Raw genomic sequence first — 59,930 nt, forward strand, 5'->3', positions numbered from 1 at the left:
AATACATGTTTAGTGTATGAATATTAAATACATGTTTAGTGTATTAATATTAAATACATGTTTAGTGTATTAATATTGAATATATGTTTAGTTTATTAAAATTAAATACATGTTTTTGTATTAATATTAAATACATGTTTAGTGTATGAATATTATATACAAGATTAGTGTGAAAATATTAAATACATGTTTAGTGTATAAATATTAAATACATGTTTAGTGTATTAGTATTAAATACATGTTTTGTGTATAATTATTAAATACATGTTTAGTGTATGAATATTAAATACATGTTTAGTGTATAAATTTTAAATACGTGTCTAGTGTATTAATATTAAATATATGTTTAGTTTATTAAAATTAAATACATGTTTAGTGTATTAATATTAAAAACATGTTTAGTGTAAAAATGTTAAATACATGTTTAGTTTATTGATATTAAATATATGTTTAGTTTATTAAAATTAAATACATGTTTTTGTACTAATATTAAATACATGTTTACTGTATTAATATTAAATACATGTTTAGTGTATAAATAATAACTACATGTTTGGTGTATGAATATTAAATACATGTTTAGTGTATAAATATTAAATACATGTACCTGGGGATAGGTTGATTGGCGACACTAAATTGGCCCTAGTGTGTGAATGTTGTCTGTCTATCTGTGTTGGCCCTGCGATGAGGTGGCGACTTGTCCAGGGTGTACCCCGCCTTCCGCCCGATTGTAGCTGAGACAGGCGCCAGCGCCCCCCGCGACCCCGAAAGGGAATAAGCGGTAGAAAATGGATGGATGGATGGATGGATGTTTAGTGTATTAATATTAAATATATGTTTAGTTTATTAAAATTAAATACATGTTTTTGTATTAATATTAAATACATATTAAGTGTAAGAATAATAACTACATGTTTATTGTATTAATATTAAATACATGTTTAGTGTATGAATATTAGATACATATTTAGTGTATAAATATTAAATACATGTTTACTGTATTAATATTAAATATGTTTAGTTTATTAAAATTAAATACATGTTTAGTGTATGAATATTAAATACATGTTTAGTGTATAAATATTAAATACATTTTTACTGTATGAAAATTTAATATATGATTAGTGTATAATTACATATACGTTTAGTATATGATTATTAAATACATGTTCAGTGTATTAATTTTAAATACATGTTTAGTGTATGAATATTAAATACATGTTTAGTGTATGAATATTAAATACATTTTTAATGTATGAATATTAAATACATGTTTAGTGTATAAATATTAAATACATGTTTAGTGTATTCATATTAAATGCATGTTTAGTTTATGAATATTATATATATGTTTAATGTATGAATATTAAATATATGTTTAGTGTATTAATATTAAATACATGTTTAGTGTATTAATATTAAATATATGTTTGGTTTATTAAAATTAAATACATGTTTTTGTATTAATATTAAATACATGTTTAATGTATTAATATTAAATACATGTTTAGTGTATAAATATTAAATACATGTTTAGTGTATAAATAATAACTACATGTTTAGTGTATGAATATTAAATACATGTTTAGTGTATTCATATTAAATACGTGTTTAGTGTATTAATATTAAATATATGTTTAGTTTATTAAAATTAAATACATGTTTAGTGTATTAATATTAAAAACATGTTTAGTGTAAAAATGTTAAATACATGTTTAGTGTATTAATATTAAATATATGTTTAGTTTATTAAAATTAAATACCTGTTTTTGTATTAATATTAAATATATGTTTAGTGTATAAATAATAACTAGATGTTTAGTGTATGAATATTAAATACATGTTTAGTGTATAAATATTAAATACATGTTTAGTGTATTAATATTAAATACATTTCTAGTGTATTAATATTAAATACATGTTTAGTGTATAAATGCTAAATGCATGTTTAGTGTATAAATATTAAATATATGTTTAGTTGATTAAAATTAAATACATGTTTTTGTATTAATATTAAATACATGTTTAGTGTATAAATATTAAATACATGTTTAGTGTATTAATATTAAATATATGTTTAGTTTATTAAAATTAAATACATGTTTTTGTATTAATATTAAATACATATTAAGTGTAAGAATAATAACTACATGTTTATTGTATGAATATTAAATACATGTTTAGTGTATGAATATTTAATACATGTTTACTGTATTAATATTAAATACATGTTTAGTGTATAAATAATAACTACATGTTTAGTGTATGAATATTAAATACATGTTTAGTGTATAAATATTAAATACATGTTTAGTGTATTAATATTAAATATATGTTTAGTTTATTAAAATTAAATACATGTTTTTGTAGTAATATTAAATACATGTTTAGTGTATAAATATTAAATACATGTTTAGTCTATTAATATTAAATATGTGTTTAAGTTATTAAAATTAAATACATGTTTTTGTATTAATATTAAATACATGTTTAGTGTATAAATATTAAATACAGGTTTAGTGTATTAATATTAAATACATGTTTAGTGTATAAATAATAACTACATGTTTAGTGTATGAATATTAAATACATGTTTAGTGTATAAATGTTAAATACATGTTTAATTTATGAATATTAAATACATGTTTAGTGTATTAATATTAAATATATATTTAGTTTATTCAAATTAAATACATGTTTTTGTATTAATATTAAATACATGTTTAGTGTATAAATATTAAATACATGTTTAGTGTATTAATATTAAATACATGTTTAGTATATGAATATTAAATACATGTTTAGTGTATAAATATTAAATACATGTTTAGTGTATTAATATTAAATACACTTTTTGTGTATAAATATTAAATACACGTTTAGTGTAAAAATATTAAATACATGTTTAGTGTATTAATATTAAATACATGTTTAGTGTATTAATATTAAATACATGTTTAGTGTATGAATATTAAATACATGTTTAGTGTATAAATATTAAATACATGTTTAGTGTATTAATATTAAATACACTTTTTGTGTATAAATATTAAATACACGTTTAGTGTAAAAATATTAAATACATGTTTAGTGTATTAATATTAAATGTATGTTTAGTTTATTAAAATTAAGTACATATTTTTGTATTATTATTAAATACATATTAACTGTAAGAATAATAACTACATGTTTATTGAATGAATATTAAATACATGTTTAGTGTATAAATATTTAATACATGTTTAGTGTATTAATATTAAATATATGTTTAGTTTATTAAAATTAAATACATGTTTTTGTATTAATATTAAATACATGTTTAGTGTATGAATATTAAATACATGTTTCGTGTATGAATATTAAATACATGTTTAGTGTATAAATATTAAATATATGTTTAGTGTATTAATATTAAATACATGTTTTGTGTATTAATATTAAATATATGTTTAGTTTATTAAAATTAAATACATGTTTTTTGTATTGATATTAAATACATGTTCAATATATTAATATTAAATACATGTTTAGTGTATAAATATTAAATACATGTTTAGTGTATGAATATTAAATATATGTTTAGTGTAGAAATAGTAAATACATGTTTAGTGTATAAATATTAAATACATGTTTAGTGTATGAATATTAAATACATGTTTAGTGTAGAAATAGTAAATACATCTTTAGTGTATAAATATTAAATACATGTTCAGTGTATAAATATTAAATGCATGTTAAGTGTATTAATATTAAATACATGTTTTGTGTATTAATATTAAATATATGATTAGTTTGATAAAATTAAATACATGTTTTTTGTATGAATATTAAATACATGTTTAGAGTATGAATATTAAATACATGTTTAGTGCATAAATATTAAATACACGTTTAGTGTAAAAATACTAAATACATGTTTAGTGTATTAATATTAAATACATGTTTAGTTTATAATTATTAAATACATGTTTAGTGTATTAATATTAAATACATGTTTAGTGTATAAATATTAAATACATGTTTAGTTTATAAATATTAAATACATGTTTAGTGTATAATTATTAAATACATGTTTAGTGTATGATTATTAAATACATGTTTAGTGTATAAATATTAAATACATGTTTAGTGTATTAATATTAAATACATGTTTAATGTATTAATATTAAATATATGTTTGGTTTATTAAAATTAAATACATGTTTTTTGTATTAATATTAAATACATGTTTAGTGTATTAATATTAAATATATCTTTAGTTTATTAAAATTAAATACATGTTTTTTGTATTAATATTAAATACATGTTTAATGTGTAAATATTAAATACATGTTTGGTGTATTAATATTAAATACAAGTTTAGTGTATGAATATTAAATACACGTTCATTGTATGAATATTAAATACATGTTTAGTGTATTAATATTAAATATATGTTTAGTTTATTAAAATTAAGTAGATGTTTTTTGTATTATATTAAATACATGTTTCGTGTATAAATATTAAATACATGTTTAGTGTATGAATATCAAATACATGTTTTTGTATAAATATGTTTAGTTTATTAAAATTAAGTAGATGTTTTTTGTATTATATTAAATACATGTTTCGTGTATAAATATTAAATACATGTTTAGTGTATGAATATTAAATACATGTTTCGTGTAAAGATATTAAATACATGTTTAGTGTATGAATATTAAATAAATGTTTAGTGTATAAATATTAAATACATGTTTAGTGTATAAATATTAAATACACGTTTAGTGTATAAATATTAAATACATGTTTAGTGTATAAATATTAAATACATGTTTAGTGTATGAATATTAAATACATGTTTAGTGTATAAATATTAAATACATGTTTAGTGTATGAATATTAAATACATGTTTAGTGCATAAATATTAAATACACGTTTAGTGTAAAAATACTAAATACATGTTGAGTGTATTAATATTAAATACATGTTTAGTTTATAATTATTAAATACATGTTTAGTGTATTAATATTAAATACATGTTTAGTGTATAATTATTAAATACATGTTTAGTTTATAAATATTAAATACATGTTTAGTGTATGATTATTAAATACATGTTTAGTGTATGATTATTAAATACATGTTTAGTGTATAAATATTAAATACATGTTTAGTGTATTAATATTAAATACATGTTTAATGTATTAATATTAAATATATGTTTGGTTTATTAAAATTAAATACATGTTTTTTGTATTAATATTAAATACATGTTTAGTGTATTAATATTAAATATATCTTTAGTTTATTAAAATTAAATACATGTTTTTTTTATTAATATTAAATACATGTTTAGTGTGTAAATATTAAATACATGTTTGGTGTATTAATATTAAATACAAGTTTAGTGTATAAATATTAAATACATGTTTAGTGTATTAATATTAAATATATGTTTAGTTCATTAAAATTAAGTAGATGTTTTTTGTATTATATTAAATACATGTTTCGTGTATAAATATTAAATACATGTTTAGTGTATGAATATCAAATACATGTTTTTGTATAAATATCAAATACATGTTTAGTGTATGAATATTAAATACATGTTTCGTGTAAAGATATTAAATACATGTTTAGTGTATAAATATTAAATAAATGTTTAGTTAATAAATATTAAATACATGTTTAGTGTATGAATATTAAATAAATGTTTAGTGTATAAATATCAAATACATGTTTAGTGTATAAATATTAAATACATGTTTAGTGTATTAATATTAAATACATGTTTAGTGTATAATTAATAAATACATGTTTAGTGTATTAATGTTAAATACATGTTTAGTGTATTAATATTAAATATATGTTTAATTTATTAAAATTAAATAGATGTTTTTTGTATTAATATTAAATACATGTTTCGTGTATGCATATCTAATACATGTTTTGTATAAATATCAAATACATGTTTAGTGTATAAATATTAAATACATGTTTAGTGTATTAATATTAAATACATGTTTAGTGTATAATTAATAAATACATGTTTAGTGTATTAATGTTAAATACATGTTTAGTGTATTAATATTAAATATATCTTTAGTTTATTAAAATTAAATACATGTTTTTTGTATTAATATTAAATACATGTTTAATGTGTAAATATTAAATACATGTTTGGTGTATTAATATTAAATACAAGTTTAGTGTATGAATATTAAATACACGTTCATTGTATGAATATTAAATACATGTTTAGTGTATTAATATTAAATATATGTTTAGTTTATTAAAATTAAGTAGATGTTTTTTGTATTATATTAAATACATGTTTCGTGTATAAATATTAAATACATGTTTAGTGTATGAATATCAAATACATGTTTTTGTATAAATATGTTTAGTTTATTAAAATTAAGTAGATGTTTTTTGTATTATATTAAATACATGTTTCGTGTATAAATATTAAATACATGTTTAGTGTATGAATATTAAATACATGTTTCGTGTAAAGATATTAAATACATGTTTAGTGTATGAATATTAAATAAATGTTTAGTGTATAAATATTAAATACATGTTTAGTGTATAAATATTAAATACACGTTTAGTGTATAAATATTAAATACATGTTTAGTGTATAAATATTAAATACATGTTTAGTGTATGAATATTAAATACATGTTTAGTGTATAAATATTAAATACATGTTTAGTGTATGAATATTAAATACATGTTTAGTGCATAAATATTAAATACACGTTTAGTGTAAAAATACTAAATACATGTTGAGTGTATTAATATTAAATACATGTTTAGTTTATAATTATTAAATACATGTTTAGTGTATTAATATTAAATACATGTTTAGTGTATAATTATTAAATACATGTTTAGTTTATAAATATTAAATACATGTTTAGTGTATGATTATTAAATACATGTTTAGTGTATGATTATTAAATACATGTTTAGTGTATAAATATTAAATACATGTTTAGTGTATTAATATTAAATACATGTTTAATGTATTAATATTAAATATATGTTTGGTTTATTAAAATTAAATACATGTTTTTTGTATTAATATTAAATACATGTTTAGTGTATTAATATTAAATATATCTTTAGTTTATTAAAATTAAATACATGTTTTTTTTATTAATATTAAATACATGTTTAGTGTGTAAATATTAAATACATGTTTGGTGTATTAATATTAAATACAAGTTTAGTGTATAAATATTAAATACATGTTTAGTGTATTAATATTAAATATATGTTTAGTTCATTAAAATTAAGTAGATGTTTTTTGTATTATATTAAATACATGTTTCGTGTATAAATATTAAATACATGTTTAGTGTATGAATATCAAATACATGTTTTTGTATAAATATCAAATACATGTTTAGTGTATGAATATTAAATACATGTTTCGTGTAAAGATATTAAATACATGTTTAGTGTATAAATATTAAATAAATGTTTAGTTAATAAATATTAAATACATGTTTAGTGTATGAATATTAAATAAATGTTTAGTGTATAAATATCAAATACATGTTTAGTGTATAAATATTAAATACATGTTTAGTGTATTAATATTAAATACATGTTTAGTGTATAATTAATAAATACATGTTTAGTGTATTAATGTTAAATACATGTTTAGTGTATTAATATTAAATATATGTTTAATTTATTAAAATTAAATAGATGTTTTTTGTATTAATATTAAATACATGTTTCGTGTATGCATATCTAATACATGTTTTGTATAAATATCAAATACATGTTTAGGTTTTTTAAACATAAGATCATTGTCTCCGAAAACGTTATTAGTTAATGATATTATCAGAGACAACAATCTTAACGTCATCGGTCTCAGTGAAACCTGGCTTAAACCAAACGACTTTTTTGCGCTAAATGAGGCATATCCTCCTAACTTTACACATGCGCATATTGCCCGTCCGCTTAAAAGGGGTGGGGGGGTCGCACTAATATACAACGAAAACTTTAACCTTAGTCCTAACATAAATAATAAATATAAATCGTTTGAGGTGCTTACTATGAAGTCTGTCACACCGCTGCCTCTACACCTGGCTGTTATCTACCGCCCCCAAGGGCCCTATTCGGACTTTATCAATGAATTCTCAGAGTTCGTTGCTGATCTAGTGACACACGCCGATAATATAATCATAATGGGGGACTTTAATATCCATATGAATACCCCATCGGACCCACCGTGCGTAGCGCTCCAGACTATGATTGATAGCTGTGGTCTCACACAAATAATAAATGAACCCACGCATCGCAACGGTAATACGATAGACCTAGTGCTTGTCAGGGGTATCACCGTCTCCAAAGTTACGATACTCCCGTATACTAAAGTATTGTCCGATCATTACCTTATAAAATTCGAGGTTCAGACGCATGTTCGTCAAACTAATAATAATAATAACTGCTATAGCAGCCGCAACATTAATACGGCCACAACGACAACTCTTGCTGACCTACTGCCCTCGGTTATGGCACCATTCCCAAAGTATGTGGGCTCTATTGATAACCTCACTAACAACTTTAACGACACCCTGCGCGAAACCATTGATAACATAGCACCGCTAAAGTTAAAAAAGGCTCCAAAAAAGCGCACCCCGTGGTTTACAGAAGAAACTAGAGCTCAGAAATTATTATGCAGAAAGCTGGAACGCAAATGGCGCACGACTAAACTTGAGGTGCACCATCAAGCATGGAGTGATGGTTTAATAACTTATAAACGCATGCTTACCTTAGCTAAAGCTAAATATTACTCAAATCTCATCCACCGTAATAAAAACGATCCTAAATTTTTGTTTAGTACGGTAGCATCGCTAACCCAACAAGGAACCCCTTCCAGTAGCTCAACCCACTCAGCTGATGACTTTATGCAATTCTTTAGTAAGAAAATGGAAGTCATTAAAAAGGAGATTAAAGACAATGCGTCCCAGCTACAACGGGGTTCTATTAACACTGACACGATTGTATATACGGCGGATACTGCCCTCCAAAATAGTTTCTCTTGTTTTGATGAAATAACATTAGAGGAATTGTTACAACGTGTAAATGGAATAAAACAGACAACATGTTTACTTGACCCTCTTCCTGGGAAACTGATCAAGGAGCTCTTTGTATTATTAGGTCCATCAGTGCTAAATATTATAAACTTATCACTTTCCTCGGGCACTGTTCCCCTAGCATTCAAAAAAGCGGTTATTCATCCTCTTCTTAAAAGACCTAACCTCGATCCTGACCTCATGGTAAACTCACCTTCCCTTTATTTCAAAAATCCTTGAAAAAATTGTTGCGGAGCAGTTAAATGAACACTTAGCGTCTAACAATCTATGTGAAACCTTTCAATCCGGTTTCAGAGCAAATCACTCCACGGAGACAGCCCTCGCAAAAATGACTAATGATCTATTGCTAACGATGGATTCTGATGCGTCATCGTTGTTGCTGCTCCTCGATCTTAGCGCTGCTTTCGATACCGTCGATCATAATATTTTATTAGAACGTATCAAAACACGAATTGGTATGTCAGACTTAGCCCTGTCTTGGTTTAACTCTTATCTTACTGATAGGATGCAGTGTGTCTCCCATAACAATGTGACCTCGGACTACGTTAAGGTAACGTGTGGAGTTCCCCAGGGTTCGGTCCTTGGCCCTGCACTCTTCAGCATCTACATGCTGCCGCTAGGTGACATCATACGCAAATACGGTGTTAGCTTTCACTGTTATGCTGATGACACCCAACTCTACATGCCCCTAAAGCTGACCAACACGCCGGATTGTAGTCAGCTGGAGGCGTGTCTTAATGAAATTAAACAATGGATGTCCGCTAACTTTTTGCAACTAAACGCCAAAAAAACGAAATGCTGATTATCGGTCTGCTAGACACCGAACTCTATTTAATAATACAACTCTAACATTTGACAACCAAACAATTAAACAAGGCAACACGGTAAAGAATCTGGGTGTTATCTTCGACCCAACTCTCTCCTTTGAGGCACACATTAAAAGCGTTACTAAAACGGCCTTCTTTCATCTCCGTAATATCGCTAAAATTCGCTCCATTCTGTCCACTAAAGACGCTGAGATGATTATCCATGCGTTTGTTACGTCTCGCCTCGACTACTGTAACGTATTATTTTCGGGTCCCATGTCTAGCATTAAAAGATTACAGTTGGTACAAAATGCGGCTGCTAGACTTTTGACAAGAACAAGAAAGTTTGATCATATTACGCCTGTACTGGCTCACCTGCACTGGCTTCCTGTGCACTTAAGATGTGACTTTAAGGTTTTACTACTTATGTATAAAATACTACACGGTCTAGCGCCATCCTATCTTGCCGATTGTATTGTACCATATGTCCCGGCAAGAAATCTGCGTTCAAAGGACTCCGGCTTGTTAGTGATTCCCAAAGCCCAAAAAAAGTCTGCGGGCTATAGAGCGTTTTCCGTTCGGGCTCCAGTACTCTGGAATGCCCTCCCGGTAACAGTTCGAGATGCCACCTCAGTAGAAGCATTTAAGTCTCACCTTAAAACTCATTTGTATACTCTAGTCTTTAAATAGACTCCCTTTTTAGACCAGTTGATCTGCCGTTTCTTTTCTTTTTCTTCTATGTCCCACTCTCCCCTGTGGAAGGGGTCCGGTCCGATCCGGTGGCCATGTACTGCTTGCCTATGTATCGGCTGGGGACATCTCTGCGCTGCTGATCCGCCTCCGCTTGGGATGGTTTCCTGCTGGCTCCGCTGTGAACGGGACTCTCGCTGCTGTGTTGGATCCGCTTTGGACTGGACTCTCGCGACTGTGTTGGATCCATTGTGGATTGAACTTTCACAGTATCATGTTAGACCCGCTCGACATCCATTGCTTTCCTCCTCTCTAAGGTTCTCATAGTCATCATTGTCACCGACGTCCCACTGGGTGTGAATTTTCCTTGCCCTTATGTGGGCCTACCGAGGATGTCGTGGTGGTTTGTGCAGCCCTTTGAGACACTAGTGATTTAGGGCTATATAAGTAAACATTGATTGATTGATTGATTGATAGTGTATGAATATTAAATACATGTTTCGTGTATGAATATTAAATACATGTTTAGTGTATAAATATTAAATAAATGTTTAATGTATAAATATTAAATACATGTTTAGTGTAAAAATATTCAAAAAATGTTTAGTGTATAAATATTAAATACATGTTTAGTGTATAAATATTAAATACGTGTTTAGTGTATTAATATTAAATATATGTTTAGTTTATTAAAATTAAATAGATGTTTTTGTATTAATATTAAATGCATGTTTAGTGTATGAATATTAAATGCATGTTTAGTGTATGAATATTAAATACATGTTTAGTGTATAAATATTAAATACACGTTTAGTGTATAAATATTAAATACATGTTTAGTGTATTAATATTAAATACATGTTTAGTGTATAATTAATAAATACATGTTTATTGTATTAATATTAAATATATGTTTAGTGTATTAATATTAAATATATGTTTAGTTTATTAAAATTAAATACATGTTTTTTGTATGAATATTAAATACATGTTTAGTGTATTAATATTAAATATATGTTTAGTTTATTAAAATTAAATAGATGTTTTTGTATTAATATTAAATGCATGTTTAGTGTATGAATATTAAATTCATGTTTAGTGTATGAATATTAAATACATGTTTAGTGTATAAATATTAAATACACGTTTAGTGTATAAATATTAAATACATGTTTAGTGTATTAATATTAAATACATGTTTAGTGTATAATTAATAAATACATGTTTATTGTATTAATATTAAATATATGTTTAGTGTATTAATATTAAATATATGTTTAGTTTATTAAAATTAAATACATGTTTTTTGTATTAATATTAAATACATGTTTAGTGTATTAATATTAAATATATGTTTAGTTTATTAAAATTAAATACATTTTTTGTATTGATATTAAATACATGTTTAGTGTGTAAATATTAAATATATGTTTAGTGTACAAATAGTAAAAATATGTTTAGTGTATAAATATTAAAAACTATGTTTAGTGTATGCATGACCAGACTTATGAAGAGGGAATGTGCGCCCTCCAGTGGAAATCTGCCTTAACTGCACACAAATAAATTAATTATTTCAGAGTGTGCCTTATTTAGAGAATAATAAATACATGTTTACTGTATGAATATTAAAAATATTAGTATATGATTATTAGATACATGCTCAGTGTATGAATATTAAATACATGTTTAGTGTACGAATATTTCAGTGTATAAATATTAAATACATGTTTAGTGTATAATTATTAATTAAACAATATATATATTGTTGAAACAATATATATATTGCCAGTGACGGCGTGGCGCAGTGGGGAGAGTGGCCGTGCGCAACCCGAGCGTCCCTGGTTCAATTCCCACCTAGTACCAACCTCGTCACGTCTGTTGTGTCCTGAGCAAGACACTTCACCCTTGCTCCTGATGGGTGCTGGTTGGCGCCTTGCATGGCAGCTCCCTCCATCAGTGTGTGAATGTGTGTGTGAATGGGTAAATGTGGAAGTAGTGTCAAAGTGCTTTGAGTACCTTGAAGGTAGAAAAGCGCTATACAAGTACAACCCATTCATTTATTTATTTATTTATATATATATATATATATATATAGAGAGAGAGAGAGAGAGAGAGAGAGAGAGAGAGAGAGAGAGAGAGAGAGAAAGAGAGAGAGAAAGGGAGAGAGAGAGAGAGATAGAGACCAGAATTATTAAGAGGGAATGTGCGCCCTCCTGTGGACTTCTGCTGCAACTGCACACACAAAGAACTTCATTACTTCCAAGTGTGCCTTATTTAGTGTCCCAGACTTCCAATTCCTCCTTTACATGTTTAGTGTATAAGTATTAATTAAACAACTGTTTAATATATGAATATTAAAAAATGTGCTTAGTGTATAAATATTAAATACATGTTTAGTGTATGAATAAATATATATATATATATATATATATATATATATATATATATATATATATATACTATATATATATATATATATATATACAGAGAGAGAGAGAGAGAGAGAGAGAAAGAGAGAGAGAAAGAGAGAGAGAGAAAGGGAGAGAGAGAGAGAGAGAGAGAGAGGGAGATAGAGACATAGAGACCAGAATTATTAAGAGGGAACGTGCGCCCTCCTGTGGACGTCTGCTGCAACTGCACACACGAATAAATTCATTACTTCCAAGTGTGCCTTATTTAGTGTCCCAGACTTCCAATTCCTCCTTTACATGTTTAGTGTATAAGTATTAATTAAACAACTGTTTAATACATGAATTTAAAAAAATGCGTTTAGTGTATAAATATTAAATACATGTTTAGTGTATAAATAAATATCTATATATATATATATATATATATAGAGAGAGAGAGAGAGAGAGAGAGAGAGAGAGAGAGAGAGAGAGAGCCACCGGAGCAGAGACTGTGAACAACAGATACCCTGTTTATAATCGACACCTGTGTAATATACATCACTTATGTTTTTATTTCAGTTTATTTTGCCAGTGACATTAAGTCATGACCGTGGTTAAGCGTCTGTCGTGTGTGTGTGTGGCCTCTTCAATGCCCAAGATGGCGGTCGCCGTTAGCAATGACTGCTACATGTAAAGCTGATCACTTTCTGTGTGGGTCCAAACCAGGCTAATCCGTGTTTATAGCTATGTATGCTTAAGACATTGTGGACATAACAAACTGTGTGAATGATGAACCGGCTAAATATTTTGGGATACTGAATGAGCAGTGTGTATTGACGGAAGAGCTAAGCTAATTATTATCCCGCCAGAATGCTCTAGCCCAGGGGTGTCAAACGTCCGGCCCGAGGGCCGCTTAAGGCCGGCTAACAAATTGTATCCGGCCCGCAGGATGAGTTAAAGTATAAAAATGTACCTGACATTTTTAAATGAAAGAAACAGCTCTTCTAAATGTGTCCACTGGATGTTGCAATAGCAATTCTTTGTAGTTGATGCAACATATGTACAAAATAAAGCACATGATGTTAGTACATCAGTCGAGGAAAATGAGCAAACCACACGAATAACATCCTGTAATTTGACTTTGATATAATTTGTTTTATCTTGAAAGACACCAATGAGTTGACTGATGAACATTATCACATAATGTATTCAGAAAATATAAATAACAACAAACAAAATGATTAACCACAGCATGTCAATGTAAAAAAAACTTTTTACACTTGTTCTATTTTCAAACAATGAAAAACAGTCTGAAGTTGTCTTTATTTTTAAGTTATCGTGCTGTGATTTTACCAGTCCGGCCTACTTGGGAGTAGATTTTTCTCCATGTAACCCCCGATCTAAAATGAGTTCGACACCTCTGCTCTAGCCGTAGGCCGGGGATATCCCCCCCGTTCAAATGTGTTGTGGGTATTAGTGCTGCCGTGATTAGTTGGCTAGGAATTCACACGGTTTTGATTGATTGATTGAAACTTTTATTGACAGATTGCACAGTACATATTCCGTACAACTGACCACTAAATGGTAACACCCCAATAAGTTTTTCAACTTGTTTAAGTCGGGGTCCACGTTAATCAATTCATGGTGGGCGAGAGAGAGACGTGAGCGTAACGTAGGCGTAACAATTAACACCGCCGCCCTTTATTTCTCTATATTTTCAAGATAGTCAACCATGTAAAGGCCATTTTTTTTTTTTAGCCGACGGGTTGTTCTACTATTGACCGCCTATTTATTTTTGTTCTCCCGTCCCAAACGGCTCACTGTAATTCACTTCCACAAGTCTGTGCCCTGCTGGAAAAGCAGATCAACTGAGAACAAGAGAGTATTAAGACACGTTAATACAATTATTCAGTGTGGAGTAATGGTCTATTACTGAACTGTCATTTTCACCTTTTATGTCATTCATGTTTATGCATTACTTACCTGCACTTATGTTCAAAGGGGTGACTCTACACTAAACACAGTATTTCCATAGCTAATATTACTTGCTAATACTTACCTGTAGGACCTGTTGAGTAAAGTTAACATGTATTTGAGTACTTACCATGAATATGTAGACAAAGTAACTGATATAATACTGAGTATGGTAAGTGTAGCATGTCTGTGTGGTGTAGCCTATATTATTTATATGTAATATAAGGTGTATGAAGTATCTGTTGAAGATAGAGGTGGTGGGAAAAAAATGGATAATTGTCTGCAGCTAAATGCTTTTAGTGAAACTAAATATTTCCATTTCATGTCTCTTGTGTTTCAGGGGAGGATTGAATGCAGTGCAAATATTGCAAATTGGAAAGCTCCAATCAAGAGGTATGGCTGTCATTTATTTATTAACTGTGGTACTTATATGTTCATTGCACTGTATGGAATAGGTGTAGGAGTGTACACATTTATTGACACGCTGCACTATACCTGCCCTCCCACTCCACTACATGCTCCTCCAACATAAAGCACCCCACTATACCATCAGCCCTGAAATTTCAAGTCAAAAGCTCACATTGTGATTAAAGTTAAATGCCATTGCTCCGCTGATTGTGTTTTTCAGATATCTGAAAAATGTCATGGCATCACCAGCAAAGACCTCCTGAAGATTTTCAATGAGTGCCTTGAGAATTATGTGCCTCGCCTGCTCAGACTGTACCGGGCTAGAAAGGAAGCTATTGGTCAGCAGATAGAAGACTTCCTGGATAAGCTTGATGAACAAGTAAGTGATGGACATGTGTCAGTAAAATGGATCTTATCAGTCATTGCTATATGTTCTTAGTTTGTGCTATTTGATAATTATAACAGTTTTTAATTTGCAAAAGTACAAAATGCTTTAGTCTGAAGGCTTGAAGTGTTTTTTTTCCCTTTTCTTGAGCATGCTACTGGTCAGACTTGCGGTCTACTGGTCATTACTAAAAACAACTTTTGATTTTGCCATTTGTATAAATCCACTATGGCGCTTCACTAATGTACATGCTTATGTTTTCCACTGTATACTCTATAGACATCAGACATTGTGTCTCACCGAAAGATGACAGCACTGAGATGCCTCCCCGTTTTTGTCTGGGACGACACAACTAAGTGTGGAGAGACGCAGCCGACGGGCCGACAGCGGGCGGACAGAGGCGTTCTGGACCAAGATGAAGGCCAGGAGGCGGGGCATGCGGCGTGACGCACGCGGAGCGGCAGGAGGACGGCCATCGGAGTCAGGTGCGTAGGACACACATCTGCTCACAATCTGCGCATCTGCTCCTAGACTTTAAGAGAGGCGAAGGGGGCACGATTGCGAGAGGGAAGACAGGAAAGGAAAGGAAACCACGGCAGCCCGACCACGAGCCCGACGACAGAGAGCAGTCCGCAACGAGTCCCCGCCACAGACGCAGCAGGCGAGCACCAAAGGGTGCAGAGCGACCAGGAAGAGGTGCCAGCGCACTAGAAATGGGTGCGCCCGACTGGCCCGAAGAAAGGTTGTTTGAACCAATAAATGGGAATCAAACCTGCTACGATGCGTCGTGTGTTCAATGTCACAGCAACCCACACGAGGACGGCTGGGAGTTTGTCACATACGTTTTTCCTGCAGCATTTGGTAAGTAATAATAATAATAGGACATTTACTTGAAAATTAAAAGTAATTTGGCCTAATGTAGCTTCAATGGAATAGTTCAACATTTTCATATTCTAGCTTGTTGCCCTGCTCTCTGGTTTAAGATCCGTCGATAGAAACCATTCCTTTAACTGTGGATGTATTTTTGAAGAAGAATCAGCCAATGTTTCCTCATCGCTTGTTAGATTAGCTCAAATACTGGTAGTCTATTGGTAGCCTGCCTTCGCCAACAGTCAGAAGATAAACTTTACAACTCTATTCCGACGACATGCTGTTAGTTTTAAGTTGCAGAAGAGAAAACGACGTTGCTGATGAATGTCTGTTGAATATAAACTAAATTCACCCTGGCTCACAGTCGGCGGCGGCATACTAACACTTACAACTGACTGATAGTTTTTGAGCTAAGCTTACTTGCGATGAACAATCTTCGCCTATTCCTTCCAAAATGCACAAACAGTTAAAATGAATGATTTCTGTTGCCTTGCCTTGAACCAGAGAGTGGAGCAACAAGCTAAACAACTATTACTATTTTAACATTTTGAGTAGGATCTGATTGTAGCTGAGATAGGCACCAGCAACCCCCGCGACTCCATAGGGAATAAGCGGTACAAAATGGATGGATGGATGGAGTAGGATCTCATAGCTGATGACAAAGATTTTATGCATAATACACTTTGTGTAGATTTCATTTCGTGCCCAGATTTGTTTTTGAATGCCCAAATGTCATATTCTTTAACCAATGCATATAATCATAAAGAAAAGTTCTTGCCCCAATTTTTTTTAAATATTTAATGGTTAATGTTCTACCTTCAATTCATTTGAAAGTAATTTAAGGGTTTTTCCCATTTTTTTGAACATTGTAAAATTGTAATCGTTCCCAGAAGATCCACACAATGACATCCTTTTGTTGGACCTAACACTCAATCATGCATGTGTTACTTACCCTCAGGAAAGTGACCCTGAAGAAAGAGTGCTCAGAGGCATGTCTGTTGGCATCCTTACAATCCTTGAAGAAGATGATCCTGCTGTATCACCCAACTTACGGGACTGGGCTGTTGTGTTGGAAGGTTCCATGGTGCTACATGACCTGCCAGACCTCGGTACCGCCTTTGCATACCTCTTTGGCCTACTGTATGCCATCAACATTGATTATCCAAAGGAGATGAAGTACACCTTTGAAGCAATTCAGTCTATCTTTTTCCAGCTTGGCTCTCAGTGCGGCCCTGCGATGAGGTGGCGACTTGTCCAGAGTGTACCCTGCCTGGCGCCCGATTGTAGCTGAGATAGGCGCCAGCGCCCCCCGTGACTCCAAAAGGGAATAAGCGGTAGGAAATGGATGGATGGATGGGCTCTCAGTGGACAAGGTCTCTGAAAACAAAGCTTTTGCTGTGACTCTTAATGTGGAAGCCAACCTATGTTTTCTGCCTGTTCGAGTGCATTGTGGTTGGTGCTCATATAAAACTTCAGGGCCAGTGATTTAAAACATGCAAGGCCACACGGAAAACAATTATATTTATTTTCAAAATGTATTTACAATTAAGTGAGATACACAATTTTTTGAATTTTTTTTTTTTTTCAAAATGTATTTAAAATTGAGTGAGATTCACAAAACGCCATTATGCCACATAACCCGCCAGAACTCGGTACTGCCATTTGTTATGTAGCATATTGGTATTTTGTGAATCTCACTTAAATGTAGATATATCTTTTTCTTTATATTTAAGTGAAGTTGACAAGAGGTGCATATTCACTGTCAGCTGATCAAGTTTGTCAACTCTTCTAATTTACTAAACACATTTTCTCTATCTATGAAGATAATTCTATCATCAAATCATTACACAATTATATTGCCTGGCTGCTGTAAAAGCATTTATTTCTTAGCTTTTAACTTTCTTAGCTGGCTTATTCACTTTAAAGAAAATAGCTGGGAAAGTGTCAAGGTCTCTGACACACCCAATTGAACCCTTATGTTAAACATGTTTCTAAATGAGAAATAAACAAGGTTTTGGATATATTTTGATGTCTGCTCTTTATTTTATTTATTCATTCAGCATTTAAAAAAAAAATTATCGCAACATAAATGTTACTTGACTTGTAAAGGAATTTTACTAACTGAAGTAACAAGAATTTCCGAGTTAGTTGAAGGTGAAAATACATGGAATTGAAGCATGAAATTTATTGTTGGTCCGACGTGAATATAATAATTTGGTGAACAAGATCGAGGTGGTAAAACTCTTTTCTAAACTTTGAAATCTTAGTTAAGTCAAGAACAGTAGTCAAAGTTCAACAAGAATATATGAGTTAGTTGAAGGTAAAAATACATGGAATTGAAGCATGAACTTTATTGTTGGTCCGACGTGAATATAATAATTTGGTGAACAAGAAGATCTGAGTTGACATAACTCTTATCTCAACTAGTTAAGTCAACAATAGTAAAACGCAAAAATCTTGTTGCATCAAGTTACCTTGAAAATGTGGGTTTTCTCAACTTTTTTTTTTATTTAAAGTGTACCGGTTTGATGTGCTCAAAACACCTCCATAGAGAGACCTTCGGGTGGCATCCTGAGCAGATGCCCGAACCACCTCATCTGGCTCCTCTCCATGTGGAGGAGCAGCGGCTTTACTTTGAGCTCCTCCCGGATGGCAGAGCTTCTCACCCTATCTCTAAGGGAGAGACCCACCACCCGGCGGAGGAAACTCATTCCGACCACTTTTACCCATGATCTTGTCCTTTTGGTCCTAACCCAAAGCTCATGACCATAGGTGAGGATGGGAACGTAGATCGACCAGTAAATTGAGAGCTTTGCCTTCCGGTTCAGCTCCTTCTTCACCACGTCCGCATTACTGAAGACGCCACACCGCGAACAAGACTCCGAGGTACTTGAACTCCTCCACTTGGGAGCAGGGTCTCCTCCCCAACCTGGAGATGGCGCTCCACCCTCTTCCGAATGATAACAATGGACTCGGATTTGGAGGTGCTGATTCCCATCCCAGTTGCTTCACACTCGGCTGTGAACCGATCCAGTGAGAGCTGAAGATCCTGGCCAGATGAAGCCATCGGGACCACATCATCTGCAAAAAGCAGAGACCTAATACTGCAGCCACCAAACCAGATCCCCTCAACACCTTGACTGCGCCTAGAAGTTATGTCCATGAAAGTTTTGAACAGGATGGGTGACAAAGTCCAACCGTGACTGGAAACGCCACACCGTCCCGTTAATATTATGTATAGTATATTAATATATGTGTATATATACATGAATATACACATGTATGGGATTTATATATATATATATATATATATATATATATATATATATAAATGGTAAATGTTTGTACTTGTATAGCGCTTTTCTACCTCTTTTTAAGGAGCCCAAAGCGCTTTGATAGTATTTCTCCATTCACACACACATTCACACACTGATGGCAGGAGCTGCCATGCAAGGCGCTAACCAGGATCCATCAGGAGCAAGGGTGAAGTGTCTTGCTTAAGGACACAACGGACGTGACTAGGATGGTAGAAGGTGGGGACATATACACATATATATATATATATATATATATCTTGATTGGATTATCCAGAGAATAGTGCTCGATACCGTGGTAGAGCGCAATATGTAGGTGTGGGAAAAATCACAAGACTACTTCATCTCTACAGAACTGTTTCATGAGGGGTTCCCTCAATCATCAGGAGATTTTAATGGAAGCATTCACATACAATGGTTTATATAGGGCACAGAGTGGGTGGGTACAGGCAGGCGTAGGGTGTGGTGATTGGCTCATGTGTTACCTAGGAGGTGTTTCCGTCTGTGACGGCATGCTGAGATGATTTCACTGTGCTTGTTGAGTGATGACGGGTCTGGATGATGTATAATAAACAGTGTCTCTTTTAAGCATAGGTTGCATCTTTTATTACCACTGTTGTAAGGTGTGCTGGATGCAAGAGTTTGCCATGTTATTGAATATTCAACATTATTGTCTTTGAGGTTCCAAATGTACTTGCTGAGTTCTGTGGAATATTATATATATATATATATTATCCAATTGTGGCCCTCGAGTCAAAACGTTTAGAGACTGCACTGGCCTTTCTAGAGCTTTTCAGGTCTTTAGTATTCACATTGCATTTAAACATGTTCTACAACCTGTCACTATTTACACTTCACACACCCTCTGTTACGGTGTGGTCGCATCGTGGATGTGGGAGGAGGGCCACCTCTTGATGCCAAAGGACCCGGAGCAAGCAGGATGAAGGTAGGAACTGGTTCTAATATAGAAATCCAAAATAACACATGACAAAAGGGTAAAATAAAGGTGCGCCAAAGCACGGGAAGTAAAATGCTAATGTTAGCAAGGGTTGAGTTCAAAGTCCAAAGCAGCGCGAGCCGAGCGCGCCGAGGCTAAGCTAAAACTTAGCGAGGAACAAACAAAAGGCTCGGGAGGAAACAACCTAACTGTTGCATTGAGCAAGCAAAACGTCCAGAATGAACTCAGGTAGCAGGCGGACTTAAATACTAACACAACAATCAAAAGCAGGTGTGCGTCCGAAAGTAAGAGCAGGTGGAGCGAATGAAGTAGCCATGGTGACAAAAACAAACAAGGAAGTGCTCAAACAATGGGATCGGCGGAGTCCAAACATAATAAGAAAATACACAAAAGCAAACAACAAATGAATCGTAACACGTGGCCATCTCCACCTCTCCAATGTCCTTCTTTCAACCATTAACCAGTGTCATCAAACTAATATCCTTCATGTCTTCATCTGACTTCAATGTATATATAATCTTGCAATTATCCACCATCATCTTTTTCCACCTTTCTACTCTTTTAGTGCGCTACTTTCCTTCATGACCTCCTCTCCGCTTCTTTCCTCTCTCCCCTCTGTTCCTATCCACGTCCATACCTTCCTCATACATCCCCTCCATATATCCACTTCCATCTCTTTTTAACCAGCTACCAGAAATCCAGAGCTGGGTAATGGAGAAGTTTTGTGAAATAATAAAAAAAAAATATTCACCTAAAAGCAAAAATAAAAATGAACTAAATCTCCTCTGTTCTGTACATCATTGTCCAAGTGACATTATATTGTCATCTTCCTCTTTATGCCATTTCCTCAAGGTGATGTTATGTATCGACAAGGGGGAAGGAGACCGCACAACAACAGGAGGTATAGCTCAACGGGTTTATTGAGTCTTTAATGAATACGTGGAGTGTGTATGCAACTATGTGTGTGGATGTTAGACTATGTGTGGAAATTAAAGGGGAACATTATCACCAGACTTAAGTGTCAATATATACCTTGATGGTGCAGAAAAAGAGACCATACATTTTTTTAACCGGTTTCCGAACTCTAAATGGGTGAATTTTGGCCAATTAAACGCCTTTGTTTATCGCTCTGTGGTGATGACGTCAGAACTTAACATCGCCGAGGTAATGAAGCCGCCATTTTAATTTTCAACACATTGCAAACATTGGGTCTCAGCTCTGTTATTTTCCGTTTTTTCGACAATTTTTTGGAACCTTGGAGACATCCTGCCTCGTCGGTGTGTTGTTGGAGGGTGTAACAACACTAACAGGGAGGGATTCAAGTTGCACCACTGGCCCGAAGATGCGAAAGTGGCAAGAAATCTGCTGCCAGACCCCCATTGAATGTGCCGGAGTGTCTGCACATTTTACCGGCGATGCTAAGGCAGACATGGCACAGAGATGTATGGATAACCTGCAGATGCATTTGCAACGATAAAGTCAACGAAATCACAAAGGTGAGTTTTGTTGATGTTGTTTACTTATGTGCTAATCAGACATATTTGGTCGCAGCGTGACTGCCAGCTAATCGATGCTAACATGCTATGCTAATCAATGCTAACATGCTATTTACCGGCGGTGCTAAAGCAGACATGGCACAGAGATGTATGGATAATCTGCAGATGCATTTGCAACAATATTACGTTTCCTTCCACCCACATTTAATGCGAAAAAAACACTTACCAATCGACGGATTTAAGTTGCTCCAGTGTCACAAGATGGGAAAGTCCTGATAGTTTGGTCCGCACATTTTACCGGCAATGCTAACGCAGCTATTCGGCCATGCTATGGTTATGAGTAGCGTCAATAGCTATTCGCTCAATAGCTTCAGTTTTTATCTCAATACTTTTATACTCCAACCATCTGTTTCAATACATGCGTAATCTGTTGAATCGCGTTAGCCGCTGAAATCAGAGTCTGAATCCAAGCTAATGTCGCTATATCTTGTTGTGATATTCGTCATGGTTTGTTTGTATTGGCAGCACTGTATGACGTCACAGGAAAATGAACAGTGTCAAGGCAAGGAGCGAAAAAAAGGCACTTTGACGCTTTTTTTAGGGATATTCCGGGACCGGTAAAATTTTGAAAAAAACAAGCCACTGAGAACTGATTTTTATTGTTTTTAACCCTTTTGAAATTGTGATAATGTTCCCCTTTAACACAATGTGAATTACCGTGGGTTTGTTGAAGGTGTGTGTTGGTTGTGGCAGCGTCCAAGTCCAGAGAGGAAGATCCCAAAGGGTTCGTGATCCAAGCAAGGTCCGTGGGGCAGGAGAGAAGCGTCCGAGGTCCAAATCCGGGTGTGGGGTCGAGAATCAAGGGAGGCAATCAGAATCCGGGTAGAAGTGCAAGGCGACGACTGAGGCACGAAGGCTGTGGGAACAGGAGAAGACAAAAGGACAAAATCAGGGCCAGGCACAAGGAAGGCAACAACAGGCAAGAGAGAAAGCACAAGAGGGGAGCCAGAGACGTGAGAACTTACTGTAACCAGGACTACGTTCCCACGAGAAGCAGTCAGCGACGAAGCTCTTTATTCTGTCGCCTCTCATTAGTCCCAGGTGTGTCGTTGGTAGATTGCCACCTGCTGTGTCGGCGCGTGGGCGCGGTCTGCGCAACGAGCATGGGGGCGTGTCCTGCTTGGCTCACAGTGGAGCCTCTTGGTGTTCCCACAGCAGACAGTGTGTGTGCCATGACAGGTGACAGAAAAACATGATACAACCTGCCTATCATGTGATTCTACCATGTTGGCAAAATACAAACACACAATATATTGACATATATAACACATAAAACATGGAATTAGAAGTGAACAGTACCCATCCCTACCAGCAAGTGTTGTTGTACTGGAAACTAATTTACAAACACAACTTCATCACACACAATACTCCACTATGGAATTGTTCTTATATTAAAATGAGAAACAAATCCATCTTTGTACAGCAATGGTTTGAAAAAGGCATTTGGTCACTGATGCACTTATTGACTGATAAAAATATGTTAATATTTGAAGATTTCATTAAGTACGACCTGCAAATAAACAAAATATTACAACATTTAAAAAGGCTTTCATTCAAAATATTCTAGTTACTGCATCTTTTTTAATTCTTTACTATTTCTTCTTCTTATTATTTTTTTTATCTGGAACAAAAAAATACTCACAACTTAAAGTTTCCATTCTTTCCAAGACGGAATTGACCACTTAAAATATTTTGGATGTTGTTTTGCAATTAGATACAACATTTGTTGGTTCTGTGATTGGGAAACACAATAAACAGTTTATTTTATGAATGTATGAAAAGTAAATCTCTGTGGGATGATGTACAATATTGGCTTTTGTCTGACACTCCAAACTTTGACTGATATTGATGTTGTTTTGGGGATGTTAAAAAAGAAAAAAAAAACATTGAAAAAAATGTTTAAAACACAATACTGGATTTATTTGATTTATCCACAAATGTAAGTTTGTAAAAACAACCCCATCCTTCCACAAAAACTCAGCCATTTTCTCTCACTTGTATATTGCATAAAGGTCTGGGGACATACATATAAAATAATCACAACACAATCATCATAATACAGAGTAATAACGGTAATGAATAAAATAGATTATAGAGACCCAACAAATGATTCAAAGAGACACATATTTTAAAATTGTATAAAAGACAACTGTTCAAATGATGTATGAAGTAAATAATAATATGCTTCCTGAAGTGGTCCAGAAGATGTTTCAGATGTGAACCAGTACATATGTATATCATATAAAGGTGATAATCTATGGGATTATTAACAATTACAAATACAAATATGTAATACTTCAATATTTCATATAAATAGGTCTAAAATTGTATGATGAATATACAGTATATATATATATATATATATATATATATATATATATATATATATAGAGAGAGAGAGAGAGTGTGTGTGTGTATGTGTATACATACACACATGTTTATTGCATGTAAAATATGTATTTTACTGTTTACTCTCACTTTTTTACTCAAATTGTTCTGTCCATTTTTTAACAAAAGTACACAATGTTGCATATTAATACATGTACTTGACTGAAAAAAGCATTAATATAAAATGTCTAATCTATAAATGTAAAGATCATATTAAACAGATTGTTAGACAAACAACAATGTCACACATATTATATGTGCTGATGTTGTTAGAAAGTCAAAATGAAAGTCTGGACAGTTTATTTCAAATCCTGCAGTTTCATTTGCTGCTGCTGTTCTCACCAGCACACTTGTGTTTCTTACACTGGTACTTAGAAGACAATCTTTCACCACACACACTGCAACTCAACACTTTCTCTCCTGGGTGTCTTCTCATGTGTGCTACAAGCTTTGATCGTCAACAAAAGCTTCTGTTGCAGATTGAACAGGAATGTGATTTTTCACAAGTGTGTTCTCATGTGTCTTTTCAAATGTTGACCTTGTGCAAAGCATTTACCACAGATTGAACAGGAGAAAGGTTTTTCACCAATGTGTGTTCTCATGTGTACTTTCAAACCCTGACTTTTAACAAAGCCTTTACCACAGATTGAACAGGAAAAAGGTTTTTCTCCAGTGTGTGTTCTCATGTGTCTTTTCAAACTCTGATTTTGTGCAAAACCTTTACCACAGATTGAACAAGAAAAAGGTTTTTCACCATTGTGTGTTCTCATGTGTACTTTCAAACTCTGACTTTCAACAAAACCTTTACCACAGGTAGAACAGGAAAAAGGTTTTTCACCAGTGTGTGTTCTCTTGTGTCTTTTCAAATGTTGACTTTCTCTAAAACCTTTACCACAGATTGAACAGGAAAAAGGTTTTTCACCGGTGTGTGTTCTCATGTGTACTTTCAAATTGATACTTTGTGTAAAACCTTTACTACAGAGTGAACAAGAAAAAGGTTTTTCTCTAGTGTGTGTTCTAATATGTCTTTTCAAACTCTGACTTTGTGTAAAACCTTTACCACAGGTTGAACAGGAAAAACGTTTTTCCCCAGTGTGTGTTCTCATGTGTACTTTCAAATTGATACTTTGTCTAAAACCTTTACTGCAGAGTGAACAAGAAAAAGGTTTTTCTCCAGTGTGTGTTCTCATGTGTGTTTTCAGACTACAATGGTATTTAAAAGTTTTGTGAGAGTGAGAAGATGTGAAGTGAGTGTTGTCAGTGTGACATGTCTTATCATCTTTAGAGTCTTCATCATCAGTGTCAGGAGAGTGTGACGTTGTGTCCTCACTATCTGATAGTGGAGCTAAGAGCTTGTCTGCTTGTGATCCTCCACAGTGGTCTCCATCAGCTTCTGTTGTCATGTGTTGTGTTGAGCTGCTGCTTGGAGGCTCCCCCCCTCCCCTCTCCTCACTTTCACCTTTCACCTCATCATCTTCACTCTTCACAGGGACACCAGTCACTGGGAACTCCTCCAACCATTTAGGCTGACTGATGCCCTCTTCCTCCTCTTCCTCTTTAATGTAGGGGGTTAGTGGGTCCTCCTCTTCCTTTTTATAGTAGGGGGTCAGTGGGTTCTCTTGCTCCTTAAAGTGAGGAGTCAGTAGGTCCTCCTCTTCCTTTTTGATGTGTAAGATGAGTGGGTCCTCCGCTTGCCCTTTAATGTGAAGGGTCAGTTTAACATTATGGGTCTGTGGCGTCTCGTCTTCCTCTTTAATGTGGGGGGGCTGTGGGTCCTCTCCTCCCTCTTTGATGTGTTGGGAATGTGGTACCTCTTCTTCCTCGTGTATGTGGGGGGACTGTGGTTCCTCCTCCTGCTCACGAGGACGATGTGCTTCATTGAGGTCTGCGGGACAGGAGAAAACAAACATTCTTTAGAAAAGTCCAGCTTTGCTCAGTCACATGAGACATTGTCCTGCACCAACATATGATCTCACAATCTCATCAGTTTCCCCTCACAGCAGTCAGGGTACTTCCAGCTGACACATGAAGAAGACCTTCAGGGGAATGCCTTCCCAGGCCAACATCCAATCCACCTTATTTATATAAAAACAACCTAAAAGTCATTCCTGCAATCCTTAATGGTAGACGCCATACATGAAAGTGTGCTGTTCTCCCTCTGAATAAGTCATACACACACAGAAAATAATGTACCACATGCCAGCCTCCACGCAGTAGAACTAGTGATGAGCTCCCCCTGCTGGCGGACAATAATTACTGTCAATTTCACATTCATCTTTAGAGACATGTCTGTTATAAAAGAAGCATGAGCACAGTCAACATGTTGGCCAAGAAAGATGACATCTGTTTTACTTTCATTTAGATAGTGTCACCACAGTTAAACTCGGAAGAAGTAATCAGATTACCGACTACACCTTCAAAAGATAACTTGTTTACCTTATTAATAATAGTAATAATGGATTAAAAATAATTCAGTGCATTTCTAGACATTCAAATTGCGTTAGAGTGAGAACTGAGAAGGCATCATTCATGCAGTCCACACATTCAATCAAAATCAGAATCAGACAGACCGTATTCCCTTGAATTGCCGCCGGGTATATAGTATGCGCCTGCCTAGAATTACTGCCGGGTCAAACTCGTTTCGCAAAATAATTAGCGCATGCTTAGCATTACCGCCGGCTCAGGATTAACGCCGGGTCAAACTCGTTTCGCAAAATATTATTTTTATTAGCGCATGTCTAGAATTTCGGCCGGGTCAAACTCGTCACGTCACGAGTGACACTTCACCTGTCATCATTTTCAAAATGGAGGATGCTGATTTCAATAATTTGAAATGGCATAAAGGGTTTCACGGTGGCAGAGGGGTTAGTGCGTCTGCCTCACAATACGAAGTTCCTGCAGTCCTGGGTTCAAATCCAGGCTCGAGATCTTTTTGTGTGGAGTTTGCATGTTCTCCCCGTGAATGCGTGGGTTCCCTCCGGGTACTCCGGCTTCCTCCCACCTCCAAAAACATGCACCTGGGGATAGGTTGATTGGCAACACTAAATGGTCCCTAGTGTGTGAATGTGAGTGTGAATGTTGTCCGTCTATCTGTGTTGGCCCTGTGATGAGGTGGCGACTTGTCCAGGGTGTACCCTGCCTTCCGCCCGATTGTAGCTGAGATAGGCGCCAGCGCCCCCCACGACCCCGAAAGGGAATAAGCGGTAGAAAATGGATGGATGGATGGATGAAATCGCATAAAGGGAAAAAGATTAAGACCTATTCAGTAGGATTTAAGGTCCAAGCTATTGAATACGCCAAAAAGAACACTAAGCAGCTATGTTTTATTAATATACCGTAGCTGCGTGTGTCAAATATGAGTCATTAAATGATCCCCGCCTCCTGGTGGTAGAGGGCGCTAGTGATCCCTCTTGCGACTACTCGGCTGCAGAAGAAGTGACAACAAGCAGCAAGAGTGAGCAGTGTGTGTTTATTTTTTCCTCTTGCTTGCACTTTTAACATGGAGGATTACATATCTAAAATAAAACAATTTTCTAAACTGGACTTTCAATCGTAGCAGGAGGTAATAAAGGAAGATCTCCATCGAGACAGTGAGACTTTTAAAACTGAAGAAAGGAAGACTTTTATGACCTGTGAGAACATTTTTACAACTCTTCTTCTCTGACCTTCCCAAAGTAATAATCCAATCAATAATCACTGAACTCAACAAAAAAAAGGCATATTATTTCAACAATCTGCGATGATGTAACGACTTGTCCAGGGTGTATGCCGCCTTCCGCCCGATTGTAGCTGAGATAGGCGCCAGCGCCCCTCGCGACCCCACAAGGGAATAAGCGGTAGGAAATGGATGGATGGATGGATGGATTATTTCAACAATGACTTCCGGTGTCACAGAACTGGCTAATATAACAAAATCTGCTTTTCATTGCACAATATCAGGGAAATTGACATAAATGTAAGAGCAATGTTGTCATTCTTAGGAGAAGCAACATTTGTCAGGGAAAATAATGCCTTGCCGGTAAGGTCTATTCAGGTGTACTAGAGAGGAGCCTAAGCCAGATAGTCGGACCTCGGATTCAGGAGGAACAGTGTGGTTTTCGTCCTGGTCGTGGAACTGTGGACCAGCTTTATACTCTGGGCAGGGTCCTTGAGGGTGCATGGGAGTTTGCCCAAACATGGCTTCATGTGTTTTGTGGACTTGGAGAAGGCATTGGACCGTGTCCCTCGGGAAGTCCTGTGGGGAGTGCTCAGAGAGTCTGATTGTGGCGGTCCGCTCCCACTATGATCAGAGCTTGGTCCTCATTGCCGGCAGTAAGTCGGACCCGTTTCCAGTGAGGGTTGGACTCCGCCAAGGCTGCCCTTTGTTACCGATTCTGTTCGTAACTTTTATGTATAGAATTTGTAGGCGCATTCAGGGCGTTGAGGGGATCTGGTTTGGTGGCAGCAGGATTAGGTCTCTGCTTTTTGCAGATAATGTGGTCCTGATGGCTTCATCTGGCCAAGATCTTCAGCTCTCACTGGATCGGTTTGCAGCAGAGTGTGAAGCGACTGGGATGGGAATCAGCACCTCCAAGTCCAAGTCCATGGTTCTCATCCGGAAAAGGGTGGAGTGCCATCTCCGGGTTGGGGAGGAGATCTTTCCCCAAGTGGAGGAGTTCAAGTACCTAGGAGTCTTGTTCACGAGTGGGGGAAGAGTGGATCGTGAGATCGACAGGCGGATCGGTGCAGCGTTTTCAGTAATGCGGACGCTGTATCGATCCGTTGTGGTGAAGAAGGAGCCGAGCCGGAAGGCAAATCTCTCAATTTACCGGTCGATCTCCGTTCCCATCCTCACCAATGGTCATGAGCTTTGGGTTATGACCGAAAGGACAAGATCACGGGTACAAGCGGCCCAAATGAGTTTCCTCTGCCGTGTGGCGGGTCTCTCCCTTAGAGATAGGGTGAGAAGCTCTGTCATCCGGGAGGAACTCAAAGTAAAGCCGCTGTTCCTCCACATGGAGAGGAGCCAGATGAGGTGGTTCGGGCATCTGGTCAGGATGCCACCCGAATGCCTCCCTAGGGAGGTGTTTAGGGCATGTCCAACCGGTACGAGGCCACAGGGAAGACCCAGGACACGTTGGGAAGACTATGTCTCCCGGCTGGCCTGGGAACACCTTTGGATCCCCCGGGAAGTGCTAGACGAAGTGGATTGGGAGAGGAAAGTCTGGGCTTCCCTGCTTAGGCTGCTGCCCCCAAGACCCGACCTCGGATAAGCGGAAGAAGATGGATGGATGGAAGATAATGTGTTCTGGACCACTCATTCATCCTTTAAACACCCAATTGTCCCGTCCTTTTAGGCGGTCATTCGAAATAGCGACAAAACTACGAAGCTACAGCTGGCAAGGAAAATCTATAAACGCACAACACATCTCATCTGCTTGTGTTGTTGTGAACGACATCATCAATGTTGGAATAATGTACAAACAGGACAGCAGTCGCAAGTGTCGCCAACACACATCGTTCTGAGAACAGCAACACACTTCCCCCTTCACAATAATAGGTCTGACTGCGCTAACAAAATAAAGGTTTTAAAAAAAAAAGCACCTTAAACAAGCATAAAGAACTTATTGATGCATTTACACAATTATTATGCTTTGACCCAAAGTAAGGGTCAAAATTGTCTAAAGATTTATTGCACAAATAAATGTGAGCAATTCTACATTTAATTAACAAACTGGAAAGAAAATAACATTTGCCTTGGTGCCCTAAAATATGAACCCTCCTTTAAGGCAACACTTGTCTTGACCTTAAAAAGTAAAATTTTGAGGCCTGTCGATGATGTACCTTGTTCCCACCCATCCATCCATTTTCTACCGCTTGTCCCTTTTGGACTCACAAGGGGGCAGAAGGTGGGGTACACCCTGGAAAATTCCATAAAACCTTTACACTATTTATTTAAATTGTATCCAAATTAAAAATGCATCCTCCAGTTTGTGGCTATTATGGGGCATATTTCCAGAGAATATGCATTTTTACAGCATGTTTTAAAGAGATAGCGATTAAAAAAATGACTTCTGGGTATATTATATTGCTCAACTAATTCTTATTAGTGAGCAGAATAGAGGCGCTCTCATTGACTCAAATGGTAAAATTAGGATGGTCAAGATTTTGCTAACGTTTGTTTAGGACTTAGAATGCATACAAAATAAAAACATGTTATTGTCTTACATATGGATTGTGAATGACAGGCAAAATAAAACAAATCAGATCCCCTTTGATCATTTCTCTACATCCTGTGAACGGGTTGATGCTGTGGTGAAAGTGAGAAAATAAATACATGTTGGGAAAATGCAAATTTAAGGAAAAATGGCTGACAAACTTTTTAAAGGGGAACATTATCACAATTTCAAAAGGGTTGAAAACAATAAAAATCAGTTCCCAGTGGCTTGTTGTATTTTTTGAAGTATTTTTCTAAATTTTACCGGTCCCAAAATATCCCTAAAAAAAGCTTTAAAGTGCCTTTTTTCCACTACCTGCCAAGATACGGTCCATTTCCCTGTGACGTCATACAGTGCTGCCAATACAAACAAACAGTGGCGAATAGCACAGCAAGATATAGCGACATTAGCTCGGATTCAGACTCGGATTTCAGCGTCTTAAGCGATTCAACAGATTACGCATGTATTGAAAAGGACGGTTGGAGTATGAAAGTATTGAAGAAGAAACTGAAGCTATTGAGCGAATAGCTATTAACGCTATTCATAGCCATAGCATGGCCGATTAGCTGCGTTAGCATCGCCGGTAAAATGTGCAGACACTCCGGCACATTCAATGGGGGTCTGGCGGCAGATTTCTTGCCACTTTCGCATCTTCGGTGCAACTTGAATCCCTCCCTATTAGTGTTGTTACACCCTCCGAAAACACACCAACGAGGCATGATGCCTCCAAGGTTCCAAAAAATAGTCAAAAAAAGGAAAATAACAGAGCTGAGACCCGTGTGTGTAATGTGTTGAAAATGAAAATGGCGGCTGTGTTACCTCGGTGACGTCAAGTTCTGACGTCATCGCCACCAGAGCAATAAACAGAAAGGTGTTTAATTCGCCAAAATTCACCCATTTAGAGTTCGGAAATCGGTTAAAAAAATATATGGTCTTTTTTCTGCACCATCAAGGTATATATTGACGCTTACATAGGTCTGCTGATAATGTTCCCCTTTAAAACCTGCTTAGAGATTGTTGGTGATAAACCCAGAGAGACATGTGTGTGTTATAAATCCATTGCTTTCCTCCTCTCTAAGGTTCTCATAGTCATTATTGTCACCGACGTCCCACTGGGTCATTATTGTCACCGATGTCCCACTGGGTCATTATTGTCACCGACGTCCCACTGGGTGTGAGTTTTCCTTGCCCTTATGTGGGCCTACCGAGGATGTCGTGGTGGTTTGTGCAGCCCTTTGAGACACTAGTGATTTAGGGCTATATAAGTAAACATTGATTGATTGATGGTAGAATTACCTTTATTATTTGGGTTTAGGGGGCCATGTCATGGAGCTCGTCCACAGCCCAACTCTGACTTGTTCCACCACTGACAGTTTGTAGTACAAATGGACTGGGATATGTAACTCATCTTTAGTAGTTACATTCCACAGAACACAGACAACCACGTGGTTGCAAGACCACGTTGCAAGTAGCAGACGGAATGCATCATCCTCACAAGACAACACAACTTCTTATACACAATATATTAAGCATAGTGTTATTCATCAAATATAAAGTTAGTAAAGATGTGAGAGTAAGAAGTCAACAAACCTGTTCTGTGTAACACAACTTGATGTTTCTTGAAAACAGCGTCCAGTAGTTGATGTTGTCGCTCCTTCTCCTCTTTTGTTGGACAAAGTTCCTCCTCATACTTTGCTATCCTTCTTTTCCACATTTTCACACAATCACAACACTTTACTCTCACACTTGATCTCTACTTAGCGATGTGTTGATAACGTCCTCGTCTCTTTGTTAGCAGCTAACAAGCTAAGCTAACTAGCCAGCTAAGCTAACTAACAAGCAAAGATAGCACGAGAAGCGGCACAGTGCTTCTAGCGCATCGAGACCACTTTATCCTTAAATAAAGAATCACAGATGTATATTTCAAACTGGATAACAAATAAAACTGACTTATTAGCGTCCTGCACACTTCTTTCTCCTTCTCCTCCTGTTCTGCTGTCTTCCGTTTACCCCGGAAGCTGGAAATGACGTCACAGCCGAGCGGACGAAGAGGTAGCTCTATATAATATATTGCTTGCTGTCACTGTTACCATGCTTTTCTTTTACGTAATATTCATTTGAAATACAATGTGATATAAAAGAGTGTCTTGTTCTCCCCGTGAATGCGTGGGTTCCCTCCGGGTACTCCGGCTTCCTCCCATTTCCAAAGACATGCACCTGGGGATAGGTTGATTGGCAACACTAAATGGTCCCTAGTGTGTGAATGTGAGTGTGAATGTTGTCTGTCTATCTGTGTTGGCCTTGCGATGAGGTGGCGACTTGTCCAGGGTGTACCCTGCCTTCCGCCCGATTGTAGCTGAGATAGGCACCAGCGCCCCCCGCGACCCCGAAAGGGAATAAGTGGTAGAAAATGGATGGATGGATCAAACAAAGCTTTAATGTTGGGGTTCAGTGGCGCCCCCGTGCGACATTCATTGCAATGACAAGAGTGAAAGTGCTAGAAATTGTAGCGATATTACTGCCAGATTTTTTTAAATTTACCCTTCCACGTGTTTTTATTGTTGTTCCCTTTTACTCCTAGATAATCTATTTAATACAAAACATTAATAAAACATTGAAATATCACAGAACGTGACGTCGCAGGAGCTCCTTTGTAAAAAAATACAGGAAGTGACGTAACTTCACGCATGTGTGGATCGATCGTGTCGTGAATTTATATCCATTTTTAAAAAGTGTGAAACATTTGCTCTCTTTAACAAAAGTCTCTTTCTTAAAGTGAAATCCAAACCCTCAAATTGTGTTAATGATTTCAATTTATTCATTCAGTCTTGGAAGATTTGTACAAAATAGAAAAACACTTACATTATTATATTTATTGGAATATATTAAGTCGTTTTAAATAAGCACATTCAAGCAAAAGTTTATCATTTAATTATATACATTTTATTTAAATCTTATTCGAATTGTCTCTCAAGTGTACCCCGCCTTCCGCCCGATTGTAGCTGAGATAGGCGCCAGCGCCCCCTGCGACCCCAAAAGGGAATAAGCGGTAAAAAATGGATGGATGGATTTACAATTACTTTCTTTAACGGGGTTTGTTTGTAAGAGGATTGGATTTAATGTGATGTTTTTTATATTGCTGAGTAAAATATTAAAAAAACATTGACTCATATTGTATTGAAAGTACCTTAATGTGTCTAAACATTGTTTATGTGTGTTTAATTGTTCAATAACAAAATAAAATACTCAGAAGTAGAACTGGCTAGCAAATAAACTTTCATTAACATAAAATGTTGAAGTCCTATTACATGACATTATATCAATATGTATATTAAATATAGTTGGCAAGTAAACAAAATGCATTTTCCATACCTAATTGTATTAAATCAATTAGAACTCAACCCCACACTTTACAACATGTATTCACACTTTGTTGTGTGAAAGTATTTTACACAAACTTACATTTAATTATAGTAATGATTATAATATAATAAGATGTATAACAATGTGTGTTCTGGATCTAAATTAATTCATGGAAATTTAATTGTTAAACAATCTTTTTAGTGAGGTGGCATCTTTTTCACCTGAAAACTTAAATCCTTAAGTGTGCAAATAAAGTATTACTTATTACTTGTATTACATTTTAATTTAAATGATAAATGGGTTGTACTTGTATAGCGCTTTTCTACCTTCAAGGTACTCAAAGCGCTTTGACACTACTTCCACATTTACCCATTCACACACACATTCACACACTGATGGAGGGAGCTGCCATGCAAGGCGCCAACCAACACCCATCAGGAGCAAGGGTGAAGTGTCTTGCTCAGGACACAACGGACGTGACGAGGTTGGTACTAGGTGGGATTTGAACCAGGGTCCCTCGGGTTGCGCACGGCCACTCTCCCACTGCGCCACGCCGTCCCTAATTTAACCTTATTGAGCAGATTGACAAGATTGTGCAACACAAACAACAATATGTGACATTAGCATATGTGCAGAGTATGAAAAATGTCATATTGAATTTGTGTACAGGATGTTGAATGACAATGATCTCGACCCACCATAAATAAACAAAACAGGAAGATTGGAGCTTGAGGAAGGAAGTTATGACTGTTATCCTTTTCCACCACATGGGGGCGATTTAGGTGTCAATATCGATGACTAGTCATGATCAGACCCCGACCTAAAGGTCTCATATCAGTTTGCAAGGAGATCCCATCATCTAAAGAGAAGTAAAGACAACTTGATGGTTGATGGCGAGGGGCAGTTTTGGCCGCCAGGCTCCGCCCACCACCAATGGGTACCAACAGGTACTGACCCATTCTGCACGACAGGGTGTCATCATCATCATTTGTACCAACTCTGAGTACAATCTCAGTTTGTGGAGCCGAGTTATAAATGTGTAAAGTTGTGTGGCGAGCCATCAGGTCAAAGTTTGGTCAAAGTCCCGAGGAGGAGTTTGTTCAAGTACCACCCCTTTTTGACTTCAACATGGCTGACGGAAACCAAAATGGCCGACTTCCTTTTGGCTTTCAAATATGGCTTCTTGAGACTTTTACGTTCCTCCTGTCACGATAGACGCCGCTGGTGATGTTGGTGGCGATACGTGAATCTGGGGCGAGGGGCACAATCATTCACATTTTCAAGAGTTAATATTTGATGTTTGGCTTCGGGGCTCCTAAACTAAATCATTTTTTGCTTGCAAGATTTGGAGAGTTTTGGGAGAACCTTTCCTCACACACACTGCACATTCTAGAACTATCCTTTAGCCACGCCCCCTGGGCTAATATACTTCCAGTGTTGTGACCTCTGTTTACAATTTGTCAGCTCCAAAATATACCTTCTCACTGGCTACTCGGCCTGTCAATCTTTGGCCTCCACACCATTCCATTCAGAAGCCATTCTCCATTCAAAAGCAATACTTGGCTGCCACTTCTCTCATCAACTACATCCCTCCAGAAAATACACTGATAATACTTGATCTGAAGCAATCAAATATAGAATGAATCTACTCAGGTCACATGGTTTATAAGAAGGATAATGAAGTTGGATAAATGAGTCATAATTGCAATGGTCTTGCAGACAACAGAAAAAGAAAACTTACATTTATGTGGCTGAAGGAAAAAAAAACACAATATATTTTGTCTTCAAGAAACGCATTCAATAAATTTTAGATGCAGAAAAATGGAGAAAAGAAAGGGATGGTTCGATTTCCCGTGGTATACTATTCCCATGTATTGAACTTTGGGCTAAATACTTAAGTTAAAGTTAAAGTAGCAATGATTGTCACACACACACTAGGTGTGGTGAAATGTGACCTCTGCATTTGACCCATCCCCTTGTTCACCCCCTGGGAAGTGAGGGGAGCAGTGAGCAGCAGCGGTGCCACGCCCGGGAATCATTTATGCTGATTTAACCCCCAATTCTAACCTTTGATGCTGAGTGCCAAGCAGGGAGGTAATGGCTACCATTTTTATAGTCTTTGGTATGACTCGGCCGGGGTTTGAACTCCCAACCTACCCATCTCAGGGCGGACACTCTAACCACTAGGCCACTAAGTAGGTGGCCTAGAGTTTAAAGATTGGTTTTAACATTTAGTGCTCAGATTTAGATTCAGCTGTGATGAGGTAGAGACTTGGATGTATGGATGGATTTAAATTCAGATTTAAGATTTATGTTTAGATTTAACATGAAGCGCTCTCGTTTAGATAGAGATGTACATTTAAGATTTAGATTTAACATTTAGACTTACATCGAAGATTTAGCACTGACATTTAGATAATAATTTAGTTTTAAGATGTAGGTTTAGATTTAAGATTTAGATTTAGTTTTAACATTTAACGCTCACGTTTACAAACCCTGTTTCCATATGAGTTGGGAAATGGTGTTAGATGTAAATATAAACAGAATACAATGATTTGAAAATCATTTTCAAGCCATATTCAGTTGAATATGCTACAAAGACAACATATTTGATGTTCAAACTCATAAAAACATTTTTTTTTGCAAATAATCATTAACTTTAGAATTTGATGCCAGCAACACGTGACAAAGAAGTTGGGAAAGATAGCAATACATACTGATAAAGTTGAGGAATGCTCATCACATTACTTTTTATTCATATTCGGGGACGGTGTGGCGCAGTGGAAGAGTGGCCGTGCGCAACCCGAGGGTCCCTGGTTCAAATCCCACCTAGTACCAACCTCGTCACGTCCGTTGTGTCCTGAGCAAGACACTTCACCCTTGCTCCTGATGGGTGCTGGTTGGCGCCTTGCATGGCAGCTCCCTCCATCAGTGTGTGAATGTGTGTGTGAATGGGTAAATGTGGAAGTAGTGTCAAAGCGCTTTGAGTACCTTGAAGGTAGAAAAAGCGCTATACAAGTACAACCCATTTATCATTCATGTATGTATGTAGAAGTGTCTGGTTGCATCAGCTCCGCTGCTTTAATGTCTTTCATGTCCTTTGTGTTCTTTGATGTTTGATGTTTCCCTCCACATGTAAGAGGGATGTGTACTGTGTGTGCTATGGCTATGAGTTGTTTTTTTCCCCTTGGCCTCTGTCTGGATCCCTCTCCAAAGGCCCAGGTTTGGACCCATTTTTTTTATTTATTTTATTTTAATATTTTATTTGTTTTCTCAAAGTGCAATTGCGAGAAATTTAGGGATTTCAACATCTATGCTCCATAATATCATCAAAAGGTTCAGAGAATGTGGAGAAATCACTCCACGTAAGCGGCATGGCCGGAAACCAACATTGAATGACCATGACCTTCCATCTATCAGCCGGCACTGTATCAAAAACCGGCATCACTCTCTGAAGGATATCACCACATGGGCTCAGGAACACTTCATAAAACCACTGTCACTAAATACAGTTTGTCGCTACATCTGTAAGTGCAAGTTAAAGCTCTACAATGCAAAGCGAAAGTAATTTATCATCAACACCCAGAAATGTCGCCGGCTTCTCTGGGTCCGAGATCATCTAAGATGGACTGATGCAGAGTGGAAAAGTGTTCTGTGGTGTGATAAGTCTACATTTCAAATTGTTTTCGGAAATATTCAACATCGTGTCATCCGGACCAAAAGGGAAGCGAACCATCCAGACTGTTATCGAAGCAAAGTTGAAAAGCCAGCATCTGTGAAGGTATGGGGGTGCATTAGTGCCCAAGACATGGGTAACTTACACATCTGTGAAGGCACCATTAATGCTGAACGGTACATACAGGTTTCAGAACAATATATGCTGCCATTTAAGCGCCATCTTTTTCATGGACGCCCCTGCTTATTTCAGCAAGACAATACCAAGCCACATTCAGCACGTGTTACAACAGCGTGGCTACTCAGTGGCCTAGTGGTTAGAGTGTCCGCCCTGAGATGGGTAGGTCGTGAGTTCAAACCCCGGCCAAGTCATACCAAAACTATAAAAATGGGACCCGTTACCTCCCTGCTTGGCACTCAGCATTAAGGGTTGGAATTGGGGGTTAAATCTTCAAAAATGATTCCTGGGCGCGGCACCGCTGCTGCCCACTGCTCTCCTCACCTCCCAGGGTGTGAACAGGGGTGATGGGTCAAATGCAGAGAATAATTTTGCCACATCTAGTGTGTGTGTGACAGTCATTGGTACTTTAACTTTAAAAAAAAGAGTGCGGGTACTTTCCTGGCCCGCCTGCAGTCCAGACCTGTCTCCCATGGAAAATGTGTGGCGCATTATGAAGCGTAAAATACGACAGCAGAGACCCTGGACTTTTGAACGACTGAAGCTGTACATAAAATAAGAATGGGAAAGAATTCCACTTTCAAAGCTTCAACAATTAGTTTCCTCAGTTCCCAAATGTTTATTGAGTGTTGTTAAAAGAAAAGGTGATGTAACAGTGGTGAACATGCCCTTTCCCAACTACTTTGGCACGTGTTGCAGCCATGAAATTCAAATTTAATTATTATTTGCGAAAAAAGAAAAAGGTTTATGAGTTTGAACATCAAATATGTTGTCTTTGTAGCATATTCAACTGAATATGGGTTGGAAATGATTTGCAAATCATTGAATTCTGTTTATATTTACATCTAACACAATTCCCAACTCATATGGAAACGGGGTTTGTAGATTTAAGATTTAGGTTTAGTTTTAATATTTTGCGCTCGGATTTAGATTTAAGATTTAGGTTAATGTTTAAGATTTAGGTTCAGATTTAACTTCCGTCCATCCCTTTTCTATAGCTTATTCCCTTAACATATAGATTAATATTTAAGATTTAAATTGAACATTTAGAAATAATATTTAAAGTCTACATTTAAATGTGATGAAAATGAGCTGAAATTGAGAAATGTGAGTGAAATGTGAGAAATATATCTGCTACAAAAGTTAGACTGAACTTTTACATTCGGCACCCCATAATCACTTTTAATAAACTTTTTTCTAAACTTCTAAAGTGATATTTCTCTAAGTTAAAGCAGCTTAGAAAGAGTGATTTAAATGTAAAGTTAAGCCCAAAATGACTGCTCATTTGTTTTGATAGACTTACAATTAATTCCACAGAAAGTAAGTCAGGACAAAGCATTGCTTTTAATGTCATCCAGTATTAGTTTTGACAGTGTAAGTACATGAATATATGTGACATACTCCGCTGCAGTAGGTGGCAGTATTATATACATTATTATCATCCAGTATTAGTTTTGACAGTGTAAGTACATGAATATATGTGACATACTCCGCTGCAGTAGGTGGCAGTATTATATACATTATTATCATCCAGTATTAGTTTTGACAGTGTAAGTACATGAATATATGTGACATGAATATATGTGACATACTCCGCTGCAGTAGGTGGCAGTATTATATATATTATTATCATCCAGTATTAGTTTTGACAGTGTGAGTACATGAATATATGTGACATACTCCGCTGCAGTAGGTGGCAGTATTATATACATTATTATCATCCAGTATTAGTTTTGGCAGTGTGAGTACATGAATATATGTGACATACTCCGCTGCAGTAGGTGGCAGTATTATATATATTATTATCATCCAGTATTAGTTTTGACAGTGTAAGTACATGAATATATGTGACATACTCCGCTGCAGTAGGTGGCAGTATTATATATATTATTATCATCCAGTATTAGTTTTGACAGTGTGAGTACATGAATATATGTGACATACTCCGCTGCAGTAGGTGGCAGTATTATATATATTATTATCATCCAGTATTAGTTTTGACAGTGTGAGTACATGAATATATGTGACATACTCCGCTGCAGTAGGTGGCAGTATTATATATATTATTATCATCCAGTATTAGTTTTGACAGTGTAAGTACATGAATATATGTGACATACTCCGCTGCAGTAGGTGGCAGTATTATATATATTATTATCATCCAGTATTAGTTTTGACAGTGTAAGTACATGAATATATGTGACATACTCCGCTGCAGTAGGTGGCAGTATTATATATATTATTATCATCCAGTATTAGTTTTGACAGTGTGAGTACATGAATATATGTGACATACTCCGCTGCAGTAGGTGGCAGTATTATATATATTATTATCATCCAGTATTAGTTTTGACAGTGTGAGTACATGAATATATGTGACATACTCCGCTGCAGTAGGTGGCAGTATTATATATATTATTATCATCCAGTATTAGTTTTGACAGTGTAAGTACATGAATATATGTGACATACTCCGCTGCAGTAGGTGGCAGTATTATATATATTATTATCATCCAGTATTAGTTTTGACAGTGTAAGTACATGAATATATGTGACATACTCCGCTGCAGTAGGTGGCAGTATTATATATATTATTATCATCCAGTATTAGTTTTGACAGTGTGAGTACATGAATATATGTGACATACTCCGCTGCAGTAGGTGGCAGTATTATATACATTATTATCATCCAGTATTAGTTTTGACAGTGTAAGTACATGAATATATGTGACATACTCCGCTGCAGTAGGTGGCAGTATTATATACATTATTATCATCCAGTATTAGTTTTGACAGTGTAAGTACATGAATATATGTGACATGAATATATGTGACATACTCCGCTGCAGTAGGTGGCAGTATTATATACATTATTATCATCCAGTATTAGTTTTGACAGTGTAAGTACATGAATATATGTGACATACTCCGCTGCAGTAGGTGGCAGTATTATATACATTATTATCATCCAGTATTAGTTTTGGCAGTGTGAGTACATGAATATATGTGACATACTCCGCTGCAGTAGGTGGCAGTATTATATACATTATTATCATCCAGTATTAGTTTTGGCAGTGTGAGTACATGAATATATGTGACATACTCCGCTGCAGTAGGTGGCAGTATTATATATATTATTATCATCCAGTATTAGTTTTGACAGTGTGAGTACATGAATATATGTGACATACTCCGCTGCAGTAGGTGGCAGTATTATATACATTATTATCATCCAGTATTAGTTTTGACAGTGTAAGTACATGAATATATGTGACATGAATATATGTGACATACTCCGCTGCAGTAGGTGGCAGTATTATATATATTATTATCATCCAGTATTAGTTTTGACAGTGTGAGTACATGAATATATGTGACATACTCCGCTGCAGTAGGTGGCAGTATTATATACATTATTATCATCCAGTATTAGTTTTGGCAGTGTGAGTACATGAATATATGTGACATACTCCGCTGCAGTAGGTGGCAGTATTATATATATTATTATCATCCAGTATTAGTTTTGACAGTGTGAGTACATGAATATATGTGACATACTCCGCTGCAGTAGGTGGCAGTATTATATACATTATTATCATCCAGTATTAGTTTTGGCAGTGTGAGTACATGAATATATGTGACATACTCCGCTGCAGTAGGTGGCAGTATTATATATATTATTATCATCCAGTATTAGTTTTGACAGTGTAAGTACATGAATATATGTGACATACTCCGCTGCAGTAGGTGGCAGTATTATATACATTATTATCATCCAGTATTAGTTTTGACAGTGTAAGTACATGAATATATGTGACATACTCCGCTGCAGTAGGTGGCAGTATTATATACATTATTATCATCCAGTATTAGTTTTGACAGTGTAAGTACATGAATATATGTGGCATACTCCGCTGCAGTAGGTGGCAGTATTATATATATTATTATCATCCAGTATTAGTTTTGACAGTGTGAGTACATGAATATATGTGACATACTCCGCTGCAGTAGGTGGCAGTATTATATATATTATTATCATCCAGTATTAGTTTTGACAGTGTAAGTACATGAATATATGTGACATACTCCGCTGCAGTAGGTGGCAGTATCATATATATTATTATCATCCAGTATTAGTTTTGACAGTGTAAGTACATGAATATATGTGACATACTCCGCTGCAGTAGGTGGCAGTATTATATATATTATTATCATCCAGTATTAGTTTTGACAGTGTGAGTACATGAATATATGTGACATACTCCGCTGCAGTAGGTGGCAGTATTATATATATTAATATCATCCAGTATTAGTTTTGACAGTGTGAGTACATGAATATATGTGACATACTCCGCTGCAGTAGGTGGCAGTATTATATATATTATTATCATCCAGTATTAGTTTTGACAGTGTGAGTACATGAATATATGTGACATACTCCGCTGCAGTAGGTGGCAGTATTATATATATTATTATCATCCAGTATTAGTTTTGACAATGTGAGTACATGAATATATGTGACATACTCCGCTGCAGTAGGTGGCAGTATTATATATATTATTATCATCCAGTATTAGTTTTGACAGTGTAAGTACATGAATATATGTGACACTCCGCTGCAGTAGGTGGCAGTATTATATATATTATTATCATCCAGTATTAGTTTTGACAGTGTAAGTACATGAATATATGTGACACTCCGCTGCAGTAGGTGGCAGTATTATATACATTATTATCATCCAGTATTAGTTTTGACAGTGTAAGTACATGAATATATGTGACATACTCCGCTGCAGTAGGTGGCAGTATTATATACATTATTATCATCCAGTATTAGTTTTGACAGTGTAAGTACATGAATATATGTGACATGAATATATGTGACATACTCCGCTGCAGTAGGTGGCAGTATTATATACATTATTATCATCCAGTATTAGTTTTGGCAGTGTGAGTACATGAATATATGTGACATACTCCGCTGCAGTAGGTGGCAGTATCATATATATTATTATCATCCAGTATTAGTTTTGACAGTGTGAGTACATGAATATATGTGACATACTCCGCTGCAGTAGGTGGCAGTATTATATACATTATTATCATCCAGTATTAGTTTTGGCAGTGTGAGTACATGAATATATGTGACATACTCCGCTGCAGTAGGTGGCAGTATTATATATATTATTATCATCCAGTATTAGTTTTGACAGTGTAAGTACATGAATATATGTGACATACTCCGCTGCAGTAGGTGGCAGTATTATATATATTATTATCATCCAGTATTAGTTTTGACAGTGTAAGTACATGAATATGTGTGACATACTCCGCTGCAGTAGGTGGCAGTATTATATATATTATTATCATCCAGTATTAGTTTTGACAGTGTAAGTACATGAATATATGTGACATACTCCGCTGCAGTAGGTGGCAGTATTATATATATTATTATCATCCAGTATTAGTTTTGACAGTGTAAGTACATGAATATATGTGACATACTCCGCTGCAGTAGGTGGCAGTATTATATATATTATTATCATCCAGTATTAGTTTTGACAGTGTAAGTACATGAATATATGTGACATACTCCGCTGCAGTAGGTGGCAGTATTATATATATTATTATCATCCAGTATTAGTTTTGACAGTGTAAGTACATGAATATATGTGACATGAATATATGTGACATACTCCGCTGCAGTAGGTGGCAGTATTATATACATTATTATCATCCAGTATTAGTTTTGGCAGTGTGAGTACATGAATATATGTGACATACTCCGCTGCAGTAGGTGGCAGTATTATATATATTATTATCATCCAGTATTAGTTTTGACAGTGTAAGTACATGAATATATGTGACATGAATATATGTGACATACTCCGCTGCAGTAGGTGGCAGTATTATATACATTATTATCATCCAGTATTAGTTTTGGCAGTGTGAGTACATGAATATATGTGACATACTCCGCTGCAGTAGGTGGCAGTATTATATATATTATTATCATCCAGTATTAGTTTTGACAGTGTGAGTACATGAATATATGTGACATACTCCGCTGCAGTAGGTGGCAGTATTATATATATTAATATCATCCAGTATTAGTTTTGACAGTGTAAGTACATGAATATATGTGACATACTCCGCTGCAGTAGGTGGCAGTATTATATATATTATTATCATCCAGTATTAGTTTTGACAGTGTGAGTACATGAATATATGTGACATACTCCGCTGCAGTAGGTGGCAGTATTATATATATTATTATCATCCAGTATTAGTTTTGACAGTGTAAGTACATGAATATATGTGACATACTCCGCTGCAGTAGGTGGCAGTATTATATACATTATTATCATCCAGTATTAGTTTTGACAGTGTAAGTACATGAATATATGTGACATGAATATATGTGACATACTCCGCTGCAGTAGGTGGCAGTATTATATATATTATTATCATCCAGTATTAGTTTTGACAGTGTAAGTACATGAATATATGTGACATACTCCGCTGCAGTAGGTGGCAGTATTATATACATTATTATCATCCAGTATTAGTTTTGACAGTGTAAGTACATGAATATATGTGACATACTCCGCTGCAGTAGGTGGCAGTATTATATACATTATTATCATCCAGTATTAGTTTTGACAGTGTAAGTACATGAATATATGTGACATGAATATATGTGACATACTCCGCTGCAGTAGGTGGCAGTATTATATATATTATTATCATCCAGTATTAGTTTTGATAGTGTGAGTACATGAATATATGTGACATACTCCGCTGCAGTAGGTGGCAGTATTATATACATTATTATCATCCAGTATTAGTTTTGGCAGTGTGAGTACATGAATATATGTGACATACTCCGCTGCAGTAGGTGGCAGTATTATATATATTATTATCATCCAGTATTAGTTTTGACAGTGTGAGTACATGAATATATGTGACATACTCCGCTGCAGTAGGTGGCAGTATTATATATATTATTATCATCCAGTATTAGTTTTGACAGTGTAAGTACATGAATATATGTGACATACTCCGCTGCAGTAGGTGGCAGTATTATATATATTATTATCATCCAGTATTAGTTTTGACAGTGTGAGTACATGAATATATGTGACATACTCCGCTGCAGTAGGTGGCAGTATTATATATATTATTATCATCCAGTATTAGTTTTGACAGTGTAAGTACATGAATATATGTGACATACTCCGCTGCAGTAGGTGGCAGTATTATATATATTATTATCATCCAGTATTAGTTTTGACAGTGTAAGTACATGAATATATGTGACATACTCCGCTGCAGTAGGTGGCAGTATTATATATATTATTATCTTCCAGTATTAGTTTTGACAGTGTGAGTACATGAATATATGTGATATACTCCGCTGCAGTAGGTGGCAGTATTATATATATTAATATCATCCAGTATTAGTTTTGACAGTGTGAGTACATGAATATATGTGACATACTCCGCTGCAGTAGGTGGCAGTATTATATATATTATTATCATCCAGTATTAGTTTTGACAGTGTGAGTACATGAATATATGTGACATACTCCGCTGCAGTAGGTGGCAGTATTATATATATTATTATCATCCAGTATTAGTTTTGACAGTGTGAGTACATGAATATATGTGACATACTCCGCTGCAGTAGGTGGCAGTATTATATATATTATTATCATCCAGTATTAGTTTTGACAGTGTAAGTACATGAATATATGTGACACTCCGCTGCAGTAGGTGGCAGTATTATATATATTATTATCATCCAGTATTAGTTTTGACAGTGTGAGTACATGAATATATGTGACATGCTCCGCTGCAGTAGGTGGCAGTATTATATATATTATTATCATCCAGTATTAGTTTTGACAGTGTAAGTACATGAATATATGTGACATACTCCGCTGCAGTAGGTGGCAGTATTATATATATTATTATCATCCAGTATTAGTTTTGACAGTGTAAATACATGAATATATGTGACATGAATATATGTGACATACTCCGCTGCAGTAGGTGGCAGTATTATATACATTATTATCATCCAGTATTAGTTTTGACAGTGTAAGTACATGAATATATGTGACATACTCCGCTGCAGTAGGTGGCAGTATTATATACATTATTATCATCCAGTATTAGTTTTGACAGTGTAAGTACATGAATATATGTGACATGAATATATGTGACATACTCCGCTGCAGTAGGTGGCAGTATTATATACATTATTATCATCCAGTATTAGTTTTGGCAGTGTGAGTACATGAATATATGTGACATACTCCGCTGCAGTAGGTGGCAGTATTATATACATTATTATCATCCAGTATTAGTTTTGGCAGTGTGAGTACATGAATATATGTGACATACTCCGCTGCAGTAGGTGGCAGTATTATATATATTATTATCATCCAGTATTAGTTTTGACAGTGTGAGTACATGAATATATGTGACATACTCCGCTGCAGTAGGTGGCAGTATTATATACATTATTATCATCCAGTATTAGTTTTGGCAGTGTGAGTACATGAATATATGTGACATACTCCGCTGCAGTAGGTGGCAGTATTATATATATTATTATCATCCAGTATTAGTTTTGACAGTGTAAGTACATGAATATATGTGACATACTCCGCTGCAGTAGGTGGCAGTATTATATATATTATTATCATCCAGTATTAGTTTTGACAGTGTAAGTACATGAATATATGTGACATACTCCGCTGCAGTAGGTGGCAGTATTATATATATTATTATCATCCAGTATTAGTTTTGACAGTGTAAGTACATGAATATATGAGACATACTCCGCTGCAGTAGGTGGCAGTATTATATATATTATTATCATCCAGTATTAGTTTTGACAGTGTAAGTACATGAATATATGTGACATGAATATATGTGACATACTCCGCTGCAGTAGGTGGCAGTATTATATATATTATTATCATCCAGTATTAGTTTTGACAGTGTAAGTACATGAATATATGAGACATACTCCGCTGCAGTAGGTGGCAGTATTATATATATTATTATCATCCAGTATTAGTTTTGACAGTGTAAGTACATGAATATATGTGACATGAATATATGTGACATACTCCGCTGCAGTAGGTGGCAGTATTATATACATTATTATCATCCAGTATTAGTTTTGGCAGTGTGAGTACATGAATATATGTGACATACTCCGCTGCAGTAGGTGGCAGTACTATATATATTATTATCATCCAGTATTAGTTTTGACAGTGTGAGTACATGAATATATGTGACATACTCCGCTGCAGTAGGTGGCAGTATTATATATATTATTATCATCCAGTATTAGTTTTGACAGTGTAAGTACATGAATATATGTGACATACTCCGCTGCAGTAGGTGGCAGTATTATATATATTATTATCATCCAGTATTAGTTTTGACAGTGTAAGTACATGAATATATGTGACATACTCCGCTGCAGTAGGTGGCAGTATTATATATATTATTATCATCCAGTATTAGTTTTGACAGTGTAAGTACATGAATATATGTGACATACTCCGCTGCAGTAGGTGGCAGTATTATATATATTATTATCATCCAGTATTAGTTTTGGCAGTGTGAGTACATGAATATATGTGACATACTCCGCTGCAGTAGGTGGCAGTACTATATATATTATTATCATCCAGTATTAGTTTTGACAGTGTGAGTACATGAATATATGTGACATACTCCGCTGCAGTAGGTGGCAGTATTATATATATTATTATCATCCAGTATTAGTTTTGGCAGTGTGAGTACATGAATATATGTGACATACTCCGCTGCAGTAGGTGGCAGTATTATATACATTATTATCATCCAGTATTAGTTTTGACAGTGTAAGTACATGAATATATGTGACATGAATATATGTGACATACTCCGCTGCAGTAGGTGGCAGTATTATATATATTATTATCATCCAGTATTAGTTTTGACAGTGTAAGTACATGAATATATGTGACATACTCCGCTGCAGTAGGTGGCAGTATCATATATATTATTATCATCCAGTATTAGTTTTGACAGTGTAAGTACATGAATATATGTGACATACTCCGCTGCAGTAGGTGGCAGTATTATATATATTATTATCATCCAGTATTAGTTTTGACAGTGTGAGTACATGAATATATGTGACATACTCCGCTGCAGTAGGTGGCAGTATTATATATATTAATATCATCCAGTATTAGTTTTGACAGTGTGAGTACATGAATATATGTGACATACTCCGCTGCAGTAGGTGGCAGTATTATATATATTATTATCATCCAGTATTAGTTTTGACAGTGTGAGTACATGAATATATGTGACATACTCCGCTGCAGTAGGTGGCAGTATTATATATATTATTATCATCCAGTATTAGTTTTGACAATGTGAGTACATGAATATATGTGACATACTCCGCTGCAGTAGGTGGCAGTATTATATATATTATTATCATCCAGTATTAGTTTTGACAGTGTAAGTACATGAATATATGTGACACTCCGCTGCAGTAGGTGGCAGTATTATATATATTATTATCATCCAGTATTAGTTTTGACAGTGTAAGTACATGAATATATGTGACACTCCGCTGCAGTAGGTGGCAGTATTATATACATTATTATCATCCAGTATTAGTTTTGACAGTGTAAGTACATGAATATATGTGACATACTCCGCTGCAGTAGGTGGCAGTATTATATACATTATTATCATCCAGTATTAGTTTTGACAGTGTAAGTACATGAATATATGTGACATGAATATATGTGACATACTCCGCTGCAGTAGGTGGCAGTATTATATACATTATTATCATCCAGTATTAGTTTTGGCAGTGTGAGTACATGAATATATGTGACATACTCCGCTGCAGTAGGTGGCAGTATCATATATATTATTATCATCCAGTATTAGTTTTGACAGTGTGAGTACATGAATATATGTGACATACTCCGCTGCAGTAGGTGGCAGTATTATATACATTATTATCATCCAGTATTAGTTTTGGCAGTGTGAGTACATGAATATATGTGACATACTCCGCTGCAGTAGGTGGCAGTATTATATATATTATTATCATCCAGTATTAGTTTTGACAGTGTAAGTACATGAATATATGTGACATACTCCGCTGCAGTAGGTGGCAGTATTATATATATTATTATCATCCAGTATTAGTTTTGACAGTGTAAGTACATGAATATGTGTGACATACTCCGCTGCAGTAGGTGGCAGTATTATATATATTATTATCATCCAGTATTAGTTTTGACAGTGTAAGTACATGAATATATGTGACATACTCCGCTGCAGTAGGTGGCAGTATTATATATATTATTATCATCCAGTATTAGTTTTGACAGTGTAAGTACATGAATATATGTGACATACTCCGCTGCAGTAGGTGGCAGTATTATATATATTATTATCATCCAGTATTAGTTTTGACAGTGTAAGTACATGAATATATGTGACATACTCCGCTGCAGTAGGTGGCAGTATTATATATATTATTATCATCCAGTATTAGTTTTGACAGTGTAAGTACATGAATATATGTGACATGAATATATGTGACATACTCCGCTGCAGTAGGTGGCAGTATTATATACATTATTATCATCCAGTATTAGTTTTGGCAGTGTGAGTACATGAATATATGTGACATACTCCGCTGCAGTAGGTGGCAGTATTATATATATTATTATCATCCAGTATTAGTTTTGACAGTGTAAGTACATGAATATATGTGACATGAATATATGTGACATACTCCGCTGCAGTAGGTGGCAGTATTATATACATTATTATCATCCAGTATTAGTTTTGGCAGTGTGAGTACATGAATATATGTGACATACTCCGCTGCAGTAGGTGGCAGTATTATATATATTATTATCATCCAGTATTAGTTTTGACAGTGTGAGTACATGAATATATGTGACATACTCCGCTGCAGTAGGTGGCAGTATTATATATATTAATATCATCCAGTATTAGTTTTGACAGTGTAAGTACATGAATATATGTGACATACTCCGCTGCAGTAGGTGGCAGTATTATATATATTATTATCATCCAGTATTAGTTTTGACAGTGTGAGTACATGAATATATGTGACATACTCCGCTGCAGTAGGTGGCAGTATTATATATATTATTATCATCCAGTATTAGTTTTGACAGTGTAAGTACATGAATATATGTGACATACTCCGCTGCAGTAGGTGGCAGTATTATATACATTATTATCATCCAGTATTAGTTTTGACAGTGTAAGTACATGAATATATGTGACATGAATATATGTGACATACTCCGCTGCAGTAGGTGGCAGTATTATATATATTATTATCATCCAGTATTAGTTTTGACAGTGTAAGTACATGAATATATGTGACATACTCCGCTGCAGTAGGTGGCAGTATTATATACATTATTATCATCCAGTATTAGTTTTGACAGTGTAAGTACATGAATATATGTGACATACTCCGCTGCAGTAGGTGGCAGTATTATATACATTATTATCATCCAGTATTAGTTTTGACAGTGTAAGTACATGAATATATGTGACATGAATATATGTGACATACTCCGCTGCAGTAGGTGGCAGTATTATATATATTATTATCATCCAGTATTAGTTTTGATAGTGTGAGTACATGAATATATGTGACATACTCCGCTGCAGTAGGTGGCAGTATTATATACATTATTATCATCCAGTATTAGTTTTGGCAGTGTGAGTACATGAATATATGTGACATACTCCGCTGCAGTAGGTGGCAGTATTATATATATTATTATCATCCAGTATTAGTTTTGACAGTGTGAGTACATGAATATATGTGACATACTCCGCTGCAGTAGGTGGCAGTATTATATATATTATTATCATCCAGTATTAGTTTTGACAGTGTAAGTACATGAATATATGTGACATACTCCGCTGCAGTAGGTGGCAGTATTATATATATTATTATCATCCAGTATTAGTTTTGACAGTGTGAGTACATGAATATATGTGACATACTCCGCTGCAGTAGGTGGCAGTATTATATATATTATTATCATCCAGTATTAGTTTTGACAGTGTAAGTACATGAATATATGTGACATACTCCGCTGCAGTAGGTGGCAGTATTATATATATTATTATCATCCAGTATTAGTTTTGACAGTGTAAGTACATGAATATATGTGACATACTCCGCTGCAGTAGGTGGCAGTATTATATATATTATTATCATCCAGTATTAGTTTTGACAGTGTGAGTACATGAATATATGTGATATACTCCGCTGCAGTAGGTGGCAGTATTATATATATTAATATCATCCAGTATTAGTTTTGACAGTGTGAGTACATGAATATATGTGACATACTCCGCTGCAGTAGGTGGCAGTATTATATATATTATTATCATCCAGTATTAGTTTTGACAGTGTGAGTACATGAATATATGTGACATACTCCGCTGCAGTAGGTGGCAGTATTATATATATTATTATCATCCAGTATTAGTTTTGACAGTGTGAGTACATGAATATATGTGACATACTCCGCTGCAGTAGGTGGCAGTATTATATATATTATTATCATCCAGTATTAGTTTTGACAGTGTAAGTACATGAATATATGTGACACTCCGCTGCAGTAGGTGGCAGTATTATATATATTATTATCATCCAGTATTAGTTTTGACAGTGTGAGTACATGAATATATGTGACATGCTCCGCTGCAGTAGGTGGCAGTATTATATATATTATTATCATCCAGTATTAGTTTTGACAGTGTAAGTACATGAATATATGTGACATACTCCGCTGCAGTAGGTGGCAGTATTATATATATTATTATCATCCAGTATTAGTTTTGACAGTGTAAATACATGAATATATGTGACATGAATATATGTGACATACTCCGCTGCAGTAGGTGGCAGTATTATATACATTATTATCATCCAGTATTAGTTTTGACAGTGTAAGTACATGAATATATGTGACATACTCCGCTGCAGTAGGTGGCAGTATTATATACATTATTATCATCCAGTATTAGTTTTGACAGTGTAAGTACATGAATATATGTGACATGAATATATGTGACATACTCCGCTGCAGTAGGTGGCAGTATTATATACATTATTATCATCCAGTATTAGTTTTGGCAGTGTGAGTACATGAATATATGTGACATACTCCGCTGCAGTAGGTGGCAGTATTATATACATTATTATCATCCAGTATTAGTTTTGGCAGTGTGAGTACATGAATATATGTGACATACTCCGCTGCAGTAGGTGGCAGTATTATATATATTATTATCATCCAGTATTAGTTTTGACAGTGTGAGTACATGAATATATGTGACATACTCCGCTGCAGTAGGTGGCAGTATTATATACATTATTATCATCCAGTATTAGTTTTGGCAGTGTGAGTACATGAATATATGTGACATACTCCGCTGCAGTAGGTGGCAGTATTATATATATTATTATCATCCAGTATTAGTTTTGACAGTGTAAGTACATGAATATATGTGACATACTCCGCTGCAGTAGGTGGCAGTATTATATATATTATTATCATCCAGTATTAGTTTTGACAGTGTAAGTACATGAATATATGTGACATACTCCGCTGCAGTAGGTGGCAGTATTATATATATTATTATCATCCAGTATTAGTTTTGACAGTGTAAGTACATGAATATATGAGACATACTCCGCTGCAGTAGGTGGCAGTATTATATATATTATTATCATCCAGTATTAGTTTTGACAGTGTAAGTACATGAATATATGTGACATGAATATATGTGACATACTCCGCTGCAGTAGGTGGCAGTATTATATATATTATTATCATCCAGTATTAGTTTTGACAGTGTAAGTACATGAATATATGAGACATACTCCGCTGCAGTAGGTGGCAGTATTATATATATTATTATCATCCAGTATTAGTTTTGACAGTGTAAGTACATGAATATATGTGACATGAATATATGTGACATACTCCGCTGCAGTAGGTGGCAGTATTATATACATTATTATCATCCAGTATTAGTTTTGGCAGTGTGAGTACATGAATATATGTGACATACTCCGCTGCAGTAGGTGGCAGTACTATATATATTATTATCATCCAGTATTAGTTTTGACAGTGTGAGTACATGAATATATGTGACATACTCCGCTGCAGTAGGTGGCAGTATTATATATATTATTATCATCCAGTATTAGTTTTGACAGTGTAAGTACATGAATATATGTGACATACTCCGCTGCAGTAGGTGGCAGTATTATATATATTATTATCATCCAGTATTAGTTTTGACAGTGTAAGTACATGAATATATGTGACATACTCCGCTGCAGTAGGTGGCAGTATTATATATATTATTATCATCCAGTATTAGTTTTGACAGTGTAAGTACATGAATATATGTGACATACTCCGCTGCAGTAGGTGGCAGTATTATATATATTATTATCATCCAGTATTAGTTTTGGCAGTGTGAGTACATGAATATATGTGACATACTCCGCTGCAGTAGGTGGCAGTACTATATATATTATTATCATCCAGTATTAGTTTTGACAGTGTGAGTACATGAATATATGTGACATACTCCGCTGCAGTAGGTGGCAGTATTATATATATTATTATCATCCAGTATTAGTTTTGGCAGTGTGAGTACATGAATATATGTGACATACTCCGCTGCAGTAGGTGGCAGTATTATATACATTATTATCATCCAGTATTAGTTTTGACAGTGTAAGTACATGAATATATGTGACATGAATATATGTGACATACTCCGCTGCAGTAGGTGGCAGTATTATATATATTATTATCATCCAGTATTAGTTTTGACAGTGTGAGTACATGAATATATGTGACATACTCCGCTGCAGTAGGTGGCAGTATTATATACATTATTATCATCCAGTATTAGTTTTGGCAGTGTGAGTACATGAATATATGTGACATACTCCGCTGCAGTAGGTGGCAGTATTATATATATTATTATCATCCAGTATTAGTTTTGACAGTGTAAGTACATGAATATATGTGACATACTCCGCTGCAGTAGGTGGCAGTATTATATACATTATTATCATCCAGTATTAGTTTTGACAGTGTAAGTACATGAATATATGTGACATACTCCGCTGCAGTAGGTGGCAGTATTATATACATTATTATCATCCAGTATTAGTTTTGACAGTGTAAGTACATGAATATATGTGGCATACTCCGCTGCAGTAGGTGGCAGTATTATATATATTATTATCATCCAGGTATTAGTTTTGACAGTGTGGAGTACATGAATATATGTGACATACTCCCGCTGCAGTAGGTGGCAGGTATTATATATATTATTATCATCCAGTATTAGTTTTTGACAGTGTAAAGTACATGAATATATGTGACATACTCCGCTGCAGTAGGTGGCAGTATCATATATATTATTATCATCCAGTATTAGTTTTGACAGTGTAAGTACATGAATATATGTGACATACTCCGCTGCAGTAGGTGGCAGTATTATATATATTATTATCATCCAGTATTAGTTTTGACAGTGTGAGTACATGAATATATGTGACATACTCCGCTGCAGTAGGTGGCAGTATTATATATATTAATATCATCCAGTATTAGTTTTGACAGTGTGAGTACATGAATATATGTGACATACTCCGCTGCAGTAGGTGGCAGTATTATATATATTATTATCATCCAGTATTAGTTTTGACAGTGTGAGTACATGAATATATGTGACATACTCCGCTGCAGTAGGTGGCAGTATTATATATATTATTATCATCCAGTATTAGTTTTGACAATGTGAGTACATGAATATATGTGACATACTCCGCTGCAGTAGGTGGCAGTATTATATATATTATTATCATCCAGTATTAGTTTTTGACAGTGTAAGTACATGAATATATGTGACACTCCGCTGCAGTAGGTGGCAGTATTATATATATTATTATCATCCAGTATTAGTTTTGACAGTGTAAGTACATGAATATATGTGACATGCTCCGCTGCAGTAGGTGGCAGGTATTATATATATTATTATCATCCAGTATTAGTTTTGACAGTGTAAGTACATGAATATATGTGACATACTCCGCTGCAGTAGGTGGCAGTATTATATATATTATTATCATCCAGTATTAGTTTTGACAGTGTAAATACATGAATATATGTGACATGAATATATGTGACATACTCCCGCTGCAGTAGGTGGCAGTATTATATACATTATTATCATCCAGTATTAGTTTTGGAACAGTGTAAGTACATGAATATATGTGACATACTCCGCTGCAGTAGGTGGCAGTATTATATACATTATTATCATCCAGTATTAGTTTTGACAGTGTAAGTACATGAATATATGTGACATGAATATATGTGACATACTCCGCTGCAGTAGGTGGCAGTATTATATACATTATTATCATCCAGTATTAGTTTTGGCAGTGTGAGTACATGAATATATGTGACATACTCCGCTGCAGTAGGTGGCAGTATTATATATATTATTATCATCCAGTATTAGTTTTGACAGTGTGAGTACATGAATATATGTGACATACTCCGCTGCAGTAGGTGGCAGTATTATATACATTATTATCATCCAGTATTAGTTTTGGCAGTGTGAGTACATGAATATATGTGACATACTCCGCTGCAGTAGGTGGCAGTATTATATATATTATTATCATCCAGTATTAGTTTTGACAGTGTAAGTACATGAATATATGTGACATACTCCGCTGCAGTAGGTGGCAGTATTATATATATTATTATCATCCAGTATTAGTTTTTGACAGTGTAAGTACATGAATATGTGTGACATACTCCGCTGCAGTAGGTGGCAGTATTATAAATATATTATTATCATCCAGTATTAGTTTTGACAGTGTAAGTACATGAATATATGTGACATACTCCGCTGCAGTAGGTGGCAGTATTATATATATTATTATCATCCAGTATTAGTTTTGACAGTGTAAGTACATGAATATATGTGACATAACTCCGCTGCAGTAGGTGGCAGTATTATATATATTATTATCATCCAGTATTAGTTTTGACAGTGTAAGTACATGAATATATGTGACATACTCCGCTGCAGTAGGTGGCAGTATTATATATATTATTATCATCCAGTATTAGTTTTGACAGTGTAAGTACATGAATATTATGTGACATGGAATATATGTGACATACTCCGCTGCAGTAGGTGGCTAGTATTATATACATTATTATCATCCAGTATTAGTTTTGGCAGTGTGAGTACATGAATATATGTGACATACTCCGCTGCAGTAGGTGGCAGTATTATATATATTATTATCATCCAGTATTAGTTTTGACAGTGTAAGTACATGAATATATGTGACATGAATATATGTTGACATACTCCGCTGCAGTAGGTGGCAGTATTATATATATTATTATCATCCAGTATTAGTTTTGACAGTGTAAGTACATGAATATATGTGACATACTAAGCTGCAGTAGGTGGCAGTATTATATATATTATTATCATCCAGTAATTAGTTTTGGCAGTGTGAGTACATGAATATATGTGACATACTCCGCTGCAGTAGGTGGCAGTATTATTATTATCATCCATATTAGTTACAGTACATGAATATATGTGACTACCGCTGCAGTAGGTGGCAGTATTATATTATCATCCAGTATTAGTTTTGAACAGTGTAAGTACATGAATATATGTGACATACTCCGCTGCAGTAGGTGGCAGTATTATATATATTATTATCAACCAGTTTACATTACATTATATACATCCATTATCATCCATATTAGTTTTGACAGTGTAGAAGTACATGAATATATACATACCTCCCTGCAGTAGGTGCAGTAATTATATACATTATTTATCCAATACTCAGTACTATTTATGACAGTGTAAGTACATGAATATATGTGACATGAATATCACATCATCTCAGTATTATAAAAAAACTAATGGCAATATTATATACATATTATCCATCCATTAGTTTTGACAGTGTGAGTACATGATAATATATGTGACATACTCCGCTGCAGTAGGTGGGCAGTATATATACATTATTATCATCCAGTATTAGTTTTGACAGTGTAAGTACATGAATATATGTGGACATACTCCGCTGCAGTAGGTGGCAGTATTATATACATTATTATCATCCAGTATTAGTTTTGACAGTGTAAGTACATGAATATATGTGACATGAATATATGTGACATACTCCGCTGCAGTAGGTGGCAGTATTATATATATTATTATCATCCCAGTATTAGTTTTGACAGTGTAAGTACATGAATATATGTGACATACTCCGCTGCAGTAGGTGGCAGTATTATATACATTATTATCATCCAGTATTAGTTTTGACAGTGTAAGTACATGAATATATGTGACATACTCCGCTGCAGTAGGTGGCAGTATTTATATACATTATTATCATCCAGTATTAGTTTTGACAGTGTAAGTACATGAATATATGTGACATGAATATATGTGACATACTCCGCTGCAGTTAGGTGGCAGTATTATATATATTATTATCATCCAGTATTAGTTTTGATCAGCTGTGAGTACATGAATATATGTGACATACTCCGCTGCAGTAGGTGGCAGTATATATATAATTATTATCATCCAGTATTAGTTTTGGACAGTGTGAAGTACATGAATATATGTGACATACTCCGCTGCAGTAGGTGGCAGTATTATATATATTATTATCATCCAGTATTAGTTTTGACAGTGTGAGTACATGAATATATTGTGACATACTCCGCTGCAGTAGGTGGGCAGTATTATATATATTATTATCATCCAGTATTAGTTTTGACAGTGTAAGTACATGAATATATGTGACATACTCCGCTGCAGTAGGTGGCAGTATTATATATATTATTATCATCCAGTATTAGTTTTGACAGTGTGAGTACATGAATATATGTGACATACTCCGCTGCAGTAGGTGGCAGTATTATATATATTATTATCATCCAGTATTAGTTTTGACAGTGTAAGTACATGAATATATGTTGACATACTCCGCTGCAGTAGGTGGCAGTATTATATATATTATTATCATCCAGTATTAGTTTTGACAGTGTGAGTACATGAATATATGTGACATACTCCGCTGCAGTAGGTGGCAGTATTATATATATTATTATCATCCAGTATTAGTTTTGACAGTGTGAGTACATGAATATATGTGACATACTCCGCTGCAGTAGGTGGCAGTATTATATATATTATTATCATCCCAGTATTAGTTTTGACAGTGTGAGTACATGAATATATGTGACATACTCCGCTGCAGTAGGTGGCAGTATTATATATATTATTATCATCCAGTATTAGTTTTGACAGTGTGAGTACATGAATATATGTGACATACTCCGCTGCAGTAGGTGGCAGTATTATATATATTATTATCATCCAGTATTAGTTTTGACAGTGTGAGTACATGAATATATTGTGACATACTCCGCTGCAGTAGGTGGCAGTATTATATATATTATTATCATCCAGTATTAGTTTTGACAGTGTAGAGTACATGAATATATGTGACATACTCCGCTGCAGTAGGTGGCAGTATTATATACTATTATTATCATCCAGTATTAGTTTTGACAGTGTAGAGTTACATGAATATATGTGACATTACTCCGCTGCAGTAGGTGGCAGTATTATATATATTATTATCATCCAGTATTAGTTTTGACAGTGTAAGTACATGAATATATGTGACATACTCCGCTGCAGTAGGTGGCAGTATTATATATATTATTATCATCCAGTATTAGTTTTGACAGTGTAAGTACATGAATATATGTGACATGATTATGTGACATACTCCGCTGCAGTAGGTGGCAGTATTATATACATTATTATCATCCAGTATTAGTTTTGACAGTGTAAGTACATGAATATATGTGACATACTCCGGCTGCAGTAGGTGGCAGTATTATATATATTATTATCATCCAGTATTAGTTTTGACAGTGTAAGTACATGAATATATGAATTGACATACTCCGCTGCAGTAGGTGGCAGTATTATATACATTATTATCATCCAGTATTAGTTTTGACAGTGTGAAGTACATGACTATATGTACATGAATTGACATACTCCGCTGCAGTAGGTGGCAGTATTATATATATTATTATCATCCAGTATTAGTTTTGACAGTGTGAGTACATGAATATATGTGACATACTCCGCTGCAAGTAGGTGGCAGGTATTATATAACATTATTATCATCCAGTATTAGTTTTGGCAGTGTGAGTACATGAATATATGTGACATACTCCGCTGCAGTAGTGGCAGTATTATATATATTATTATCATCCAGTATTAGTTTTGGACAGTGTGAAGTACATGAATATAGTGTGACATACTCCGCTGCAGTAGGTGGCAGTATTATATAATATTATTATCATCCAGTATTAGTTTTGGACAGTGTGAAGTACATGAATATATGTGACATACTCCGCTGCAGTAGGTGGCAGTAATTATATATATTATT

General features: G+C 35.0%; 1 protein-coding gene and 1 long non-coding RNA gene across 3 annotated transcripts; one reads left to right on the forward strand and one right to left on the reverse strand.

Annotated features, from left to right (window-relative positions):
* The first annotated feature begins 14,996 nt into the window (after positions 1-14,996).
* On the forward strand, positions 14,997-18,035 carry LOC133541370 (uncharacterized). Its single transcript, XR_009803853.1, has 6 exons — positions 14,997-15,134; positions 15,303-15,355; positions 15,591-15,749; positions 16,035-16,616; positions 17,584-17,734; positions 17,839-18,035. It is a non-coding gene; the product is annotated as an uncharacterized LOC133541370 (long non-coding RNA).
* A 6,316-nt stretch (positions 18,036-24,351) lies between these two features.
* LOC133541362 (gastrula zinc finger protein XlCGF17.1-like) lies at positions 24,352-33,054 on the reverse strand. Of its 2 annotated transcripts, XM_061884752.1 has the most exons (3): positions 32,989-33,016; positions 32,629-32,741; positions 24,352-26,726 (listed from the first exon to the last, which is right to left on the reverse strand). In XM_061884752.1, the coding sequence occupies exon 3, from the start codon at positions 26,242-26,244 to the stop codon at positions 25,342-25,344; it is 903 nt and encodes a 300-aa protein (XP_061740736.1). In that variant the 5' UTR covers positions 26,245-26,726; positions 32,629-32,741; positions 32,989-33,016; the 3' UTR covers positions 24,352-25,341. The 2 variants fall into 2 exon arrangements, with proteins under 2 accessions (XP_061740736.1, XP_061740735.1); XM_061884751.1 differs by having other exon boundaries at positions 32,629-33,054.
* Between the last annotated feature and the right edge of the window lie 26,876 nt (positions 33,055-59,930).

Source organism: Nerophis ophidion, linkage group LG23 (assembly GCF_033978795.1).
Source record: "Nerophis ophidion isolate RoL-2023_Sa linkage group LG23, RoL_Noph_v1.0, whole genome shotgun sequence".
NCBI classification, from domain to species: domain Eukaryota; kingdom Metazoa; phylum Chordata; class Actinopteri; order Syngnathiformes; family Syngnathidae; genus Nerophis; species Nerophis ophidion.

Excerpts from the sequence above, each read along its gene's own strand:
- LOC133541362 (XM_061884751.1), bottom strand. The coding sequence starts at position 32,752 with ATGTGGAAAAGAAGGATAGCAAAGTATGAGGAGGAACTTTGTCCAACA. Across the intron at positions 26,727-32,628 it reads AGTTGTGTTACACAGAACAG|ACCTCAATGAAGCACATCGT; the intron begins GTTTGTTGACTT and ends CCTGTCCCGCAG.